General features: G+C 48.1%; 1 protein-coding gene across 2 annotated transcripts; it reads right to left on the bottom strand.

The window, feature by feature from the left end:
- Positions 1–24,161: 24,161 nt before the first annotated feature.
- Positions 24,162–55,011, bottom strand: LOC144667910 (trafficking kinesin-binding protein 1-like). 2 transcript variants are annotated; one of them, XM_078529509.1, is made up of 16 exons: positions 54,754–55,011; positions 51,219–51,295; positions 45,866–45,982; positions 44,521–44,621; positions 43,231–43,339; positions 41,819–41,897; positions 38,351–38,481; positions 38,189–38,263; positions 37,064–37,201; positions 35,851–35,927; positions 34,704–34,934; positions 33,216–33,532; positions 32,328–32,540; positions 31,623–31,731; positions 30,626–30,683; positions 27,284–27,415 (listed from the first exon to the last, which is right to left on the bottom strand). In XM_078529509.1, exons 1-15 carry the CDS (start codon positions 54,839–54,841, stop codon positions 30,644–30,646), a joined length of 1,902 nt encoding a protein of 633 aa, XP_078385635.1. In that variant the 5' UTR covers positions 54,842–55,011; the 3' UTR covers positions 27,284–27,415; positions 30,626–30,643. The 2 variants fall into 2 exon arrangements, with proteins under 2 accessions (XP_078385633.1, XP_078385635.1); XM_078529507.1 differs by lacking the exon at positions 30,626–30,683 and having other exon boundaries at positions 24,162–27,415.
- Between the last annotated feature and the right edge of the window lie 17,078 nt (positions 55,012–72,089).

Below are 72,089 nucleotides of genomic sequence, written 5' to 3'. Positions count from 1 at the left end.
ACAGTACTGGGACTAATGTCCTCGTGGGGAGGTTTGCTAGTGCTTTTGGGGAGGGTTTAAATTAGATTGGCAGGGGGATGGGAACCTGAGGGACAATTCAGAGCAGAGAGGAGAATACTGGCAATGGGAAGTAGTGAAATATTAACTGATAAGGAGGATATATCAGAGAGTAGTATCAAGGTAAATAGAATATTTGGAGAGTTTCATAGAATTAGAGTAGGCAAGAGTAAGTCATTAGATGGGGCCAGAGTAAGGGGCAAAGTTAAAAAGCCTAAATCAGGGTTAATGCACAAGTATGTGAATGCACGGAGTGTGGTTAATAAGATTGGTGAACTATAGGCACGTGTTGACAAATGCAATTATGATATTATTGCTTTAACAGAAACCTGGCTCAAAGAAGGGCAGGACTGGGCGTTAAATATTCCTGGGTACAAGCTGTTTAGGAAAGACAGGAAAGGAAGAAAAGAAGGGGGAGTGGCGGTGTTAATTAAGGATAGTATTACTGTTCTGGAGAGACAGGATGTTCCAGAGGGGTCAAGGACAGAATCTCTCTAGCTAAAGGTAAGACATGAAAAAGGTACAATAACATTGATCTGTGTGGTAGATAGACCACCAACTAGTGGAAGGAATGTGGAGAAACAAATCTGCAAAGAAATTACCAAGAGGTGCAAGAATTATAGAACAATTATAATGGGGGACTTCAGTTATCCAACATAGACTGGTTTACGAATAATGCAAAGGTACAAGAGGGGCAAGAGTTCCTGGAATGTGTTCAAGATAATTTTATGCAGCAGTTATGTTTCTGGTCCAACAGGAGGGCAGGCACTGTTGGACCTGGTTCTGGGGAATGAGTTGGCTGTGGATCAAATACCAGTGGGAAAGCATTTAGGGCACAGTGACCATTGTATCATAAGGTTTATGTTGGCCTTGGAAAAGAACAGGGAACAATCCAGAGCAGGGATAATTAATTGGGGGAAAGCCAAATTCAATGGGATGAAAATGCACCTGAGTCGAGTGAGTTGGAGTCAAATGTTGACGGAAAAGACAGTGGCTGAACAATGGGCCACCTTCAAAGAGATAATACTTCAGGCAATGTCAAGGCATATTCCCTTGAAGGGGAAAGGTAGGACAAGTAAATCTAGAACACCCTGGATGACGAGAGCGATAGAGGTGGAGATTTGGAGGAAGAAGTACGCGCATGACAGATGTCAGGTCAAAAATACAATGGAGAATCAGGCTGAATATAGAAGGACCAGAGGGGAAGTGGAAAAAACTAATCAGAAAAGCAAGGAGGGAGCATGAAAAGAGGCTGGCAGCAAACATAAAAGGGAATCCCCAAGGTCTTCTGTAAGCACATAAATAATAAAAGGGTGACAAAAGAAAGGGTAGGGCCAATTAGGGATTAAAAAAGGGGACTTGCACATGGAGGCAGGAGAAGTAGCGGAGGTATGAAACGAGTATTTTGCATCTGTCTTTATAAAGGGAGAGGATTTTTTCAATCAGAGGGTGGTTGGAGTCTGGAACAAACTTCCTGAGAGGGTGGTGGAGGCAGGTTCAATCTAGGTATTCAAAAGGGAATTGGATTGCTACCTGAAAAGAGAGAATGTGCAAGGTTACAGGGATAAGGCAGGGGAGTGGGATTAGGTAGAATGTTCTTTCAGTGAGCCAGTACAGACTCGATGGGCTGAATAGCCTCCTGCATTGTATATATTCTGTGATTCTGTGATACCAAGTGAGGATCCAACAGTGCAACCAGACAACCAGTGCAATCAGACAACCAGGCTGTGAGTGATGTGTCCTGTTTCACAGGCCACTGCCATGTACTAACTATCTCCCCTTGCTTCCGCAGGTACATCTGGGAAACAGCCGACAGAGTCCACGACCCAGGGCCTCTAATCAAGCCCCGAAGAAACCTCTGAAGAGGAATCTGGAGGCCCCCTCACTGAAGTTCCATCACAGCGCTCACCCACACCCTCCACCACCGCAGAGACACACATCTCGGTGGGACCTGGCTTTAGAGTAGCCTCGGGATCACAATCTGGTGAGCACATCGCACTGTCTGATCCACAGCAGGCAGCGGCAGGGACTTCCAAGGTGTCCAGCACTTGGGGGACTGCTGGAGGCCAGACATTTGCTGAGTCCAAGCCAGATGACAAGCCTCTGGACTCGGTCATGTCACAACTGTTGGAGTTGCAAAGGCAAGCTCGGGAACATCAGGAAAGGATGTCCACTGCACTCCTCAGATTGCAAGGAATGATGGAGGAGTCCGTCCGCCTTCAGTCTGAGGTGATAGCACTGGCATTGCCGACGCATCGAGGTCAACACTGGTAGGATGGCAGGTGCCATGGAGACCTTGGTCCAGGACGTCACTCCTGCACTGCTGCATGGGCTCAACTCCATCGCTGACACCATAGTTGGCCTCCAACAATGTAAACACGAGTGGGGCGCGGGGCAGCTCGATTTCACTCCAGAGAAGCGAAGAGAGAGAATCCAACCGTTGTCCCTTGACATTCAATGGCATTACCATTGCTGAATTCCCCACTATCAACATCCTGGGGGGTTACCATTGACCAGAAACTGAACTGGACTAGCCACATAAATACTGTGGCTACAAGAGCAGGTCAGAGGCTAGGAATCGTGCAACGAGTAACTCACCTCCTGACTCCCCAAAGCCTGTCCACCATCTACAAGGTACAAGTCAGGAGTGTGAAAGCTCCCCACTTGCCTGGATGAGTGCAGCTCCCACAACACTCAAGAAGCTTGACACTGTCCAGGACGAAGCAGCCTGCTTGATTGACACCACATTCACAAACATTCACTCCCTCCACCACCGACGCACAGTAGCAGCAGTGTGTACCATCTACAAGATGCACTGCAGGAATTCACTAAGGCTCTTTAGAAAGCACCTTCCAAACGCATTACCACTACCATCTAGAAGGACAAGGGCAGCAGATAGATGGGAACCCCACCACCTGGAAGTTCCCCTCCAAGTCACTCACCACACTGATTTGGAAATATATCGCCATTCCTTCACTGTCACTGGGTCAAAATCCTGAAACTCCCTCCCTGACAGCACTGTGGGCGTACCTACACCACATGGACTGCAGCGGTTCAAGAAGGCAGCTCACCACCACCTTCTCAAGGGCAACTGGGGCCCAACCAGCGAATAAATCATTTGAGCTACCAGAGCTTGGTACAGGCGCAGACGTGCGTGGCATTGTCTCTCTTGCTTGTGTGAATATAGCCTAGGTCTAGCGAGTCGCCTTCGTGGTCTGGGTCTCTCCTCCTGAAACTCATGTTCGTGCTGTGGCTCCACTTGACTCTGGGCCTCAGGTGGGACCTCCTCCTGACGCTGCGCTCGCTGTCGCCTCGCCATCCTTCTCCTCCTCCACCAAATTAGAACCATCAAAAAGGCAGCATTGAGCCCTGGATCCATAACTGTTTTATCCTTCTCTCTGAAATGAAAGATGGAATAGATTGATGATTAATGGGTGAACATAGTGAAGCTCATAGTCTTGAATCAATAGCAGCTGTAATAGTCTCTAGTGGCTTCAGCCCCACTAGCCTTGTCTGATTCAGTCTCGTATCTGAGGTGCTTACAGACACACCGAGGTGACCAAGATGCCTTCCCTGAGACTTAACATCTCAATCCCACAAGGGTTTGAGAAAGTTTGAATGACAAATGCACCCTGGCCTTGCTCAGTGCTCTAATCTCCGATCTGGCGTACTAATGAACAATGAGTTGCTCTTGATCAAAGACTGCTTGCCCTTTGGCCCATTATAAAGGCCAATTCTGGAAAACACATGACAGGCCTCCATTGATAGGATTCCATATATGCAGCACCTGTGCCCGCTTCGTGGTTTCCTGCGTACCCAAATTTCACATTCCTGTGTGTTAACGTTGAAATGCAGTGACTGTGATGTTGAGCCAGAGACTCCTCCATTTCCCTGTGACAGCCCTGAAATTGGCCTGGGTTCCAGTGGCTTCTCAAGGAGGTCTTCCTCCTTTCTCTCAGCTCTGACTCCTGTCTAATCTTGTGGCACCAACAAGCTAGAGGGCGCCCCCAGGAAGGGCCCCTTAGTCCGGCAGTGCGCTCCTCCCACACTGCCTCAGGCCCCTCCTGTTCACAATCACTTCTACCTTCGATTTATAACTACCCCATAACTCCGATACAGCAAGATGGTGGTTCTGCGCTATTACTTTAAGATTCCATGTCCCCCTCTCGCTGCCTGAGTCCCAGAAATTCAACTGGAACCTCACGATGTGAAGGTAGAGCTCCCTCCTGTTATTCTCCAGCCTCCCCTAATAATACTGGATCCCATTGTTGTTGTGATGGACATTCCTACCCTCCTCATCATGACTGAAGCTCCCACGCCCCACGTGGACCTTTACCCTCCCCATCTAGAGGCTGTGTGCACAGTCACCTACCGAGGAGACCCTCCCCCCCTACAGCCAGGAAAGTTTCACATACCCCACCTCCCCCCTTTTATTATGGTTTCCCCAAATACAGGCTGCAGATGCCTCCCATAGTTATCACTATCCCGTCTGCAGCCCAGTGCAGAGCCAGACAATCCCATGGATAGTGACTGTGAAAATGCCCTGCACACCAAATTGGGCAATTTTCCAATTGAGCACACAGCCCTTGCCCCTTCCTGGAGCTGGAGTATATTGTGCTCTCCATGAATACCCCTGTAGCATGGCTGCTGCACCCCATGACTGTCTCAGCCCTGTCACTCTTGACTGTGAGGTCTACAGAGCCCCAGTGACTCCGACCTGTTAGCCCAGACCAAGGACTTTGGCTTTCAATGAGTTCCCCATTGCCCTTATGACTGATCACTACACTGTCTCCCTTCCCAACTCCCCCCTTATGAGTCTCCGTGCGACACATCCCTCTCGTGCCACACTTATATACCCCCCCTTTCCTATTCTAGAGCCTCCGTGCATTCGCTCTCAATCGTACATGTGGCATCACATTCACCCCCTTGTTTTTCAGTGTTTCAGTTTCCCTTGTCGGGCTCCAGCTTCGCACCCCTCAGTCCCCCCTCTGCCTGCCATCGTTCTCCTCCCTACCCCACCCGCCTGCATAGCCTTCCTGCCCCTTTGCACCCCCATGTGCTTGTTCTCCTTCTCCCCCCCACCCCCGGTCGAAATGCTGGTCTCTGAATGTTCGACCCTGCCTGAGGTACTGCTGCTTGTGACCTACCGAGGCAGCCACAGGGAGCAAACCAACCCTACAGCCCCAGCAATGTGGCCTTCACTGGCATCACGTTGAAACCAGCACAGCGCTGTGGCAGCTAGGCAGGAGTGAAGTGAGGTCTGACCACTGCACTCCACTCTTTTCCGGGCAGGATACTAACTGGTATGATTTGCACTGGCGTCTTGCAAGATTGGAAAGGGGAACAGGATTCCAGCGAGAAGCTAATTTAATGAGCATTCATGAAATGGTAATGAATGCAAATGGCATTCACGCCACTCCTAAGCGGGATAGCCAACCCACCATTAACCCACCAGCCAGAAAATTGCTAACTATTTATATGTCGGCGGGTTTCCACTTATTGGCTCCCGCTAGATTCGCTGCTCCTGCCCGCTACAAAACCCACTGCGGGCAGGATGGGAAAATTCCACCCTATATGTGTGTGTGTGAGTGTGTGTGTGAGAGAGTGTGTGTGTTAGTGTGTGTGAGAGAGTGAGAGAGTGTGTGTGTTAGTGTGCATGTGAGATTGTGGTGTGTGTGTGAGATTGTGTGTGTGTTAGTGTGTGTGAGATTGTGTGTGTGAGGGTGTGTGAGTGTGTGTGTTAGTGTGTGAGATTGTGTGTGTGAGTGTGTGTGAGAGTGTGAGTATGTGTGTTAGTGTGTGTGTGACAGTGTGTGTGTTAGTGTGTGTGAGAGAGTGTGTGTGAATGTGTGAGTGTGTGTGAGAGAGTGAGAGAGTGTGTGTATGTTAGTGTGCATGTGAGATTGTGGTGTGTGTGTGATTGTATGTGTGTGTGTTAGTGTGTGTGAGATTGTGTGTGTGAGGGTGTGTGAGTGTGTGTGTTAGTGTGTGTGGGAGAGTGTGTGTGTTAGTGTGAGTGTGTGTGAGAGAGTGAGAGAGTGTGTGTGTGTGTGTGAGATTGTATGTGTGAGTGTGTGTGTATGTGAGAGTGTGTGAGTGTGTGTGTTAGTGTGTGTGTGTTAGTGTGTGTGAGATTGTATGTGTGAGTGTGTGTGTATGTGAGAGTGTGTGAGTGTGTGTGTTAGTGTGTGTGTGTGAGTGTGTGTGTGTGTGTTAGGGTGTGTGTGAGATTGTGTGTATGTGAGAGTGGGTGTGTGTGTGAGAGAGTGTGAGTGTGTGTGAGAGTGTGTGAGTGTGTGTGAATGTGTGAGTGTGTGTGAGAGAGTGTGTGTATGTTAGTGTGCATGTGAGATTGTGGTGTGTGTGTGAGATTGTATGTGTGTGTGTTAGTGTGTGTGAGGGTGTGTGAGTGTGTGTGTTAGTGTGTGTGGGAGAGTGTGTGTGTGTGTGTGAGATTGTATGTGTGTGTGTGAGAGGGTGTGTGTGTTAGTGTGTGTGTGATTGTATGTGTGAGTGTGTGAGTATGTGAGAGTGTGTGAGTGTGTGTGTATGTGTGAGTGTGTGAGTGTGTGTGTATGTGAGAGTGTGTGAGTGTGTGTGTTAGTGTGTGTGTGTGAGAGAGTGTGTGTGTGTGTTAGGGTGTGTGTGAGATTGTGTGTATGTGAGAGTGGGTGTGTGTGAGAGTGTGTGAGTGTGTGTGAGAGTGTGAGTGTGTGAGAGGGTGCATGTGAGTTTGTGTGTGTGTGTGTGTGTGAGGTCAGAGGGAATCCTGGCCTCACTGCAGTGTAACATTGCTACTGTCCTGTAAATCATATGTCTATGTGTCAGTGTCTCTCTGTCTTTATATTTCTGCCTGTGTGTCACTGTAGGTGTGTGTCTGACTGTGTGTGTCTCTCTCTCTTTGTCCATGGGCTGGATCAAATAGGATACATGTCACAGAAACAGACCATTCAGCCTGTCCAGTCCATCCTGGTATTTATGCTCCATTTGAGCCTCTTCCCAGCTTTTCTCATCTAAATCCATCATCACAACCCTCTATTCCCTTCTCCCTCAAGTGTTTGTCTAGTTTCCCCTTAAATTAACTCAGAGCAGGGTGGAGGTGGTGGCAGGGTTGTGGGAGAGGGGGCTGTTCTGGTTTGAGAAGCCAGTCTGGTTGGGGAATCTGGAACATGTCAATGTCTGTGTGACTCTGTAAGTGTGACTCTGGCATGCATGTCTCCCTGTACATGTGATTGTGTGTCTATGTGCTGTAGCCTGTGACTCTCAATGTGCATGTCTATATTTCACCCTCTGAGCAAATCTAGATTGATTGGGAAAACTCAGTAAATGCAAACAGGCAGGAGCTGAGCCCATCAATCAAACCAAATTGACTTTGTTCAACAGCTTGTCTAATTTTTATGATCCAGAGGTAAATCTATTGATCTGCTCACCCGTAACAGCTTTAGTTCTGGTGAAGGTTTGCACTTAAAATGTTGACTTGCCATTTGCCTTTCAGATACAGAGTGAGCTGCTTGGTTCAACTCCAGCATTTTCAGTTTTATTTCACATTTCCGAGGCTTGTGCTTCTCTTCCTAATCCTGCAACGACCCTGGTTACTGTGAGAGACAGACCCAGCCTGAGGCAGCCGGGCTTTCTGATACTCACGATCTGCCGAGCTACACCGGTGATTGTCATTCTTCTGAATCGATTCTTCTGAAGGCTAGAATTGGGGGAAATCTGTTCTCTGCAGCTCATTTAAAACTTTGCTGTCACTATCCTGACTGTCACTAAGCCCAGCTCACTCATCACCCCACTGCGCTCACTCACCCACATTAGCTCCCACTCCGGCAATGATTTAATTGTAAAAATCTCATCCTTGTTTTCAAATCCCTCCACGGCCTTGCCCCTCCCTATCTCTGTAACCTTCTCCAGTCCCACAACCCTCCAAGATCTCTGCGCTCCTCCAATTCTGGCCTCTACAGCATCCCCAATTCCCATCGCTCCACCATTGGTGGCCGTGCCTTCAGCTGCCTGGGCCCTAAGCTCTGGAATTCCTTCCTGAATCTGGCTGCCTCTCTTACCCCCTTTAAGACAATCCTTAAACAGATCTCTTTGGCACAGCTTTTAGTCGTCTGGCCTAATATCTCCTTATATGGGCTTAGTGTCTACTTTTGTTTGATTACGTTCTTGTGAAGCTCCTTAGGACCTTTCATTATGTTTAAGGTGCTATTTAAATGCACATTGTTGCTCTTGTTTATCCATTGTCCTTAAAGACCGGAAAGCAGAGCCTGATTTCCAAGTGAGAGCAGCTGCCGTTTTTTAGGTTCAACATTTTCTAATTAGCTGTTTCTTTTTAATCTTATTTCCTAACATCCCCAAAACAGATTAAACAAAAAAAATTTTGATGAGCTTGGCCATGAAAGGAAAAGCACCAGGTGGAGCAGAGGCTGATTCATGAAGAGGATGTTTAATGTACCTGGAGACATCAGTGAGGACCCTCAATTCAACCTCTTCTCCTGCATCAACCTAGAGCATTGTTCAACAACAGAGCCATCAATGACGACATTAAGTTGGAAGAAGAATGGCAAAACCAGTTGAGCTTTTGTTTTAATCTTATTCACTGTGCCTGTACACGATGCCCCCAGTTTTATCTCATTGGAGTTTACTTCTTACTTTAGAATTTAAATGAATTCTGATTAAGGGGTAAATTTATGAGCTACAATTATCTGAGCAAGGAACAAACTCTGACCATGTTTAATATTCATGCTGGGAGAGGGGTTGCTAACTGGTGTTTGGTTTGCCTTGTGGATTTTCATGTCCTACGCTTGGAGAATAGTGTGAAGCAGTAAAGGGATTTAAGTTTCATTAACAATCTGGCAGACCACAACATTATCATTACTCCATTATTGTCACTATTCTTTTCTTTCCATGGTCTGTCTTTCGCCCAGCCAATCGGGTGCTAGTGGGCAGTTTAACGGGCAGGTTCTATGCTCTCCCAAATATGAACAAACAAATTAGGAGCTGGAGTAGGTCACTCAGCACCTCATGCTCTGCCATCCCATAATATCATGGCTGATGTGATTGTAACCTCCCGCCTCCCTTAATAACCTTTCACCCCTTATTTATCAAGAATCTATCTACCTCTGCATTAAAAATATTCAAAGTCTCTGCTTCCACTGCATTTTGAGGAAGAGAGTTCCAAAGAATCACTACCTTCTGAGAAAAAAAGTTTTCTCCTTATCTCTGCCCTAAATGGGCGACCCATTATTTTTAAACAGTGACCCTTGTACATTTTTTCATTCATTTAGGAGATGTGGGCATCCACTGGCTGGGTCAGCATTTATTGCCCATCCCCAATTGCCCTTGAGAAGGTGGTGCTGAGCTGCCTTCTTGAACCGCTGCAGTCCATGAGGTGTAGGTACACCCACAGCACTGTTAGGGAGGATGTTCCAGGATTTTGACCCAGCGACAGTGAAGGAACGGCGATATATTTTCAAGTCAGGATGGTGAGTGGCTTGGAGAGAAACTTCCAGGTGGTGGTGTTCCCATCTATCTGCTGCCCTTGTCCTTCTGGATGATAGCGGTCGTGGGTTTGGAAGGTGCTGTAGAAGGAGCCTTGGTGAATTCCTGCAGTGCATCTTGCAGATGGTACACACTGCTGCTACTGTGCATCGGTGGTGGAGGGAATAATTGTTTGTGGATGTGGTGCCAATCAATTGGGCTGCTTTGTCCTGGATGGTGTTGAGCTTCTTGAGTGTTGTAGGAGCTGCACTCATTCAGGCAAGTGGAGTGTATTCCATCACACTCCTGACTTGAGCCTTGTAGATGGTGGACAGGTTTTGGGGAGTAAGGAGGTGAGTTACTCGCTGCAGTATTCCTAGCCTCTGACCTGCTCTTGTAGGCACAGTATTTATATGGCTAGTCCAGTTCAGTTTCTGGTCAATGGTAACCCCCAGGATGTTGATAGTGGGGGATTCAGTGATGATAATGCCAATGAATGTCAAGGGATGATGGTTGGATTCTCTCTTGTTGGAGATGGTCATTGCCTGGCACTTGTGTGACGCTAATGTTATTTGCCACTTGTCAGCCCAAGCCTGGATATTGTCCAGGTTTTGCTGCATTTGGACATAGACTGCTTTAGTATCTGAGGAGCCGTGAATGGTGCTGAACATTGTGCAATCATCAGCGAACATCCCCACTTCTGACCTTATGATGGAAGGAAGGTCATTGATGAAACAGCTGAAGATGGTTGGGCTGAGGACACTACCCTGAGGAACTCCTGCAGTGATGTCCTGGAGCTGAGATGACTGACCTCCAACAACCACAACCACCTTCCTTTGTGCTAGGCATGAATCCAACCAATGGAGAGTTTTCCCCGATTCCCATTGACTCCAGTTTTGCTGGGGCAACTTGATGCCACACTTAGTCAAATGTGGCCTTGATGTCAAGGGCAGTCACTCTCGCCTCACCTCAAGAGCTCAGCTCTTTTGTCTATATTTGAACCAAGGCTGTAATGAGGTCAGGAGCTGAGTGGCCCTGGAGGAACCCAAACTGAGCATCAGTGAGCAGGTTATTACTAAGCAAGTGCCGCTAGATGACACTGTTGATGACACCTTCCATTACTGTACTAATGATCGAGGGCAGACTGATGAAGCAGTAACTGGCTGGGTTGGATTTGTCCTGCTTTTTGTGTACAGGACATACCTAGGCAATTTTCCACATTGCCAGGTAGAGGCCAGTGTTGTAGCTTGGCTAGAGGCGCAGCAAGTCCTGGAACACAAGTGCTCAGTACTATTGCCAGAATATTGTCAGGGCCCATAGCCTTTGCAGTATCCAGTAACTTCAGTCATTTCTTGATATCACGTGGAGTAAGTCGAATTGGCTGAAGACTGGCATCTGTGATGCTGGGGACCTCCGGAGGAGGCCGAGATGGATCATCCACTCAGCACTTTTGGCTGAAGATTGTTGCCAATGCTTCAGCCTTATCTTTTGCACTGTGTTGGGCTCCCCCATCATTGAGGATGGGGACATTTGTGGAGCCTCCTCCTCCAGTGAGTTGTTTAATTGTCCAACACCATTCATGACTGGATGTGGCAGGACTGCAGAGCTTAGATCTGATCTGTTGGTTGTGGAATTGCTTAACTCTGTCACTTATTGCTTATGCTGTTTGGCACACAAATAGTCCTGTGCTGTAGCTTCACCAGGTTGACACCTCATTTTTAGGTATACCTGGTGCTGCTCCTGGCATGCCCTCCTGCACTCTGCACTCTTCATTAAACCAGGGTTGATCCCCTGGCTTGATGGTAATGGTAAAGTGGGGGATATGCCGGGCCATGAGGTTACAGATTGTGTTCCAGTACAATTCTGCTGCTACTGATGGCCCACAGCACCTCATGGATGTCCTGTCTTGAGTTGCTAGATCTATTTGAAATCTGTCCCTTTAGCACGATGGAGGGTATCCTTAATGTGAGGATGGGACTTTGTCTCCACATGGACTGTGCGGTGGTCACTCATACCGATACTGTCATGGACAGATGCATCTGCAGCAGGCAGGTTGGTGAGGATGAGGTCAAATATGTTTTCCCTCTTGTTCATTCCCTCACCACCTGCCACAGACCCATTCTAGCAGCTATGTCCTTTAGAACTCGGCCAACTCGGTCTGTGGTGGTGCTACCGAGCCACTCTTGGTGATTGACATTGAAGTCCCCCACCCAGAGTACATTCTGTGCCCTTACCATCCTCAGTGCTTCCTCCAAATGATGTTCAACAGGCAACATGGAGGAGCACTGATTCATCAGCTAAGGGGGGTGGGGGGTCGGTACGTGGTAATCAGCAGGAGGTTTCCTTGCCCATGTTTGACCTGATGCCATGAAACTTCATGGGGTCCGGAGTTGATGTTGGGGACTCCCAGGGCATCTCCCTCCCGACTGTATACCACTGTGCCACCACCTCTGCTGGGTCTGTCCTGTTGGTGGCACAGGACATATCCAGGGATGGTGATGGTGGTGTCTGGGGCATTATCTGCATGGTACAAAGAGACAGGAGCTATCTACTCACTGGACTATCAGAGTCATATTTCATCACTATAAAGTCTTGGTTAGACCACTCCTGGAGTATTGTGAGCAGTTCTGGGCATCACACCACAGAAAGGATACATTGGCCTTAGAGGGAGTGCAGTGTAGATTTACCAGACTGATACCTGAACTCAATAGATTAAATTACTATGAGCGAATTCACAAACTAGGGTTGTATTCCCTAGCGTTTAAAAAGTTAAGGGGTGATTTGATTGAAGTTTTCTTTAATGGGGTCCTGCCAGGGCCACTAGGCTCCAAACCTGATTACCCCCTTGTTCTGCCAGGTTGTTAATTGTGTTCATGAAGGAAAGTCCAGAGCTTAGGATCAAGGAGCTGAAGGCAGGAGTGAAGGAAATCTAGGTGAGCAGGCGGCCAGATTTGGAGGAGCCCAGGTATCTTGGAAGGTTGTAGGGCTGAATATTTATAGGTGCCCACTTTGCAGTGAGTAGGACTGGGACCCCTGGCTAACTTGCACAGCTCTGTGCACCTGAATTCCCAACCAAACAATATAGTTACCTGGGAGGAGGGGTGGGGGTGGTGGTGGGTAGGGGCACCTTGGGCAATTGAAACGACTGCAGTTTTAACCGATGCGTCCAGAGTTCAGCTTTTACCATGTGACCTCTGTTTTTTTAAGGGAGCAGCAATGTAAGTCTCAAGCCATTGAACCTCGCTCCTCAAATCTTCACCAATAACTTACTACGCGCATTTAAAATATCATTTGATTTCATTATCTTTTAAGGATTTGATGTGACAGCATGAAGGCCAAGTCCAATTTACAGCAAATATAACTCATGCTCAGGTTGAATTCGCCAAACAGGAATCTATTTTTGGTTTGTGTGGAGAGTTCATGTTTATTTCATTTTAAACCCACTTCTGCTCAAGTGTTTTTTTTGTTTTGCTTTGATTACATTGGCCCAAAAACCCGGTGAAGGGCTTTGATAATTCAGCAAGTATGCTTTGTACCTTGAACAAAGTGATTCTGCATTCTTTAACTCCTCCACATGAAGTGGGCACGTTTTACTGTTAATCCAGTTAGCAAAGCCCAGTAATTACTGGAGGCACCTACCCCTCTCCTGGGGAACGAATTCATTATTTCATATTCCCTTTTTAAGAAATTATAAAGCAAATTTTGTCACATAAAATGGACAAAAATGGGGGAATGTAAATCATCTAAAAAAAGTTGTGGATGAAACAGTAATTTATTCATACGAGGGTCTTCTGCTCCTTATTTTAACAGATGAATAAATTCATTTAAAATCAGTGGTCAAGTTCCTACCCGATCCATGTATTTCTCCAAGAGCTATGCCCTGAGCAGTTGGAATAATCAGCAGGAATTGTAACTGATAGAGAATTGAAAGTCCTGTACAAACATTAGCAGACGGAGAAATCCATTCGATTTTATCGAATGGTCTTTCCTGTGTTTTCACAATGAATCCATTCTGAGCTCCACCAGCTCAGCCTCAATGAGAAATTGGGGCCCCTGCAGCCAGGATTGCATTATGGGTTGCAATCAGCAACCAAACTGTTACATGAACTGGCTCCTGGTGTTGACCTGACTGAGTTTTTTTTTATTATATTTGCGAAGATGCTGTTCATTTAGGGTTTCCAACTCTCCAGGGTTGGCCTGAAGTCTCAAGGAATTGAAAGTCAATCTCCAGGACACTGCAATGTGCAATCCTGGAGAAAAATCATCAGGACATTAAAAAAAATCCTTTTTTGTCATTTTCTTTGAACATTTCTCTTTATCAGATATAAAAATATTGAAAATGGGTAAAAAGGCTGTCTGGCTGACAATCAAGCATCATCCAATTGGGCAATGAGTCTTTTGCTTTCCAATTGGTGTAGGAAGACAGTGCATCACAAGGATGGATGTATTGGCCAACTAATGGCTGGAGTGTTGGGGCAAGTCATGTGATTAAACCTCCAGGAATACATCCAATCACAGCTGGCAACCCTATGTTCACTATAGATGTAGTTAAAGGGGGAGCTGTGGTCAGGAGGTGCCCTGTTGCTACAAATCCACTCTTGGTTTCCCCACAGTTAAAATTGTGTGCTTGTCCTGATGGAACTTCCTTCATCTTTAAACTCAGTTCCCTGGAGCCCAGTTCAATTTGAACCCCATCTGCTATGTTTCCTTCATTCGGTGGAGTTAAACTAACCCTACCTCCACCTCACATCCACCTTAGAAAAAGAGACTGGGTTGGGGAAGGAAGATGAGAGAGAGAGGGAAAGATATGCAGAGAGAGAGACAAAGATGTTGAGAGAGACAGAGACGAGATCATAGTAGAATGAGAGAGAGAGAAATGTAAGGTCACACAGGGGCAGGAAAGGAGAGAGAATGTAAGAGAGAAAGAGGGGAAGTGCAAAAGAGAAAAACACTGAAGGACAGAGAAAAAAAAAAGCAGAGAAAGGAAGAGGAGAGAGATTTCATTTTATTCTGTACCATCTGTGAGGATAGGAATAGAAGAGCATTCAGTCAAATCATAGCTGATTGAATCTTAACTCCATTTACCCACCTTAGTTCCAGATCACTTCATCTTAACTCATTGATTTATTTTTCTCCTTCATGTTCCCCTTCACTCATGGCCTGAATTTGGTGGTAGTCTAGTGACCTGCAAAACTCACCATTCTTCATAAGTTAGACATAGACAGTGAGTGCTTAGAGTCCATTCAATATGGGGGACAGTAAAACTGTGTCCAACCCAGCCCTCCCCTCTCTACACTCATATTTACATAAGCTAATGTACAACAGAGAAATAGGCCATTCAGCCCAATGAGCAATACTGGTGTTTGTGCCCAACACAAGTCTCCTCCCACCCTACTTCATCTCACTTTATTAGCATACCCTTTCATTTCTTTCCTGTGTTTATCTAGTATCTTTCTGTATGTCACTGCAGCCCTCCACCCTACTTCCTTTACTTGACACTAAGTGTAACACCCAGCAGCCCTGGTTGAAATCATTAAACCCAGCACAGACCTGACCCCATCTCAAATCCACTGAAAGCTATGGGCTGAGATAATCACATCACTCACACACACACATATACAATAATCACATTCTCCTGAGTCCTATTGGGTCCAATGTGCTCAGTGCAGTGTTGAGGATCTGGAAAAGGCAGTTAGCACTGTCAAACTGCCAGAGCAAATTGCAGTGTGTGTGCCAATGTCTCTTCAGTCTCTCTGCTTAGTCTGCTGGAGTTTATTTTTGCAGTCAAGGGAAACTCACAAACTTCAGAATCCCATTCTCCAGTTTATTGAATAAGACGCAGGTCAAAGAAAGGAACAATGTGAAAAGTAAGAATGTTGGAAGGGAAGAACTTAGAATAATTTGGGTTTTGCAGTTTCCAGGGTGTAAGATGAGGCTGAGTATGTGAAATGCAATAATGGCAACAGATACTTACAGTAAAACGTAACATCCTTCAATCCTGGCAATAGTACTGAAGACTTGTGCTCCAGAACTTGCCGCGCCCCTAGCCAAGCTGTTCTGGTACAGCTACAACACTGGCCTCTACCCGGCTATGTGGAAAATTGCCCAGGTATGTCCTGTACACAAAAAGCAGGACAAATCTAACCTGGCCAATGACTGCCTCATCAGTCTACTCTCAAACATCAGTAAAGTAATGGAAGGGGTCATCAACAGTGCTTTCAACAGCACTTGCTTAGCAAAAACCTGCTCACTGACACTCAGTTTGAGTTCTGCCAGGGCCACTCAGCTCCTGACCTCATTACAGCCTTGGTTCAAACATGGACCAAAGAACTGAACTCCCAAGATGAGGAGCGAGTGACTGCCCTTGGCATCAAGGCAGCATTTGACCCAGTTGGCATCAAGGAGTCCTAGCAAAACTGGAGTCAATGGGAATCAGGGGGAAAACTCTCCACTGATTGGAGTCATACTTAGCACAAAGGAAGATGGTTGTGGTTGTTGGAGGCCAATCATCTCAGCCCAGGTTATCACTGCAGGAGTTCCTCAGGGTAGTGTCCTAGGCCCAATAATCTTGAGCTGCTTCATCAATGCCCTTCCTATGGGAGCAATGTGTTGCTGAGTGATACGGACTAGGAAAGTTCCAGATTCAATCTCTAACTTGTAGAATTAGTCAAACACATTACACACTCCTCACACATACTCTCATGCTAACACACACACACACACACACACAATTTCACAGTGGCAGCAGTGTGTACCATCTACAAGGTACACTGCAGAAACTCACCAAGGCTCCTTCGACAACACCTTCCAATACCATGACCTCAGCCACCTAAAAGGACAAGGGCATGGATTCATGGGAACACCACCACTTGCAAGTTCCATTCCAAGTCACTCACCATCCTAACTTGGAAATATATCGTCGTCCCTTCACTGTCACTGGGTCAAATTCCTGGGACTCCCTCCCTAACAGCACTGTAGGTGTACCTACGACACAGGGGCTGCAGTGGTTCAAGAAGGCAGCTCACCACCACCTTCTCAAGGGCAATTAGGGATGGGCAATAGGCCAGTGACACCCACATCCCATGAAAGAATATACAAAACACACATTCACACTCCTCACAGTCACCTATACCAACACACTTATTTGCAAGATCATACACACACACCTCACACATATTCTCACACTAACCCACACACAAATTCACACTCATTACATTCCTCGCACTCTCACATAAACACAGACTTTGATATACACCACACAGTTCTGCACCTCACACTTACACAGACGCATATACTCTCACTGCACACACACACACACACACACAGTGGTAAAATCTAAACTTATCTGCCCTAAGAAAAATAAACAATGTTTTTATCTCATCTCCTGTTCCGTTTTTATGAATCTTGAGTTAGGAAGAGATTTGAAGCCCAAATGACGCAGAGAACTCCTTTTGACATTTATTTATTTATTTAGCTTCCCCTGTGTTTAACACGAGACACGTGAGTTATGGGCTGTATAAAAGGGGCTGAGAGAGACGGGGCTGAACAGCGAGTGCATTCAAGACTTCAAATCAGCACCTTGGACAGAGACAGAGGTTCCAGAGCGGGTGAGCCAGCGCACGGACTCAAACCTTCTCCCTCCTATTTTCTCTCTTATTTGTTACTTTTTCCCTTTCTCTTCTGGTTTGCTCTTTTTTTCTATTATCTTTATTTTGTCGTTCTTTTCCATTATTTCTCCTCGCTTCACTCGTTATTTCTGAGTTGCTTTTCCTCCTCCAACTCTCCCTTCACCTTCCCTCTCTCCTCTTCCAGCTCCTGTCACATAAACTAGTGTCGGGGTGAACGCAAACTCAACGGGGCTCAAGAGGGGATGGGGCGGGGGGGGGGGGGTTGATTCACACCGGGCAGGGGGTTTAATCCGATAGGAACTTCTTCAAACTCCCCATTCGGCTGGAACGTGACCTTCAGAATTGGTGCTTCCGTCGGTTTACTCCAGGGTTTTGGAAGGATTTTGTGTCAATTGAGTAAAGTTTTGCAGAGTTAGAGAGCGTGGGTTCAAGACCCACTCGAGAGACTCAAGGACAGATTTTCAACTGCATTTGAATGCATAAGGGAGTGCTGCTCTGTCGGAGGGTCAGTACTGAGGGAGTGCTGCTCTGTCGGAGGGTCAGTACTGAGGGAGTGCTGCTCTGTCGGAGGGTCAGTACTGAGGGAGTGCTGCTCTGTCGGAGGGTCAGTACTGAGGGAGTGCTGCTCTGTCGGAGGGTCAGTACTGAGGGAGTGCTGCTCTGTCGGAGGGTCAGTACTGAGGGAGTGCTGCTCTGTCGGAGGGTCAGTACTGAGGGAGTGCTGCTCTGTCGGAGGGTCAGTACTGAGGGAGTGCTGCTCTGTCGGAGGGTCAGTACTGAGGGAGTGCTGCTCTGTCGGAGGGTCAGTACTGAGGGAGTGCTGCTCTGTCGGAGGGTCAGTACTGAGGGAGTGCTGCTCTGTCGGAGGGTCAGTACTGAGGGAGTGCTGCTCTGTCGGAGGGTCAGTACTGAGGGAGTGCTGCTCTGTCGGAGGGTCAGTACTGAGGGAGTGCTGCTCTGTCGGAGGGTCAGTACTGAGGGAGTGCTGCTCTGTCGGAGGGTCAGTACTGAGGGAGTGCTGCTCTGTCGGAGGGTCAGTACTGAGGGAGTGCTGCTCTGTCGGAGGGTCAGTACTGAGGGAGTGCTGCTCTGTCGGAGGGTCAGTACTGAGGGAGTGCTGCTCTGTCGGAGGGTCAGTACTGAGGGAGTGCTGCTCTGTCGGAGGGTCAGTACTGAGGGAGTGCTGCTCTGTCGGAGGGTCAGTACTGAGGGAGTGCTGCTCTGTCGGAGGGTCAGTATTGAGAGAGTGCCGCTCTGTCGGAGGGTCAGTACTGAGAGAGTGCCGCACTGTCGGAGGGTCAGTACTGAGGGAGTGCCGCTCTGTCGGAGGGTCAGTACTGAGAGAGTGCCGCACTGTCGGAGGGTCAGTACTGAGGGAGTGCTGCTCTGTCGGAGGGTCAGTACTGAGAGAGTGCCGCACTGTCGGAGGGTCAGTACTGAGGGAGTGCTGCTCTGTCAGAGGGTCAGTACTGAGGGAGTGCTGCTCTGTCGGAGGGTCAGTACTGAGAGAGTGCTGCTCTGTCTGAGGTGCCGTCTCCCATAACCTTGACCTGATCATGGTACTCCAGGTGTGGTCTGATCAGGGTTTTGTATAGCTGAACTGTAACTTCTACAAGTTTATGTTCTCATTCTCTAAAAATAAAGGCCCACATTTCATTGGCTTGATTGATTTTTTTTTTCTTTCTGTTCAGAACATTTTAATGATCCGTGTACATGAACCTCTAAGCATGCTTGGTCCACCAATTTCTGCCATTTACAAACAATTCTTATTCTATCTTTTTAGGTGCAAAGTGGATGACTTCAAATTATGTTGAAACCCAATTTGTCCATTTATTGTTACTGCATGTCCATGTGTGATTTGTATTTTGCAGGTATGACCAACACAGTGTACATCAGTGTTCTTGTGGTTGTCCTGGCAACAGGCTGCCTGTCAAAGCCACTCTCTGGCCCTCACAATAATGGAGGAATTATCCTGGAACGTACTGGCAAGTACCCATCAGGCAATGGGGCAGGTTCACTGGGCCACAGGGCTGCGCCTTTAACAGCAGAAGATCTGATATCCAGACTGCTACCCCAGATTCAAGAAGGTACAGTGGGGGCACCTCAGAAAGGCATTAGACAGCATTCTGCAAATTATTCCATAAGAACATATGAAATAGGAGCAGGAGTAGGACACTCGGCCCCTCAAGCCTGCCCCGCCATTCAATAAGATCATGGCTGATCAGCCCCAGGCCTCAAATCCTCTTTCGTGCCAGCTCCTCATAACCTTCAACTCCCCGATACCTCAAAAACCCATCTACCTCCTCTTTAAATACTTTCAGTGATCTAGCCGCCATAACTCTTAAGAGAAAAAATTTCTTTGCATCTCAGTTTTGAATGAGTGTCCCCTTATTCTGTAACTATGTCCCCTAGTTTGAGATTCTCCCGCTAGTGGAAACATCTTCTCAACATCTACCCTGTCAAGCCCCTTTCCTGAAGGACTCTTGCTGGGTTAGTACAGCATCTTGAAATTACATAGCATTTTTAGCATGGAGCAGTGTCCTCCGGGCACTCCACAGAGGCACAAGGAAATAAGATTGGTGTTGAGCCTGAAACAGGATGTCAGAAGATGTGTAATTCTGAGCACATAATCCAGGCTGACACTCCCTGTGCAGGACTGAGGGAGTGCTGCATTGCCGTAGGTGCTGTCTTTCAGTTCAACCAAGGTCCCATCTACCCTCTCAGTTGGACATACAAGAACCCAAGGCCAAGGTGTGGGGGGAGGGTTCACCCCAGCATCCTGGCCAACAAAAATTAGATATCTGGTCATTATCACATTGCTGTTTGTGGGACCTTGCTGTGTGCAAATCACAGTCGTAATGTTTACATTCCAACAATGAAGATACTTCATTGGCTGTAAATTGCATTGGAATAATTTGAGGTTGTGAAAGGCTCTATAGAAATGCAACTTTTTTTTTAAAGGGGGCCTTAAAGGAGGCAGTGGGTGAAAAGTTTAAGGGAGGAAATTTCTGTCAGTGGGGGCCAGGTGGCTGAAACTAATGGAGGAACAAATGAATGGGATAATGAACAAGAGGAGCTAGGGACAGCTTTAGATTAGAAGCAGTGAGGCTGTGGAAGATACAGGGGCTGTAAGCCAATGGTTAGCAAGGGCAATAGGATAAGTGAGTGGGATTTGAAATGAATTGTTCATGTACAGCAGAGTTTGAGATGAGCTCGAGTTTCTGAAGGCTGGAGGATGAGAGACTAATCAGAGTATGAGAATAATTGAGCCTAGGGGGTGATAATAACATATATGACGGTTTCAGCAGCAAATGGGCAGTAAGTGGAGCTGGAGTCAATAGCCCTTGTCATATCAGAGCATGTAGTTCGGGATCGATTGGAACACAAAGTTCCTAAACAATCTGGTTCCAGTTACACCCATTGCTGACTCTTCCTGTGTGACCCTGAGTAGTGACTGTTAGTAGGGTACTTGACTATTCAACTGCATAGAACATCACACTCAGCCTGATTCTGTCTACAGCTGAGGTCCAAAAATAATCTTCCAGAAGGGACTAGTAGATAGTGCCCAAGAACAGCAGTCCTCTCTGGCTTGTTGAAGTGTTTTCCCTCTCTCTTCCCTCTTCAGTCCGATGAGTGTGGCTAGTTATAAAAACCCATGGACACAACCTTTTTAAAAAAAAAATCCAACCTTTTTAAAAAAAAAAAAATCCAATTCCAGCTGATCCAATCCACCCTGATTCCCAACCCTGAGCCCATTCCCCTCCACCGGACCCAGACCATTGTGATCCACTGACTCACATGCAATTGAATCAATCCCTCCTGTCCTCTCCACCGCGATGTTGGTGAATCAGGCTCAGTAGTGGTTCCACTCAAGATCAAAGAGCTTGCTACCAATCACTTGTCTAGTGATGGATGGCAACTTGAGTACAGTACCAGAGGATAGTGTGCAGATCTGTACCCCAGTGAGAGTCAGTGTGTGTGGAACTGTTCCCCAGTGAGAGTCAGTGTGTGTGGAACTGTACCCCAGTGAGAGTCAGTGTGTGTGGAACTGTACCCCAGTGAGAGTCAGTGTGTGTGGAACTGTACCCCAGTGAGAGTCAGTGTGTGTGGAACTGTACCCTAGTGAGAGTCAGTGTGTGTGGAACTGTACCCTAGTGAGAGTCAGTGTGTGTGGAACTGTACCCTAGTGAGAGTCAGTGTGTGTGGAACTGTACCCCAGTGAGAGTCAGTGTGTGTGGAACTGTACCCTAGTGAGAGTCAGTGTGTGTGGAACTGTACCCTAGTGAATCAGTGCCTTTAGAAGAGGGGAGACAATAAAAAGTGAAAATTGCCAAGAAGGTCTAATTATTATTTTTATTTCAAATAGCTGAGCTATTGAACCAAGCTGACAGGTATCAGCTACGAGATGTCCTCCATCAAATGCATGACAGAGATTACACAGGCTGGATGGACTTTGGCAGACGCAGCATCGAGGAGTATGAACTGGACTCTTAAAATGCAAGATCAGAGTCACCATTCAGAGAAAAATTTTCATGTGTTATGCTAGGAAACCATTCACCCAGTGTACCAACAAACTGAGCTCAGAATATCAGTCACTGTTTCATATGTAAATCCATTCTCAAAATAATGTGGAAACAGATTTTTGATCCATTTAAGAATTATTGGAAAAATTATTGGTGTTGATTTTACTCAAAGAATTTGATATTTTTTGCTTGTTTAATAAATGGTCTAAGTGTTGTGTACCACACCTGGTGTTCAGAGTTACTGATTGCCACAGACTACAATGTGTGATCCCGGATACATGTGCTGTGGGACCCTAAGGATTAAGAGCCTCTCAGAAGAAACTTAGAAACCTGCATTTGAGTTCATTCTTTGTGAAACAGTGAATTACGGGATGTGTGTGTCCGTGTGTGTGTGTGTGTGTGTGTGTGTATAGACATGCCTGTGTCTATGGGTGTTTTCTGCAGGGGTTGGGTGTGTGTGTGTGTAGTGGGCGGATGGGCAGGGGGCAGGGTGGGCAATGGGGGAGTGTGTCCTGGGAATGTGGAACATCAAAAATTGAACATTCAACACATTCTCCAAATAAATATTTAAAAATGACCAATTTGATATAAACACGGCTCACCTCACTGCAGGTAATCCAGTGACTAGAGAGGGTATTAACTCCTCTTTGGAGTGTTTACGTTGCAATCAGCACACTGCTTTCTGATGGACAATCCTCTCTCTTTTGCTGAATGCTGACTCGATCTGGGCTACTTCTGATCTTTGTGGGCCGCATGACTAGCAATAACCTGCGGCTTATCTGTCTGGATAAAGGCGGAGGCGGCTGCTGTCCGAGTGTATATATATTTTAATTACAGTTAAGGAATGTAGGTTATTTGGCCCATCAGGTGGGGGAGGAATGCAGCTTACATGTGTGAGTATAGCTCCCATCTCTGTGTGCCGCTGTAATCTCTACAGTTATTGGGAAGGGAAGAATGAAAGCTTTTCAAAGCACCGGGTAAACAGGAAAGGTTTATACCAAACTTTAATCAAGGAGATGCCCAGATGGCTCAGAGTCTCTGAAAGATCTGAGGTTGACAGCCTGGGAGACGGTCCTTTACGTGGTTACAACAACAACTTCTATTTATATATCGCCTTTAAAGAAATGTCCCAAGGTGCTTCACAGGAGCATTAATAAACCAAGTATGACACCGAGTCACATGTTAGGTCAGATGACCAAACGCTTGCTTAAAGCTGGAGTTTATAAGGAGTGTCTTAAAGGAGGAAAGTGAGGTAGAAAGGTGGAGAGGTTTGGGGAGGGAATTTCCAGAGCTTAGGACCCAGCAACTGAAGGTGCGGCCACCAATAGGAGAGCAATTCTAACTGGGAATGCACACAAGGCCAGAATTAGAGGAATGCCGGTATCTCGGAGAGTTGTGAGGCTGAAGGAGATTACAAAGGCAGGGAGGGACGAAGCCATCAAGGGATTTGAAAACAAGTGTGAGAATTTTTAAAGTCAAGGCACTGCTGAACGGGAGCCAATGTAGGTCAGCGAGCACAGAGGTGATGAGGAAACTGGGACTTGCCGCAAGTTAAGGCACAGGCAGTTTGGGTGACCTCAAGTTTATGGAGGGTGGAACATGGGAAATCAGCCAGGAGTGTAATGGAATAGTCAAGGCTAGGAGCAACGATGGCATGGATGAGGGTTTCAGCAGCAGATGAGCTGAGGCTGGGACAAAGACAGATGATGTTATGGAGGTGGAAATAGCCGGTTTAGTGATGGCACAAATGTGATTGCAAAAAAATAATTGATGGACACCTCATTGCTATCAAATCCCAATTTAAATGACAATTTCTATAGAAATTGTTATTTAAATATTGAGAAATATTGAGGGGGAGGCAATGTCATAGTGGTAATGTCGCTGGACTAGTAATCCAGAGACCCAGGGTAATGCTCTGGGGACCCGGGTTCAAATCCCACCACGGCAGATAGTGAAATTTGAATTCAATAAAAATCTGGAATTAAAAATCTAATGATGACCATGAAACCATTGTCATAAAAACCCATCCAGTTCACTAATGCCCTTTAGGGAAATCTGCCGTCCTTACCTAGTCTGGCCTACATGTAACTCCAGAACCACAGCAATGTGGCTGACTCTTAAATGCCCTCTGAACAAGGGCAATTAAGAATGGGCTGTAATCTCTACCCAGTGACGTCTACATCCCATGAACGAATAAATAAAAAGATCCAGGAAGCTAGAAGCATCTTGGGAATCTTACTGATAGGTACTGATAGCTGCCCAGGTCTAATCACTGCTGCTGATGAGCTGGACTTTAATTACTCTGGACATGAGATACTCTCCACATTAGAACAAGCATCTGGGGCACTGAAGTGGGAGATATTTGAGAAGAGGGAAGTTTAGAGCAGCCTCTGAAAGTAGAGAGAAAGTTGGCAAGTCAGACAAGGAGGGTTCAGGGACCATTTACATCAGTAACTCAAACTCAAACAGTAACTCTTATGATATCTGCTTTATTACTTCTCTTAATTAAAAAATTACAAATCTTTACAGGATTAAACTCTATCTTTGATTTTTCTTTCTGACACAGTGAACTCGAGGTCTGTTCAGTTGCTACACAGAATAGCTGACAGACTCGAAGGAGCACCTCATTAACTTAATAAAGGAGCAACTTATTTCATCTACAAATCTCCAACTAGGACGGGCTTATGTGCAGTCACATTTCCTAAAATACATTACACCTTTGCACTAAAAGTGCAAATAAACAAACTGCCTAAACAGCAGGATGATGCACGTAACACACAATTCCAGAACTGAGTTCAGTCTCTACATTGCATTCTTACTAAGGGGTGGGAGAGGGGAATGATTGGTGACAGAATCTTATCGTAAATGTAAGTCAGTGATCAGGGACCAAGGTTGCCCATGGGGAAGAAATGGGGAGATCAAAAACAGGAGTACGTCCCTACTGAAGCATCTAGTAAGACACACTGGCGGAGGGGCTGGTACGGTTCAGGGTGATCTGCTAGCGCCACAGTTAGCACAATTAGTTGTGCTATTTCTCTGGGATGCTCAGTCACAAGATGGTGAAGGATTTGTTCTTTAATCCTCCAACACACAGAGGCCTGAAAGAATTCTGACTCCAGAAAGATCAAAATTGGAATCATGTCTGGGATTTGGAAAAATAACCTAATAAAACCCAGTTAAGGTTCCATTGCTCCTGACACTCAGCCCTTTCACGCTGAGGGTTTAACATTTTCACTGAAGAATTCCTGCTTCTTCAAGGTGGCTCATGTACCAACAATACTTAGAGTTAAGTGCTGATGTCAGGAAACACTTCTTCACATGAACGGTAGTGGAAATCTGGGACTTTCTCCCAAAAAGTAGTCAAGGTTAGGGGTTAATTGAACATTTTAAAACAAAGAATGTTGTTAAGTAAGGGGATTAAGGAATACAGAACCAAGCATTCCTAACATGCAGCTGTGTTCTGAACTCCCTAAACTCCACTGTGACTCTGCTGAATAATCCAGACATTCATCTTGATTTTATATGAGGTTGGCAGTGGGGCTGTAAACACAGAGGAATTTCAGCTTGCAAATTTCAGAATTTCCACAATAACATTTCGATTTTACTTTGTTGCACTCCAATTTTTTTTAAGGTTACTGCGGAGTGCGAAGGATTAACATTCAGTAACCAAAGGCAAAGGAATTCTCCAAAAATAAAGACTTGCTGAATTTTAAAAAACGATAAAACCACCAGAACTGCAGTGAAATCACAGAAAATTCTCTCCCAATGCAGTCAAGGATAACTTTTATATTGCAGCTCATTGTTTACAGATGGTTAAGTGTTGCTGTAGGTGCCAAACGTGTTCAGTCCAGGTGCTGATTCGTTGATATAGCAGCGGGTAATTCAATCAGTTGTAATCTGCCTGTACTGATCCTGTATCGTAACAATGCATCAAGTTCAATGGAACAACTCACCAAACTTTTAAAGGCTAGGGGCCATCTCAGATATAAGAAATGCACATTATTCCACAGAGTCAGGCACCCTTCCAACTATCCGACTCCAAGAGTGCTGAGGTTTAGCTGCACCATTGCCATTTGTTTCATGTGGATTAGAAATGGTGGAGGGGGATAGTTCCCACTGAATATGGTGAAGCTGGTCACACAGTGAGGAATGTTGGTGCTGAGAAAATGGAACACCCTTCCCTTTCAGTTAAATTTCCCCGCAAGCCAGAATCTCAGGAATATCTTCTCTGGAAGTGTCAGAGATTAGGCTTCCAGGAAAGGTCTGCAGTCACCACCGATACTGAGAGAAGTGTTTGGGAGTTCAGTCAGGGTCATACACTGGCACAGAGGAACTCTGTAGGTAACAGGTCAAGGCACCAAATGCTGTCAAAGGGCGACTACCAGCATTCTCAAGGCAGCCTGGGCTCTGTGCCTACATGACCTCTAAATAATACATATTTAAGAATAAAATCCACAGTTTATGCCCAGTGGAGATTCGACAAAGGACGACAATGAATGAAGTAGACTGAATTTGTCCAGGATGCATGATACTGTTCAGTGACCTGAGACAGTTGACTGGGAGTGGAGACACATACACACACACTGAGTATGGAAGGAGCACAGAGGTCGTTAAAATACCATCACCTCCCATAGCACAGACCAGCCAACCACATTGCTACCATTAGCAATTCAGTTCACATAATAATTCTCATTTCATCCTTGTCGTTATTGATTATTAAACATTTAGCAGATAATTTAATAGTGAATCAACTAAAACAGTTTGCTTAATGCATACAAAACTGAACTAAAATGGAATGGATCTTGGATTGACTGATGGGAACCTGCTGCAATAGTCATATGACCAGGTTCAGTATTTTTAAATACAACGCAGGTAGGGAAGCGGAGGAGAGAGGGGGGTGAAAGGGGGTCATTCATTATGATCCTGCTGGAGGATCTGTCATTATATTTAGGAAGAGAAAGTCTTGCTACTCCCATTTCTCATGTGCTGAATCTTCGAGTGAGTCTGGTCAACCTTTGGCTCTCAGGGTTAACCATCCCCCTGGCTACCACTTTGTCTAAACCAAGACGCTTCAGTTTTTCCACCAGGTTCAAGCTGAAGATGTTTCTTTGGGTCCTGTTGTCACTTGGGCTCCTTCTATCCTCTGTGGAACTCATCCTCTTGAGCATGGACCTTGCCAAGCTGGAGGTAAGGAAGGGTTTTAGAGGTGGACTGGTATACTTCAGTTCAAATGGGGATTTAGAAAGGTAGACCAACTGTTCTCTTGGATCTGGGATATTGGATAGGGTTCCATTAGAGTGCTGTTGAATAATGGCAGTATCCTCAGCAGCACTGTTGTCTTCAGCGTTACCGACAAGGTCATACACCGCTGCAGATATTCCATGCTCCTTTAACAATGTGACTAATCCAAGTGAAGTGCTCATTGTGATGGTGTGTTCTCTCAGGTTAGTGGCTGACTCAGTTGCATAGCGCTGACGGTGGGGAGTACAGCACGTGGCTTGCAGTGCCTCGAAATTCGTGCTGGACATGGTGGTCCCCAAGGTATTAGAGTTTCTATTGGATGGAGTAGATCTCAAAGGGCTTACGTCCCCATGCGATAGAGGAGGCTGAAATCTGTCAAAATTTCCACATGAAGAGATGGGCCTCAGTCTGTCCAAGTTCCCATCAGATGAGGTAGGCCTCAACTTGCCAAAGCTGCTGCAAGAGGAGCTGGGTCTGCGATGAAAACTGGAAAGAGAACAGAGGGGTAAACACTCAATAATGTATTTGACAACCAAATCAATAATGTAGCGAGGTGGATCTGGCATAAACATGGTGTCATTGCACTGAGTGTAGCCCAAGTTAAAAGGTTTGCTTCCTGTATTAATCACCAAAAACCAGAACATTTTTGGGTATGACTATCACTGCTGATTCAGAACTTAAGTTTTAAGCAAGAGGTTAGATACCGCAATTGCCAAATTGAAGTGTGCAAGTGCTGTGATGTTAGGCACCAATCCTACAATCACCACAACCCACCCTGCCCAATTCATAAACTTCAACCCACTCCAACCCAGCCAAATCCTGCCAAACCAATCACTGTGCTGTGAAGCTCATTCCAACTAAACCAACCTCAATTCATCCCAACTCACAGTTACCCCATGTAATGAACCCAAATATCACTGAAGTTCAAACTTAACCAATCAACCCCATTGCAAATAAGCAAAACTCAACTCAACAACATTCTTGGTGCAATGCTACACATTTCAACTCACCTCAAACTCAACCAATCCAAGCCAACTCTCTCTTACCCAACTTTGATTACCACTTGACCAGTTTTGATCTATCTGACTTCAACGCAAAAACCTCAAGCAATCATGTCACAGGACAAGGTATATCACTAGTTTCTGTTGATAATATTTTCTATGGGTATACATACTGATAAGTAAATCCAGAGGCTAATTTCAATTTCAACAGCTGATCAATCTTTTACCGGGACTTAATGGATCCCTTGTTTAAATCAATTATTTAGAACCCCAACTCCAAACCTTACATTGCTCTCTTTGTCATGACTGATGCCATTGGATGAAGCTCAACAGAAGAAATGAGTAACACTGGTGAAATTCAACCATGAAATCACAAGCAGAATAGAGCTGGAGAGAATAACATACTTTATCAAAAACTTTAAGGCCATAAACTCGAGATTGAAAGCCTCAAACGTTATAAGATAATCATGGGTTAAAATGAGAATGAACTTTACAAATAATGTACGACACAGAAACAGGCCATTCAGCCCAACTGGTCCATGCTATATTCTACACAAGCCATCTGCCACCCTTCTTCATCTCACCCCATCACCATATCCTTCCATTCCTTTCTCTCTCATGTGTTTATCCAGTTTCCCTTTAAATACATATATACTATTCACTTCAACCACTCCTTCAGTAGAGAACTTTTTCCTGAATTTCCCATTGGATTTATCAGGGACCAATTTATGTTTATGCTATCTATTTTTGGTCTCACCCGAAAGTGAAAACATCTTTTCTATATTTACCCTGTCAAATTTTAAAGACCTCTATCGGGTCACCATATATTATATGCTGAAGGTCCTGCAAAGCAGACAAAACTGTGAGCCACACCAGATTTTGTACAAATTCTTATGCTGGATATGAAGCAGATTCCCAAAAACATAGTACACAGGCAATACAATGACATCATTAGCAAGGTGCTAAATAATTGGCTCAGTCATTAAGTTAAGCTTCAGTCATCTCTCCATGAGCACAGAGAGAGACATCAGCATGGATTCTGCACTAGAAGCCACACAATAGTGGGGGAGGTCGCAGTTTGAATTGGAGAAAGTAGATCTTAAATACTTTTTTAGCAAAGTGATAATTCGACCATTCCCATATCACCCTACCCCTTCACCCTCACCCCAGGATCTTCAACTGTTTTCAGCTTTTTTCTCCATCAAAATTCAATTGAAGGCAAACCAAAGAAGAGAACGTTTCGAAGCTCTACATCTACAAGCTGCTGAAACAGGGCAGTTGATAGCTCAAGAGTTCATTCTTTCAAACTGCATGTCCTAACACTAGGCCACTTTCAGCTGAGAATGTCTCACCCACCTCATAGGCTAGGCTCAGGAAGATGGCTTCTAATTGTAAAGTAGGTGTTGTTAGTGTTATTAAATCACACTCTACCAATCGCACAAAGGATAATGACAATAAAATCCATGATTGTACTGATTCACCACAAGACATCAGTTAGGTTAGAGCAAATGTCAGGGGAAAACTGTTAAATGGCAACAGGAATGATGATAACCAGCCAGTGCAGCCTGGGAATGTGTGACAGCCTTCAATACAGATGACCAGGATGATGTGCCAGTGAGCATGTGAGCAATTTGAGGGTTTTCTTTTGTTAACACTGAAAGTAAATCAGATGTTGATCAATAAAGAGGGTGTTGGGGAATCTTGACTTTGGATGAGAGCGTAAATCAAGCTGTATCAGTTCAGCTGCCTGTTGTCCTTCTCTCCCCATTCCAAATTTTCAGTTATTGTTCCGGCCAATTTATCTTTCAACCAACATCACTAAACAGTCAGATTACCTGCTCATTTATCACACTGCTAATTGTGGGAGCTTGCTATGCATAAATTGGCTGCTACCTTTCCTACATTGTAATAGTGGCCACACTTCAAAAGTACTTAATTGGCCATAAAGCACTTTGGGAGGTCCAAACATACCGGAGCGGTACTATATAAACGCAAGAATTTCTTTTTATTTATTCCTGTTGAAGTTATTGAGAAAATTTAGAGAGATCTATACCCACCAGCTGGTCTGAAATCACCCCAGTTCTGTCACTCGGTGTCAAAATGACCAAAGGGAAATCATGAATCTTGGGCCAGGCCCAGTTCACACTGGATGTGCACACGTGAGCTTCTCAAGCAGGGAGTCACTGGACAGTCAACAGGGGCAGGAACCCCGGATGACCTTCCTCCATTCAAAGCCAAGGCACTGAGGCTGGATAAAATAAGGAGAAACTGTTTCCACTGGCAGGAGGGTCAGTAACCAGAGGACACAGATTTAAGATGATGGGCAAAAGAGCCAGAGGAGCGACCAGAATAATTCTTTTTACACAGTGAGTCACTGTGATCTGGATTGCGCTGCCTGAAAGGGCGGTGGAAGCAGATTCAACAGGGACCTTCAAAAGGGAATCAGATAAATACTTTAACCCGAACCCATATAGTGAAAACTGACCTCAGGGAGTTAATGGAAACAAATCTCACCAAATGAAACAGTCTCCCACTAAATCAGACAGGCAGATGCCCAGGCTACCAGGTGGTATGAGTGCGGCAGATGTTCTACAGGAGAGGCTGATACTCAACACAAGGAAAGTCTACACAACAGCAGATGTTCTATGTGAGAGGCAGACACTCGACACTGGGAATCAAACACCACAGGTCTTACTTTGAAATTCAACACTCTTTAAACTTTCAGCAACTGCCTGTACCAAGGCTTTTTCTGCCTGTATTTGGGATAAAGACAACAGTCCATTAGCAAATCCTCAGTCAGTCCACCAACATTCACACCTGAGTGTAAGGGCCATACAATGGCCTCCTTCAGAATGAGGGAGGGAGGAGGTGTGGGGGTGATAGGGTATTAAGGGCAGGGGGTACAATGGAGGGGAGGCGAAGCACCAGACAGAGAATAGTTACATTCCTCGTAGCCCTTGTCCAAGATGGAGGACAAGACATCATTCCTTTTGCCAAGTCCTTCCCAATATGCGATGGACATGGTGTGGAGATCCGCAGTCTTGATGGAATCCGGATGGAATCAGCTCCAACAACAGATCTCCCTGAAGATTCTCATAACAGGATATAAGCAACTGGATCCAAAAACCACAATCCCACTGCCTAAAAACAAATCCCATGTGGTTAGTGGAGAAATGACCTACCCCACTTCTGACTTTGTGATGGAGGGATGTTCGCTGCTGATTGCACAATGTTCTGCACCACTCGCAACTCCTCAGATACTGAAGCAGTCCATGTCCAAATGCAGCAAGACCTGGGTAATATCCAGGCTTGGGCTGACAAGTGGCAAGTAACATTCGCGCCACACAAGTGTCAGGCAATGACCATCTCCAACAAGACAGAATCTAACCATCGCCCCTTGACGTTCAATGGCATTACCATCACTGAATCCCCCACTATCAACATCCTGGGTTTACCATTGACCAGAAACCATACTGGACTAGCTATGTGAATACTGTGGCTACAAGAGCAGGTCAGAGGCTAGGAATCCTGCAGCATCCTGACTGCCCAAAGCCTGTCCATCATCTACAAGGCACAAGTCAGGAGTGTGATGGAATACAGCTATAAAGGAACTGCAGCCACCAGTCTGTGCACACTGTAAAACTCCACTGCCCCTACACACACCCACCCCTTGCACACACTCACTCTCTTACCTCAGTGTCACTGTGGTGAGCTCATCGGAGGGGTGCATGATACGGCAGGTGGTGATGGTGTAGGTGGAGTGAGTGTCAGGCAGTCGGTTTGTGGATTGATATACTGAAACTAAAAGGAGGCAGATGTTAGTACACACCACAGGGTAACCACCTTATCCGTCTGCTAAACAACTCCAGGAGCCAATGGCAGGGAGGGAGGTTTAACACGAGGTGTGACATTTCCTAGGAGGAATGGAAGACATGGGGTACAGAGGCAGAGAGAAGCCAAGGTTTGGCAGTGGAAAGCTTGGAGGAGGCTAGTGACTGACTTATGAAAAACCTAGAGTTAAGCGATAGTGCATGAGTGTCAGTCACAGGGGACGAAGTGCTGGGTAACACTTAGGGAAAGGCAGAGAAAGTAAAAGATATACATTCACCATCAGGATCTCCGAGCAGGGACACGGTTTACTTTCCAGCGTCTGTATTCAATCTAACAGAAAGTGAGGAGTGTGAGATATATCAGAGTGTTACAGTGAGAGGTGTGGGGTATATCAGAGTGTTACAGTGAGGGGTGTGGGGTATATCAGAGTGTTACAGTGAGGGGTGGGGGTATATCAGAGTGTTACAGTGAGGGGTGGGGGTATATCAGAGTGTTACAGTGAGGGGTGCGGAATGTATCAGAGGGTCAGATAACTCAATCTCTGTGTAAATTCGAGTCTCGCTTACCATTGGGGTCTGGTTTGTTTTCTACAGCGGTTATGAGTTCCTGGAATAAAGCCAAATCTGTTTCATCTTCTTCCAGGTCATTGAGGTTGTAAACTTCACCCGTGTCAATGTCCAGTTGCCGGAAATCTTTGGTAAGGACTCCAGGCCGTGGGTCCAATATCCCTCCGAGATTTGGCTGAGCAAGTTGCTGCCATTGATAGAGAGTCACTGAACCTGAGACAGAGACAGGGGTCAGAAAATAGCAGACAGCACAGGAATCAAGACAGGGCTAGTGTGGAGAGGGAGGGAGTGTGTCAGAATGAGGAGACAGGCAAGAGATTGGGTGAGAAAGACAGGGAGCGAGAGAGACAGAGAGAGTGAAAGAGTGAGGGGACAGAGAGAGAGGAGGGATAGAAAGAGAGAAAGAAAGAGGACTGAGAGAGAAAGAAAAGGAGAGAGAGAAAGAGACAGAGGGTCAGAGAGAGAGAGACAGAGGGGCAGAGAGAGCAAGATGGGAACAGAGAAGGAGGGGACAGAGAGGGACAGAGAGAGACGGGACACAGGGAGACAAGGAGAGACATAGGGGACAGAGAGAGCAAGAGAGGAGACAGAGAGGGAGGGGACAGGGAGAGACAGAGAGAGAGGGGACAGAGAGAGACAAGGAGAGAGGGAGAGAGACAGAGGGGACAGAGAGAGCGAGCGAGGAGACAGAGAGGGAGGGGACAGGGAGAGTCAGAGAGAGAGAAACAGAGGTACAGAGAGAGGGGAGGACAGAGAGCAAAAGGGAAAGACAGAGAGAGGGATAGAGAAACCGAGACAGAGGGAGAGAGAAAGAGAGATAGATTGAGGAAAAGAGAGAGGGTATCAGGAGTAAACTGTTAGGTCAGTGTTGAGGGTCAGGGGCCTCACCTTCCAACGGCTTCACAATCTTCAGTTTATCAGGACAGTTGGGGCGGGAGCTGACAGAAAAGGCAGAATATCCAGTCAGCCCTGAGCTCCCGGAATAGTTGGTGCCTGTTGACAGGACACTCTCAGCTGGGGTGACCAACCCACTAGAAAAGACCTCGTCACCGGTCAGGGTTTTCAGCTTCTGGTCCCGCTCCTGCTCAAAGAACATTTTATCGGATGAAGCCAGCTGCCGCTGAGACAGTCGCTGCAAAGCAGCGTGTAAATCCCGACATCCTGGAGTACCCGGAGTTCCAGGCTTACGCTCCACATCCTCCTCTCTGGAAAAAAAGGTTTCCACTGTCAGTCCGAGCAAGAAATGGAAATCCTCGGCAGGGGGGTCCCGCGTGACTGACACTGGCTCCACTGAACTTCCCAGCCCCAAACACCCCCCACAAGAAAGTCACTCCTCACTGCCAGGACTGCCACTGTCAGAGTCTATTCCACAAGGGGGGACTTTGCAGTCTGGCCCACCGCTGCCTGCACCTTACGCACACGCACCTGCCAGTCAGAGTCACTCACTAGGGGAGGGTTCAGAGGAGATTCACTGGAATGGCACCAGGGATGAGGGACTTCAGTTAATGTGGAGAGACTGGGGCAGCTGATATTGTTCTCCTCAGAGAAGATTGAGAGGAGATTTCAAACAGTATGAAAGTTTTTGATAGAGTTTATAAGGAGAAACTGTTTCCACTGGTATGAGGACTGGATAACCAGAGGGCAACAGGTTGAACATGATTAAAGTGCGGATGAGAATTTTTTCTTACACAGCGAGCTGTGACCTGGGATACGATGTCCGACAGGCAGTTGAAGCAGATTCAATAATAACTTTCAAAAGTGAATTGGATAAATACTTGAAAAGGGGAAGCAAGGTTATGGGTATCTAGCAGGTGAGTGGGGCTAATTGGATAAACTCCCTGAATCAGGAGGTTGTGGGGGTCAAGTCTGAATTCAGAGAATTGAACACATAATCCAGGCTGACACACCCCGTGCAGTTATGAGGGAATGCTGCACTGTTACAGTGCTGTCTTTTGGATGAGACATTAAACTGAGGCCCCATCTGTCCACCCATAATCAATCCCACGGCACTATTTCGAAGAAGAGCCAGGTGAGGGAGAGGGGTCCTGACCAATACTTATCTCTCAACCAACATCACTAAAAAAAAGGTCAGATTATCTGATCATTATCACTCTGCTCTTTGTGGGATCTTGCTCTGCAGAAATAGGCTGCCGCATTTTCTACATTACAACAGGGACTAAACTTCAAAAAACACTTAATTGTGTGTAAAGTGTTTTGGTTCCTCTGGAGTTTGTGAAAGATGCTATTATCACTGAATGCTTTTCTTTCAAAGAGCTGACTCAGGTAGGTTGGGTTGAGCGGCCTCTTTCTGTGTTGCGAGGTTTTATTATACTACTGCAATTAGAAGGGATGTGTAGCAGAGGAGGTAATTCTTACAGAGTGTTCTCGGTCTCCAGGTTCAGTGACTGCAGTTTGTCATCCAATCCAATACTTGAAGTATTCGACTCGTAGAAGCTGGTGTGAGGGGTACTGAAGCGGCTAGATCCAGATTGTCCTGTCGATGATGGACTGGAGCCTGGAATGTTCTGAGGGGACTGGGAGCGAGATTTCAGCTTCACCGTCTGGTTGACTGCCCGGACTGTCTCAAACACCCTTCGGTTGTAGTTACTGAGGGAGGAAGCAAAGCGTTGTCAGACCTTCACCCTGAACGTGTGGGAATGGCAGCCTGTCTTAGTGGGTAACACTCTCACCTCTGAGTCAGAAGGTTGTGGATTCATGTATCACTTCAGAACTTGAGCACTAAAAATCAAGGCTGACACTCCCAATACAGTACAATACTGAGGGAGCGCTACACTGTCAGAGGTGCTGTCTTTCAGACGAGATGTTAAACCAAGGCCCTGCAGTCTTAGATGAATCTGAAAGATCTCTTGCCATGATTTTGAAGAGCAGGGGAGTTCTCCATGCTGTCTGACCAATATTCATCCCTCAACCAAAATCCCTAACAACAGATTTTCTGGTTTTATTACTGCTGTTTGTGGGAGTTTGCTGTGCACAAATTGGTTGCTGTGTTTCCCACATTACAACAGTGACTACATTTACAAAGTAGTTCATTGGCAGTAAAGGGCTTTGGGACATCCTGAGACCATGAAAGGCACTATGGAAATGCAAGTCTTTCTTTAAGAAAGATGAATGTCCTCCAGTCTAGTGGTGGGTTTGGCAGTAGTCTCTATATTGCTTCTTTTACAAGAACCTTATGCAAACACATTCAATATCCATTTCCCAGCAGTAATTGAGTGAGAACCCAAATTGTCTTTTCTCCCCAGCCAAGTAATGGGGCCAAATTTGCCAAACCAAAGCCCAAGATCAGCTAAACCAACAGAGGCTTGAAACTTCCCTGAGCTGTGTAACACTGAGAGAGGGCTGTGTCCGTGTCACCAGGGGAGCTCACACTTAGTCATTGACAATATACTCAACCCTAAATGCTCAGAATGAAAACCTCAGCTCTTAAACTCCAGATCCAGGTAAATGCTCAGATCTACATTTATCAGACTTGTTGCTCTATGCCTAAGTGTCCGTCTCCTACCTGTTCTCGTGCGATGCAGCAGTATCCACATATAAGCCTTTCCGCATTGTTCCTTCAATTTCTGCAGCCAGAGAGTCCTTCAATGGAAAAGATTTCACTTGTGACTGGAGACAGAAAGACAGTGGAGCCCCTAGCCCCTTACAAATGAACATCCCCATTCACTGTGCCCATGACAGGGGAAGCTTAAAAACCACCCGTGCTTAATCTAAGAGGACTGCCTTTGGTTGGATGTGCCATCTTTCACACAAGATGTTAAACTGCGACTCTATCGTCTCAGGTGGATATAAAACATCCCACTGCTGCTATTTAAGAAGAGCTCGGGAGTTCTCCCTAGTTACCTAGCCAATATTTATCTCTCAACCAACATCACCATAAACAGATTATCTGCTCATTGCTTTGTGCAAACTGGCTGCTGAGCTTCCAGTTACATCACTGACTACACTTCCATTGGCTATGGAGTTCTTTGGGCATCCTAAGATAGTGAAAGGTGCTATAGAAATTTATTTTCTTTCTTCCAGTTTCCCCTCTCCTCTCCTGAAAGTGCAGATTCTCTCTCGGTCAGGCCCCACAGGAACCTGTGGCTCCCCAATATCTCTACCCAAATGGCCGTTTTGCATGTATGAGTATCGGTGGGCCATTGGAATGTGGGGGAATCACAGCCGAGAACAATCTCGTTATTACACACACTCACTCACGCACACACGCGCACACACTCACACACACTCTCAAACACTCTCACACACACACTCACACACTCATACACTCTCACACTCACACACTCACACACTCATACACTCTCACACTCTCACACTCACACACTCACACACACTCACACACACACACTCTCTCTCTCACTCATTCATTTTCCACTCTGGGCAGCGATCAGGAAAACAAGCCCTATCTCTAACCCAGGGACACTACATTAGTTATAAAAGCCCAGCCGAGTTCAGTTGCCAGTGTGGAGCAGGGATGGAACAGGATAACATCCTGCCCTGTTCTGTACCGAAATAAAACCTCTTTAAAAACAGAAAATGTCCCTGATTCATCAGTGGACCGACTGCAACTGCAGAATGTTGCGACTGGACAGCAAGAAAAGGCCCTTGTCCCACAGGGCAGGACACTGACACAGCACTACCAGGTTTACATGTTGATTATAGGAAAGCTGGAGGCAGTGAAGGGAGACAGGGTGTGGGGGCCCGGTTTCATTGTTTACCATGGGATAGACAGGCACCGTGTGGTAGCGATTGATGGAACTGTTGGGAGCATTCTTATTCCGCAGATTCTTCACCTCCTCCTGTGCCTCGTGCAGCATCGCATCGCACTGCGAATATTTCTCCCGCAGGTACTGCACCTACACAGCAACCCAATAAAGCACGCTATGAGTCTCGAAATCAAACAGCCTGTTCACATCAGGAGCTGGGATTACTGTGACTGCGTTTGGGAGATAGATTAACATCAGTAGAGATACAGTCAGTAACACAGGGCGCTGGGGGGAGAGGGGTTACTGAGTGACAGTGTGAGGGAGCTGGATTAACATCAGTAGAGATACAGTCAGTAACACAGGGTGCTGGGGGAGAGGGGTTACTGAGTGACAGTGTGAGGGAGCTGGATTAACATCAGTAGAGATACAGTCAGTAACACAGGGTGCTGGGGGGAGAGGGGTTACTGAGTGACAGTGTGAGGGAGCTGGATTAACATCAGCAGAGATACAGTCAGTAACACAGGGCGCTGGGGGGAGAGGGGTTACTGAGTGACAGTGTGAGGGAGCTGGATTAACATCAGTAGAGATACAGTCAGTAACACAGGGCGCTGGGGGGAAAGGGGTTACTGAGTGACAGTGTGAGGGAGCTGGATTAACATCAGTAGAGATACAGTCAGTAACACAGGGCGCTGGGGGGAAAGGGGTTACTGAGTGACAGTGTGAGGGAGCTGGATTAACATCAGTAGAGATACAGTCAGTAACACAGGGCGCTGGGGGGAGAGGCGTTACTGAGTGACAGTGTGAGGGAGCTGGATTAACATCAGTGGGGGTATAATCAGTAACACAGGGTGCTGGGGGGAGAGAGGTTACTGAGTGACAGTGTGAGGAAGCTGGATTAACATCAGTAGATACAGTGAGTAACACAGGGCGCTGGGGGGAGAGGGGTTACTGAGTGACAGTGTGAGGGAGCTGGATTAACATCAGCAGAGATACAGTCAGTAACACAGGGCGCTGGGGGGAAAGGGGTTACTGAATGACAGTGTGAGGGAGCTGGATTAACATCAGTGGAGATACAGTCAGTAACACAGGGTGCTGGGGAGAGGGGCTACTGAGTGATAGTATGAGTCCATTACCCACCTCAGTCTTTAGTTGCTCCTGTATCTCTCTCGATGTGACAAGGTATTGCGTTAACTCTTCGTTTTCTGTAGTGCACTGATTTAAGAAAATAAACACATCTTAAATTGTTATAATTATGATGGATCATTGAGCTGCGATATGATTGGTTGATTGCTGACATACCAGTTTGCATTTCTGCTGTAAATCCACTACCCGTGCGAGCAGGATACTGATCTCCTCTTGCTGCCGGGCCGAGTCCTCCATCTTTCGCGCCAGCTCTTCAGAAACCACTGCCAGTTGATTATTGCTTTCCCCTGGATCGTCATTCGATAAACCGCGAGATTAATGTAAAGAGAGAGTGGGGGAAAGATTAGAAATGTGGCAGCAACTTCCTCAAACGCCTGAAAGGTAAACAGTCGATACTCAAGGGGTCTCCAGTTCAGATAAGGTTCCCTAAATTTCCTTGTTGTTCTGTGTCTGAGCATTAAGTGGACAGTTATGGCAGGAAATCCTCTGGTCACAAACAGATCACAACTGGAATAAAAACCATGCAGAGAAACTTGGGAAGCACACAAATGGGGAAGCCTCTGTATCACAGCAACATGAACAGATTGACAATCAGTGTGAACAGGATTGGACTGGACAGTATTTCTCCATTGCACAGGAACTCTGGAACATAGGTCACCTAATACACTCACCCTGCCACAGCCCCGAATCCTTCATTATCCAATTGAAAAACATTTGACCATCAGTCAAACACCTTGATCCTGTCTCTAATATTTTTGTAATAAATAAACAGGAGGTGTTCAAAGAGAATGAAAAAAAACACAATTTTTTTAAAGCCTTTCTGGTTTCTCTCCTGGGTTTGTCCAGCAATGTCCTGGAAATTAATCTTCAATTCCACCTTTATAATGGGATCTGTCCATGTAAACATGTCATGCTACAATCACACAATGCCCCCACTGGATGGGATGAGTAATTACAGCATTTACAGGTTTACAGACAATTTCCATAATAAATATGGGAACTTAGCTGATGGAAAATATTTTCGTATTTTGGGAACCATTGCATCCAATTTTGCTTCACATCGTTCTGGCCGCAGCTGATGTTAGGTGCTGAGCAAGCCAAGTCCCAGAGGGAAACTTGTCTTACTGATCATAAACTTTTTTTTTTGTATTTTGAAAATAAAGGGAAAACTACTGATCCCAAAAGCATAGAATCCCGGTAACACTTTTAGGATTTTAAATTTAAAAGATGTATTAACAAGAAAAAAATCTTAAGCACACAAGATTAAAGTTACACAGTCAAAACAGTCGGAGAAAACATTCCCAAAAGAAACCCCACTTGAGCAGAACACATAAATAAACTACTTGGTAACAGCTCCCTTATAGATTTTAACCCAAAAAAATCCAGTAATATTACCCAAGGCAATAACTACTGTCACTTTAGGAAAGGTATACCACACATCTTCTCAATCTCTTCCACTCTGCTGTGGAAATCCCAGAAAAGTTCAGAAACAGTCTGTTTTCTGAAAACAAAGAATTCTCTAGCTTGAAACTGGATGACTGTTTCAAATTCACAATTTTTCTCAGCGCAGAACTGGTCTCAGGACGCAGCTTTCCTTAAATATCCTTTTTCCCTCTCATCTTAGATTCCATTGTCCTAAGCATCTCTTTGAACTCAACTTTTCCAAAATATAAAAATCTTTCATGTTTTCCCAAGGCCTCCACTTTCAGTTCAAATTTTTTTTAAATATTTGTTCATGGGATGTGGGCTTCGCTGGCTGGGTCAGCATTTATTGCCCATCCCTAATTGCCCTTGAGGACTGAGTGGCTTGCTAGGCCATTTCAGGGGGCATTTAAGAGTCAACCACATTTTATGTGGGTCTGGAGTCACATGTAGGCCAGACCAGGTAAGGTCAGCACATTTCCTTCCCTAAAGGACATTAGTGAACCAGATGGATTTTTACGACAATCAACATGGTCATCATTAGACTTTTAATTCCAGGTTTTCTATTGAATTCAAATTTCACCATCTGCCTTGGCAGAGTTTGAACCCGGGTGGCCAGAGCATTACCCTGGGTCTCTGGAGCACTAGTCCAGTGACAATAACACTACACCATCGCCTCCCCATTAATTAAATTTAATAACCTTCCCCTGTTTACTTATGAAACCTTTGTAAGTTGTAAAAGTCTCTTGTCACTTCTAAACTCCCTTTGAAATTTAACAGCTGAAAAGTCAAATCCCTACATATCACCTAATGCAAATTTTAAAACCCAACCTATTTACTCGCACATTCAACTTCATAGCCTTTCATTACAATTGCATGCATCTAGCACCCTTACCTTTCATCTCTCAGTCCCCATAGACAAACCCCCTATGAACATTTCCCCAATTTAATTACCCATGAGGGAGGCGGTACTGGTAATCCAAAGACCTAGGGTAATGCTCTGGGGGCCCAGGTTCGAATTGAGTTCAAAGATGGTGGAATTTGAACTCAACAAATATTTGGAATTAAAAGTCTGATAATGACCATGAAACCATTGTCGATTGCCGTAAAAACCCATCTGGTTCACTAATGTCCTTTAGGGGAGGAAACCTGCTGCCCTTACCTGGTCTGGTCTACATGTGACTCCAGACCCACTCCAATGTGGTTGATTGTGAACGAGGGCAATTAGGGATGGGCAATAAATGCTGGCCTAGCCAGCGATGCCCACAACCCACAAATGAATGAAAAAAAAGGACACACACATACAGCCTTCTTTACAGGATACCACCATATTCCCCAAAATATTAAAACAGATAACATCCATCTTCACAACATAAACAGATAAAGAGCAGATAATCTACCATGAGACATTAATATTGAAAGGAGACTGGGTTAACTCCCCTGCATTTGTTTGAAACAGTGGATGTGGGATCTTTTACATCCACCTCAGAGGCCAGATTGGTCCTTGGTTTAACGTCGCATCTGAAATGTCACCTCCGACAGTGTAGCATTCCCTCAGTACTGCTCTAACAGAGAAATGCTACATGGATGACAATCACTGATTCGCAGTGAGCCAATGTGTTCACAGAGCTGGGCTACCACATGTCGCACATTCAGAGAATCAAAGAATGATACAGCATTGAAGAAGGCCATTTGGACCCTTGGGCCCATACTAGCCCTTTGAAAGAGCTATCCAATTAGTTCCACTCCCCTGCTCCTTCCCCATATCCCTCAAATATTTCCCCTTCAATTTTTATCCATTTCCCCTTTGAAAGCTATTATTGAATCTGTTTCCACTACCCTTTCAGGTAGCTCATTCCAGACCATAGCTCACTACATAAAAATAATTGCTCTCATCTTCCCATTTTTGCCAATCACCTTAGATCTGAATCCTCTGGTTACAGCCCTTCAGCCACTGAAACAGTTTCTCCTTATTTACTCTATCTAAACCCTTCATGAATTTGTAGAACCTCTATTAAATCTCACCTTAACCTTCTCTGCTCTAAGGAGAACAATCCCAGCTTCTCCAGTCTCTCCACATGAACTGAAGTCCCTCATCCCTGGACCACTTCTAGTAAATCTCCTCCGCACCCTCTCCAAGGCCCTGACACCCTTCAAGGAATCTTGCTGCTGGGGTTGAGGTTGGTGTTTGCTTTAACTCACCCAGCTCCTTGGCGCATTCTACCACTAGCTGTTCCTCCTTGCTCTCGTACTCCAGTGTTTCTGTTGATAATTGAGCAGCCTGCAGAGAAAATAAGAAAATAAGAAAACAAGTCACACACTCCAGCTGCAGTACAACCAAATCAACGGCTGGAGTTTGTCAGGGGCAGGGGGAATGGTGATGGGGGTGGGGCTCGAGGGGAGGGAACGAAGATCACAGGGTTCCAGTGCAAGGAAAGGAAAGAAAAAGATTGCATTTGTGTAGCACCTTTCACATCAGATTGCATTTGTGTAGCACCTTTCACAACAGTGACTACATTTCGGAGCATGCTCTGAAATGTAGTCACTGTTGTATTTTGGGAACCATGACATCCTGTTTTGCATCCCATAAACAGATAAAGAGCAGATAATCTACAATAAGGCATTAACATTGGCCAGGACACTGGGCTAAGTCTCCTGCACTTGTTCAAAATAGTGGATGTGGGATCTTTCGCATCCACCTCAGTGGACAGATGGGGCCTTGGTTTAACATCACATCTGAAACGTCACCTCCAAAAGTGTAGCATTCCCTTAGTACCACACTAACGCAACCCAAGTACGCAAACTAATGTACTGAGTACAGACACTGACCTGTCCCGAACACAGACACCAACCATCCCGATTACAGGCACTGACCATCCCGATTAAGACACAGACCTATCCCAAATACAGGCACTGACCTGTCCCGAATACAGGCACTAACCTGTCCCGAATACAAGCACTGACCTGTCCCGAATACAGGCACTGACCTGTCCCGATTACAGGCACTGACCTGTCCCGAATACAGGCACTGACCTGTCCCGAATTCAGGCACTGACCTTACCCGAATACAGACACAGACCTGTCCCGAATACAAGCACTGACCTGTCCCGAATACAGGCACTGACCTGTCCCGATTACAGGCACTGACCTGTCCCGAATACAGGCACTGACCTGTCCCGAATTCAGGCACTGACCTTACCCGAATACAGGCACTGACCTGTCCCGATTACAGGCACTGACCTGTCCCGAATACAGGCACTAACCTGTCCCGAATACAAGCACTGACCTGTCCCGAATACAGGCACTGACCTGTCCCGATTACAGGCACTGACCTGTCCCGAATACAGGCACTAACCTGTCCCGAATACAGACACAGACCTGTCCCGAATACAGACACAGACCTGTCCCGAATACAGACACAGATCTATCCCGAATTCAGGCACTGACCTGTCCCGAATACAGACACAGACCTATCCCGAATACAGGCAATGACCTGTCCTGCTTACAGGCACTGACCTGTCCCGAATACAGACACAGACCATGCTGAGCACCAGAGCCTGGTGTGTGCCTGACTGTCCCCAGGTGGCAGTAGCAGGTATAGGGTCAGTGATTACCTTGTGCCTCAGTTTCTGGTTCTCGTCTTCCAAGCTGTGGAGTTTCTGCTGCAGGAATTCCAGGTGGACGTAATTCTGGAGAGAGACTGAAGACTCGTTCCGTCTCAAGCTGCAATTGGGAAATGCCAAAATGAATCCCCAAAGCACAGGCCTGCTCATTGAACATCCACAGTCCGGCCTCTGTATGCGAGAGTGTGTGAGTGAGGCAGACTGCGTATGATTCGCGTATGAGAGAGGGGGGAGTGGGAGACAGGCAGAACGCGAAAGGAGGAACAGGCCAGAGGAGGAGGAGTGAGAGAACAGGGAATGAAGGGAAGTGGGGAGCAGCAGAATGGGATATGGTCAGGTGTGGGCATGGGAGTGCAGGAGGGATGTGGGCGTCACTGGCTAGGCCAGCATTTATTGCCCATCCCTAATTGCCCTTGAGAACTGTGCCTCTCAGAGGGCATTTAAGAGTCAACCACACTGCTGTGGGTCTGGAGTCACATGTAGGACAGACCAGACCAGGTAAGGATGATAGATTTTCTTCACTAAAGGACAATCGGCAATGGTTTCATGGTCATCATCCAGGTTTTTATTGAATTCAAATTTCACCATCTGTCATGATGGGATTCAAACCTGGGTCCCCAGATCATTACCCTGGATTAATAATAGAGTGACAATACCACTACGTCACTGTCTCCCCAGAGGAGTTGGATGGGTTTAGGAGTGGGTGGGTTTGGATGAGGGGCGAGAGGGGTAGGGGTAAGGTGGTAGGCCTAGGATTGCTGGGGAGGCAGAGAGGGGTTGGGATGACCAGGGTAGGATGGGCTGGGGTGGGTAAAGGTGGAGTGAGGGGGCTGGGGAAAGTGGATGGGGCTAGGATTGGTGGGGAATGGGTGTAGCTGGGGTGGGTAGAGGAAGGGGTGGGACTGGGATGGGTGGGGGAGGGGGTGGGGCTGGGATAGGTGGGGGAGGGGGTGGGGCTGGGATGAGTGGGGGGTGGTGTAGCTGGGGTGGCTGGAGGAAGGGGTGGGACTGGGGTGGGTGGTGGAGGGGACAGGGGGTGGGGCTGGGAAAGGTGGGGGAGGGGGTGGGGTTGGGATAGGTGGAGGAGGGGAAGGGGTGGGGCTGAGATAGGTGGAGGAGGGTGGGGGGCTGGGTCTGGGATGGGTGGTGGAGGGGACAGGGGGTGGGGCTGGGAAAGGTAGGGGAGCGGCTGGGATGAGATGGGTGGAGGAGGGGGAGTGTAGGGCTGGGACAGGTGGGGGAGGGGGTGGGGCTAGGATGGGCGAGGAAAGGGGTACTCACGGGCTGCAGCAGGATGGATTCAGCTCAGTGTCCTCTGTTGTATTGGTGTAGAGATTGAGAAGATCGTCTCTCATGCTCACTTCATGTTTCAGTTGTGCAACCTGTGGAAGGAAGGAAAGGGTTAATATCAAGAGGCTGACAAATTGAGTGACACCAGGAATTGGAGCTGTGCAGCAATGTGTTATGTAATATACCTTTAAGGCAAGTGTTGTAATGTAAGATCACATGATCTTAGCGGGCGACCCCTGCGGGAGAGTCTTGAGTTAGACACAGCGGAGTGCAGACAGAGTTTTGCGTTGTGAGTGCACAAATGTAGCTGCTGAGTTTAGCTTGTAAATAAACAGATGTGTTTATTCTAATAACAATCTCCAGATGTTCTCTGTCTCTGTACCAACTCAGTCACCCCAAAACAAGTGTGCAACCCCGATCCCTTAGCCCCAACAAACCAAAGGGCACTGGGTCCAACAAACTGATAGTGAAACAAGACAGAAACGAAGGGCCAGGGTTTCACGCTTTGCTTCTTCCAATATCACTGATGCGTTATCTGTTTGAGATGTTGATCTACATTGGGCAGCATACCCGGGGAAATCCCCTGCTCTTTTTCAAAATACTGACCATGAGATCTGAGGGCATGAGTGAGGGGACAGTTCAATGTCCCCTCTGAAAGACAGCATCTCTGACAGTGCGGCACTCTCTCAGCGCTGCACCAGGAGCCTAGATGATCTGCTCAAATCTTTGGAGGGAATTTGAACCCGAGCATTCTCCATTAGAGGTGTGTATGTTACACCCTGAGCCATAGTTGAGACCTCAGTTGGTGATTGAGAAGGGAGTTTGTCCACGGGTTAGAATGTGATGGGGGCAGGGGTGGTGAATGAGGAGTGGGGGGTGCTCAGCCTGTCACTTGCCCTCGCTTACAGCTTTCCATCACCTCGGGAAATCCCAAAGTCATTTCTTTCTTAGATAATCCGGTAGTGTTGGTTGAGGGATAAACATTGACCAGGTGCCCTTTTATGAATAGTGCTGTGCAACATCTTCCAACCCCCCCAGGCAGAGGTGGCCTCAGTTTAACATCTGGCCTCAGTTTAACATCTCACCTCAGCACCACTAGCAATGCAGCACCCCCTCAGAGCTGCACTGGAGCATCAGCCTGCATTGGGGGTTCAACTCTGTGGAGCCAGTGTTCTGACACAACACTGAGCCGTGGCTATCAGGTTGTTAAAGAGAGGGCAGAAAGTTAGACAATGACTGTTACCAGAGTGTGTAACAGGGCTGTTGTGTGCCATTGACTGGATGCTGATGGAGAAAATCAGCAGCACCTTGTTCTATCCCAGCTGCTCAGACTCACCTCCTCGTTGATGTGCTGAAGCTGTTCCTCCAGGTAATCATTGTTCTCGGTCAGGATCCGGTTCTGTTTGAGGAGAGACTGCCCAATCCGAGCCGCAAGCTCCAGATCACGCTCTTTCTGAAATCACACCATCATTACTCAGTTAGGAACAGAAAACTGAACCAATCAGCACAGGTTATGCGGAATGACAGGCCCACACTTCATGTCATTACAACTTTCCAATGTGATCACAAGCTTACATCTTCCAAAACAGAAGAACAAACTCCAAAAACCATTAATTAACAATGTTTACCCCAGGGGCTTTCCCTCATTTTCCACCAGCTTTTGTGCAGATACTGCCTCTCACTGAGGTGCAGTTCCACACACACTGACTCTCACTGCGGAACAGTTCCACACACACTGACTCTGACTGGGCTGCAGTTCCACACACACTGACTCTCACTGCGGAACAGTTCCACACACACTGACTCTGACTGGGCTGCAGTTCCACACACACTGACTCTGACTGGCGTACAGTTCCACACACACTGACTCTCACTGGGGTACAGTTCCACACACACTGACTCTCACTGGGGTACAGTTCCACACACACTGACTCTCACTGCGGAACAGTTCCACACACACTGACTCTGACTGGGCTGCAGTTCCACACACACTGACTCTCACTGCGGAACAGTTCCACACAGGCTGACTCTCACTGGGGTACAGTTCCACACACACTGACTCTCACTGGGGTACAGTTCCACACACACTGACTCTCACTGGGGTACAGTTCCCCACACACTGACTTTCACTGGGGTACAGTTCCACACGCACTGACTCTCACTGGGGTACAGTTCCACACACACTGAATCTCACTGGGGTACAGTTCCACACACACTGACTCTCACTGGGATACAGTTCCACACACACTGACTCTCACTGGGGTACAGTTCCACACACACTGACTCTCACTGGGGTACAGTTCCACACACACTGACTCTCACTGGGGTACAGTTCCACACACACTGACTCACACTGGGATACAGTTCCACACACACTGACTCTCACTGGGGTACAGTTCCACACACACTGACTCTCACTGGGGTACAGTTCCACACACACTGACTCTCACTGGGGTACAGTTCCACACACTCTGACTCACACTGGGATACAGTTCCACACACACTGACTCTCACTGGGATACAGTTCCACATAGATTGAGCAGAGCGTTCTGCTTCCGTTGGCAGTGGGCATGTTTGGCAGGGTGAGTACACAATATGGCAGGAAGACAGTTTTATGCCATCGCGAAAGCAGTTGCAATGATCAGCTGCACCTGTCACTGATGGGCCACGTTTCCCACTCGCACATCAGGAACCTAATTTCAACACCTTAGCATCTCATTATAGGCCCTGCTCGCCAATGTCACCTCCCTACCAGCCCCCACGCTGGATCATCTGGGCACTTCACACCGATGTGTTTCACAACTGTACATAAGTGACATGCACCTGGCGAGCTGCACTTCTCTCAGGACTACCAGGTTTGTTTGCCTACCTTGCTTTGGGCAGCACTTGTAGCCATCAGCGCCAGGCTTCACAGACAGCACCATATCGCTTTTAGTGGGCTCATGGGCAGGTCTCTACCCACCAGGCCAGCCGTAAGGCGGGTGTGGCTTTTCAATGGCTGCAGGGCTAGGTCTTGCTTGGGGAAGGGGGAAAACTGGCTGCAGGCAAAGGAAGAGGCTGCAGGGTGAGGGCTGTACTGAGGAAGGAGGGTATCCTAGAGTATGTGTGGGGGCACATGTTGATCTGTGCAAGTGGCCTCAAGGTGGTGAGGGCTGAGGAGGCAGTGTCCAGAGGAGATGAGGCCAGATGGAGATGTGAGGGTGTGTGTGAGAGAGTGACTGGTGATGTCCCTCGAGCTGGCAGTGAGTGAGATGCCAGTGAATGTGTGATGAGCTTGTGAGTGTGAGTTTAAAGTGATAAGATGGTTGCCATACCCTGGCGACATGGATGAGATCATTCATCCTCTTTCTGCGCAACCTCTTCTGTCCAGTGTTGGTACTGACCACCTGTGCCACCGCCTCCCAAGCCGGAGTGATGAGACTGCTGGACCTCCATGGCCAGGGGGGGCGGGGGTAGAGGACATCACGGGGGGGTGGGGGGGGGGGGGGGGGGGGGGGGGGGGGTGGTAGAGGACATCACGGGGGGGTGGGGGGGGTGGGGGGGGGGGGGTTAGAGGACATCACGGGGGGGCCTCCAAAAGACCTTCCAGTGACAGGTCACTGAACACTTCATGGCTCTCAGGGCCATGTCTTCACTGGAGCAGTCCTGGGCTACAAGCATTGAGAACTCTGTGAGCAGCTGTAGTTTCGATATGGAACCCGGAGTAAGGAAGCGGTGAGATAACGGTGTGGCGTGCGACTCAATCCTGCATACACGCTGCACAATTCCCAGCCTCTGACCTGCTCTTGTAGCCACAGTATTTATATGGCTAGTCCAGTTCAGTTTCTGGTCAATGGTAACCCCCAGGATGTTGATAGTAGCGGATTCTGTGATGGTAATCCCATTGAACATCAAGGGGCGATGGTTAGATTCTCTCTTGTTGGAAATAATCATTGCCTGACACTTGTATGGCGCAAATGTGACTTGCCACTTGTTAGCCCAAGCCTGGATATTGTCCAGGTCTTGCTGCATTTGGACATGGACTGCTTCAGTATCTAAGGAATTGCGAATGGTGCTGAACTTTGTGCAATAATCAGCGGACATCCCCACTTCTGACCTTATGATGGAAGGAAGGTCATTGATGAAGCAGCTGAAGACGGTTGGGCCTAGGACACTACCCTGAGGAACTCCTGCAGTGATGTCCTGGAGCTGAGATGACTGACCTCTAACAACCACAACCATCTTCCTTTGTACTAGGTATGACTCCAACCAGTGGAGCGTTTTCCCCCTGATCCCCATTGATTCCAGTTTTGCTAGGGCTCCTTGATGCCACACTCAGTCAAATGTGGCCTTGATGTCAAGGGCAGTCACTCTCATCTCACATCGGGAGTTCAGCTCTTTGTCCATGTTTGAACCAAGGATGTAATGAGGTCAGGAGCTGAGTGGCCTAGGAGGAACCCAAACTGAGTGTCAGCGAGAAGGTTATTGTTAAGCAAGTGCTGCTTGATAGCACTGTTGATGACCCCTTCCATTATTTTACTGATGATCGAGAGTAGACTGATGGGGCGGTAACTGGCTGGGTTAGATTTGTCCTGCTTTTTGTGTATAGGACATACCTGGGCAATTTTCCACATAGCCGGGTAGAGGCCAGTATTGTAGCTGTACTGGAACAGCTTGGCTAGGGGCACGGCAAGTGCTGGAGCACAAGTCTTCAGCACTATTGCCGGAATATTGTCAGGGCCCATAGCCTTTGCAGTATCCAGTGCCTTCAGCCATTTCTTGATATCACATGGAGTGAATCAAATTGGCTGAAGACTGGCATCTGTGATGCTGGGAATCCCCAGAGGAGGCCGAGATGGTTGAAGATTGTTGCGAATGCTTCAGCCTTATCTTTTGCACTGCTGTGCTGGGCTCCCCCATCATTGAGGAAGTGGATATTTGTGGAGCCTCCTCCTCCAGTGAGTTGTTTAATCGTCCAACACCATTCATGTCTGGATGTGGCAGGACTGTAGATCTGATCCATTGGTTGTGGAATCGCTTAGCTCCATCTATCACTTGCTGCTTATGGTGTTTGGCACGCAAGTAGTCCCGTAGCTTCACCAGATTGACCCCTCATTTTTAAGTATGCCTGGTGCTGCTCCTGGCATGCCCTCCTGCACTCTTCATTGGACCAGGGTTGATCCCCTGGCTTGATGGTAATGGTAGAGTGGGGGATATGCCGGGCCATGAGGTTACAGATTGTGTTCCAGTACAATTCTGCTTCTGCTGATGGCCCACAGCGCCTCATGGATGCCCACTCTTGAGTTGATAGATCTTTTCGAAATCTATCCCATTTAGCATGGTGGTAGTGCCATACAAAACAATGGAGGCTATCCTCAATGTGAAGACAGACTTCGTATCCACATGGACTATGCAGTGGTCACTCCTACCGATACTGTCATAGACAGATGCGTCTGTGGCAGGCAGGTTGGTGAGGATGAGGTCAAGTGTGTTTTTTCCTCTTGGTTCTCTCGCCACCTGCCGCAGACCCAATCTAGCAGTTATGTCCTTTAGGACTCAGCCAGCTCGGTCAGTAGTGGTGTTACCGAGCCACTCTTGGTGATGGACATTGAAGTCCCCCACCCAGAGCACATTCTGTGCCCTTGCCACTTTCAGTGCCCCCTTCAAGTGGTGTTCAACATGGAGGAGCACTGATTCATCGCCTGAAGGGGTGGTGGGTGGAGTGGGGGGCGGTGTTATAATCAGAAGGAGGTTTTCCATGTTTGACCTGATGCCATGAAGCTTCATGGGGTCCGGAGTTGATGTTGAGGACTCCCAGGGCAACTCCCTCCTGACTATACCATTGTGCCACCACCTCTGCTGGGTCTGTCTTGCCAGTGGAGCAGAACATACCCAGCGATGGAGATGTTGGTGTCTGGGAGATTATCTGTAAAATATGATTCTGTGAGGATGACTATGTCAGGCTGTTGCTTGACTAGTCTGTGAGACAGCTCTCCCAATTTTGGCACTAGCCCCGGATGTCAGTAAGGAGGACTTTGCAGGGTCGACAGGGCTGAGTTTGCCATTGTCATTTCAGGTGCCTAGGTCAGTGCTGGGTGGTCCGTCCGGTTTCATTCCTTTTTGACTTTCTAGCGGTTTGATACAACTGAGTGGCCTGCTAGGCACTCGGAGATCAGTTTAAGAGTCCGGAATCACATGTAGACCAGTTAGGATGGCAAATTAGTGGATGGGACATTAGTGAACCAGATGGGTTTTACGACAATCAACAATGGTTTAGTGGTCAAATTTAACCATCTGCCTTGGTGGGATTCGAACCCAGGTCCCTAGAGCATTACCCTGGGTCTCTGGATTACTAATCCAGCAACAATACTACCATGCCACTGCCTCCCCTTTACAGGGCAGGAGGTCATTTGACCCATCGTGCCTTTGCTAGCCCATTTGAAGAGCCACCCAATTAGTCTCACTCCTCCTGCTCTCTCCCTGTAAATGTTTCCCCTTCAAGGGTTTATCCAATTTCCTTTTGAAAGTTATTATTGAATCTGCTTCCACCGCCCTTTCAGGCAGCGCATTCCCGATCATAACAACTCACTGAGTAAAATAAAAGTCTCATCTACCTGCTGAACCTCTTGCTAATGATCTGAAGACTGTGATCTCTGATTACTGACCCTCTTGCCAGTGTGAATAAACAGAGGTTATTGACTCTGCCTCACCTCCTCCAGTAAGTGTGTGACAGCCTCGATGTCATGGTATGTCTTTGTCACCTGGCCCACCCTTTCTGCACAAAGAACTGTGAAAGGAAACAGACAGTGATCAGTGTCCAACTCTGCCCCATCACCAACAGCCTTCTGTTACCCCCACCTCCCTTCGCTTCCCCTCCCCGCCACTCCCATTTCAGCCCTACAGCAGAATTCAGTCCTTCTTCCGCTCGACGTGTGAGGGTTAAGGTTTGAGATGCCCGGCTCTGCTCTCTCTCCTCATCCTCTTCTCCTCACTTTTTAATACCTCCAACTGGATAGCAGTTCCACAGGCTCGGACACCAGCTCCTGTGTTTCTTCAGGGTAATTCCAAGTGTTCTGGACAGCACACCTGGATTAATGGGTGCAAATTTGGTGTCCATATCTAAGGAAGGATGCACTTGGGGGCGGGGATGAGGGGGCTGTCCGACGATAAGAGGCTGAGTAAATTGGGTTTATGTTCTCTGGAGTTTACAAGAATGAGAGGCAACCTCATTGAAACCTACAAGATTCTGAAGGGGTTTGACAGGGTGGACGCTGAGAGATTGTTTCCCCTGGTCGGGGCAATCTAAAGCTCGGGGGCACAGTCTCAGGATAAGGGGCCGATCATTTGGGACTGAGATGGGGAAATTGCTTCACTCAAAGGGTTGGGAATCTTTGAAATTCTCTATCCCAGAGGATTGTGGATGCTTCATCATTGAATAAATTTAAGGCCGGGATAGACAGGTATTTGTTCTCTCATGGAATGAAGGGGTATGGGGAATGGGTGGGAAAATGGAGCTGAATCCCAAGGTCAGCCATGATCGTATTGAATGGTGGGGCAGGTTCAACAGGCCGTGTCATTAATATAGGTGCTGTCTTTCAGGTGAGATGTTAAACTAAGACCCCAACTGCGCTGTTAAAGGTCCCATGGCCACTAGTTAGAGTCATTACTGCACAGAAGGAGGCCATTCAGCCAATGTCGTTTCTGTAGAATAATCCAATCAGCCCCAATCCCCAGCTCTATCCCCGTGGCCTTGTATGTTTATTTTACTGAAGTGCCCGCCCAATTTCCCTTTGAAATTATTCATTGTCCCCTTCCGCAACCCTCGTGGGGGGTGATTTCCAGGGTATAAGAACATAAGAGGCAGGAGGAGCAGCCATTGAGCCCCTCGAACCTGTGGAAACTTTCCCTCCTTAGCCCAGGATGAGATCAGCTGACCAGTCACAGACCCAGGGACTGACCCTTGGGGGGTTGAGGGGGAGAGAGGGGCACACGAAAGGGGGCAGGGGGGGTGCAGTGTTGGCAGCTGTGTTTACGCTTTGGGAGACCAGAAGCACCAGCCACCCTCCCCACAGCCCTAATCTCACGCCAATCCCAAGCTGTTAAGAGTACGTGAGTAGACGCACGTTCCACACACTATATCCTCCCCCGTGCAAGACGCAGCCTCCTTGTCCTGCATCACTAACGCCACAGGAAGGTCATGTCTTTGTTCTATTAATTGGACTTTATTTTCACACAGAGGTCTGACGGTGATTTGTAAAATGAGGAGTGACAGCTCAGATTTAACTCTTTGATTGCCCACCTCACCCATTCCACCACACTTTAACTCTGCTCCTCATTCTAACATTAACCCTTTGAAGATGCTCCCAGTGGCTTCAGGACACAGTGGTTGGCACCGAGTCCCACTGACCCAATCCCTGAATCTCTGACCCCCGGCCAGCGTCGCAACAGGAGACCATAGTCCACCCCAATGTTCCTGGAATAATAAAGGGGGGAAGAAAAGGATAGAATTTCCACTGCAAAAGGGTCCCAAATGATTAAAATAAGATTACAATAAAAATATATATAAAAATAGACAACCCAAGGTCAACCTACAAATTGGATTTGGACATGACAAATGCACACCAGGCCTCAGCCTTGTAAAGCCCTCCTCACTAACGTTCCTTCACTGTCGCTGGGTCAAAATCCTGGGACTCCCTCCCTAACAGCACTGTGGGTGTACCTACACCACATGGACTGCAGCGGTTCAAGAAGGCAGCTCACCACCACCTTCTCAAGGGCAACTAGGGATGGGCAATAAATGCTGGCCCAGCCAGTGAAGCCCACATCCCAGAAAAGAGTGGATGAATGTGGAATGTGTTTGTACGATCATTGGGAGCAATGTGCCCACTCAGAGCATGGACAAATCACCCAGCACCACCCAATATCCCGGCTGACATGAGGAGAGTAATGGAGCTTGTGGAACTTCAGCACTTTCAGGAGGGGAAGGCAGAGAACAGACGGACAGAGAGAGAGAGAGAGAAAGAGAGAGTGAGAAAGAGCTGCAAAGAAAGCAGTGATTGAGGAATGCCAATAGAGAAAAACAGCGAGTTCAGAATTGTTCCAAACCTTTGAAATAGTTCATATGAGAATTGAAAAGTATTTAGAGTACAAAATGGGCCATTCATCCTGACACATCCATGCTGGCATCTATTCTCCACACCAGCCTCCGCGCAGTCTAACCCCTCTCATTGTTTCAGCACACCCTTCTACTCCTTTCTCCCTCGTGTATTTATCCAGCTTCCCTCAAATGTATCTATATTGTTCACCTCAACCATTCCCTGTGGTTGAGAGTTCCACATTCCCAACACCCTTTTTCCACAATAAGACAGTTTATTGTTTATCAGCCTGTTTGAATGTCCAAGCGCTCTTTGGACACACGTTCCCTGTGAGGAATGCCGGGGTCTCCTCTCATTCCCCAACTCATTAACATCCCGGTGATTGGACACAGGGCCCACACTCCGATTCAATTTACTCCATTCTGTCAAAGAACAGCAAGAGCAGCGAATGGAGCTGAACCCACATCGCCCACACAAACACCCTCTACCTTGCACCCCCCCCACACCCTACAACCCCCACACACCCTCCCCCCACAATAGGACCCTTCCTCACACCCTTCACCCTCTCTCACACCCTCCCCCCAACCTCGCACCCTTCAACCTCCCTTTCACTTCCCCACCCCCATTCCTCTCACCACAACCCCCCACCCCCATTCCTCTCACCACAACCCCCCACCCCCAACACACACGGATCCATCGCAGTTAATGGGTTGGAGACATTCGACGGGTTCACTGCTGAATATTTGGAATTCTGACGATTGCAGAGTCCCCTTGGACCCAGTAAACCATCAGTAATCATCAGTAATCATCAGTAATCATCAGTAATCATCAGGGTTCAGCAGTAATAATCAGTTAACATCAGTAACCATCAGTTATCATCAGTAATCATCAGTTATCATCAGTAACCATCAGTAATCAGCAGTTTCCCCCTCCAAAACGGTGAATTTCAGGTGAAGCGGTAATTGAGGGACAATTGACAGGGGTTCTGACATGGCCCAGGGGTGTGCTCGATATCGACAATTTATTGCTCTCGCCAAAAAGATTCCAAATTCCAAAGTGTCCCTGATACAAAAAGACGCAGTAAAATGGCTGTCCTGACAAAAGGCCACTGAAATCATTGTGACTGAATCCCCTTTCCCCCTCATCGTACCTTCCCGTATGTCACATTGCATCGCATCACTGACATTGTCCCACTCAGTCACACAATTCCCATCGTCTTCACTGTTCCACGTGTCCATACCAACAAATTACCAGCTCTGTGCAATCGGAGCCGATTGAGACTGGAAGATTCACGCATAGGTTCCTGAACAAATCTCCGGGCAGCCTCAGCAACAATCGGTCCTTCAGATAGCTCCAGGAAGCGGTTAAAGGCTCTCGTTCACTGGCAGCCCCGTGTTTGTAAATATCTGTTGGTAGTCCTGCCATCCAATGAGTGGAAGCTCAGCTCACGGACTGACCGGTCTTATATACATGTCAGATCCAATAATACCCAACCGAGGGCCAAGCACACCTCAAGAGGGAGCTAACAAGAGAGCTCAAGGGTTTTTTGTAAATAAACCTCCATTCTTTAGTGTTAATCGTCCCTAATTATTCCCCAAGAATTAAAACATTTTCTCCCTGTAAACAGTTAGCAGAGCTTTATTCTAAAATTGGAATTATTATTCGACTGGTTTTAGTTCCAGCCCCTTTAGACTGTTCAATGGTTGATTCCCTGGTCCATGTTACAGTGATTCAGAGTCAGGGAACCTGCACAGGACAGAGCTACACCCAGCCCAGAGAGACCAGAACAAAAACACTCCCTCACACACCCACACTCAGTGACACTGACACTCAGTAAATGCAAATTATTCAGAGAACCAAAGTTTCTTTAGAAAGTCAGGATTTTTTGCATCATCCCTTGTCTCACAATTCCCCTTTTCCACCAACCTGACAGCCCCTCTGCCCTCCCCTCCCTCCTGCAGTATCACCCCCCTCCCCTCCCTCCCTCCCTCCTGCAGTATCACCCCTGCCCTCCCTCCCTCCTGCAGTATCACCCCCCTCCCCTCCTTCCTTCCCTCCGTCCTGCAGTATCACCCCTGCTCTCCCTCCCTCCCTCCCTCCTGCAGTATCACCCCCCTCCCCTCCTTCCTTCCCTCCGTCCTGCAGTATCACCCCTGCTCTCCCTCCCTCCCTCCCTCCTGCAGTATCACCCCCCCTCCCCTCCCTCCCTCCCTCCTGCAGTATCCCCCCTCCCTCCCTCCCTCCTGCAGTATCACCCCCCTCCCCTCCTTCCCTCCCTCCCTCCTGCAGTATCACCCCTACCCTCTCCTACTCACTGTTTTCTCAGCTTCACTCTGTTAAAGGTAACGGACTAATGTCAAACTTTGTGCCAGAGGTTAAATAAAACTATGATGAGTGAAAGAGAGTTAGAGAGAATACATGAATGTAAAGAGGGAGAGAAGGTTAGAAACAGAGAAGAGAAAGGATGAGGGGAGACGCTGAGACCAGGAGTGACAAATAGGCAGAGTCAGAGAGCAAAACTGGAGAGAAGATGAACAGCCACCAGCAGGAGTGTGTGTGAGTGCACAAGTATCTGTGAAATGGTGCATGTGTGTGTGTGTGTGTGTGTGTGAGAGAGAGTTTGTGTGTGTGTGAGCACACGTGTGATTATGTGAGAGTGTATGCGAGTATCTGTATGTGTATCTGTGTGTGTGTGTGCGCGCGCGCACATTTGTGTAAGAGAGTGTGTGTGTGTGTCTCTGTTTATGTGTGTATCACTGTGTCGGTGTGTGTGTGTGTCTGTGTGTGTGTGTCTGTGTGTGTGTGTCTGTGTATGTGTGTCTGTGTCTGTGTGTGTCTGTGTGTGTGTGTGTCTGTCTGTGTGTGTCTGTCTGTGTGTGCGTGTGTTTGTCTGTCTGTGTGTGTCTCTGTGTGTCTGTGTGTGTGTGTCTGTGTGTGTGTGTGTGTGTGTGTGCGTGTGTCTGTCTGTGTGTGTCTGTCTGCGTGTGTGTGTGTGTGTGTGTGCGTCTGTCTGTCTGTCTGTCTGTCTGTGTGTGTCTGTGTGTGTGTGCGTGTGTGCACGCACGCGATTGCTCAGTCAGATCTGTCTCACAGGGTCTCCATGTGTTGTCTGTATCTGTTGTGCAATGCCTATGCTGAGCTCAGTGTTTTATCTGCACATTCACTCACACAACGAATAATAAAACCCCAGCTCCAGCTTTGTAATCTTAGGTTTAATTCTATGATTGCCATAGCAAGGATTAAGAATAATCCCCAAAATGTTTTAAATCCCTGAGATTCACATCGAATTATATAATATTTACAGCACAGAAACAGGCCATTCAGCCCAACCAGTCCACGCTGGTTGGTTATCTCCACACAAGCCTTTTCCCACCCTTAATTCATCTCACCCTCTCAGCATAACCTTCTATTCCTTCTCCCAAATGTGTTTATCCAGCTTCCCCTTCAATGTATCCAGACCATTCCCTCAACCACTCTCTGGATAAATAAATTTCTCCTGAACTCTCTGTTTGGATTTATTAGTGATTATCTTATATTGTTCCAATTTCCCACAATTGGAAGCACCTTCTCGACATCGATCCTAACAAAACCCTTTCATAATTTTAAAGACCTTGAAAAGGTCACCCCAGCCTTCTTTTTGAGAGAGAAGAGACCCAGCCTGATGTTATAGCCTCTCAGTTCTGGGATCGTCCTTGTAAAACTTTGTTTTTTATTCTTTCACGGGATGTGGGTGTCGCTGGCTGGGCCCAGCATTTATTGCCTATTCCTGGTTGCCCTTGAGAAGGTGGTGGTGAGCTGCCTTCTTGAACCGCTGCAGTCCATGTGGTGTAGGTACACCCACAGTGCTGTTAGGGAGGGAGTTCCAGGATTTTGACCCAGCGACAGTGAAGGAACGGCCGGTATATTTCCAAGTCAGGATGGTGAGTGACTTGGAGGGGAACTTCCAGGTGGTGGTGTTCCCATCTATCTGCTGCTATTGTCCTTCTAGATGGTAGTGGTCATGGGTTTGGAAGGTGCTGTCTAAGGAGACTTGGTGAGTTACTGCAGTGCATCTTATAGATGGTACACACACTGCTGCTACTGTGCGTCGGTGGTGGAGGGAGTGAATGTTTGTGGTTGGGGTGCTAACCAAGCGGGCTGCTTTGTCCTGGACGGTGTCAAGCTTCTTGAATGTTGTGTGAGCTGCACTCACCCAGGCAAGTGGAGAGTATTCCATCACACTCCTGACTTGTAGATGGTGGACAGGCTTTGGGGAGTCAGGAGGTGAGTTACTCGTCGCAGGATTCCTAGCCTCTGACCTGCTCTTATAGCCACAGTATTTATATGGCTAGTCCAGTTCAGTTTCTGGTCAATGGTAACTCCCAGGATGTTGATAATGGGGGGTTCAGTGATGGTGATGCCGTTGAACGCCAAGGGAAGATGGTTAGATTCTCTATTGTGGGAGATGGCCATAGCCTAGCATCAATGTCACTACACTAATCAGTTCCAGCCTGAATGTTGTCCAGGTCTTGTTGCATATGGAAATGGGCTGCTTCAGGATCTGAGGAGTCATGAACTATGCTGAACATGGTGCAAGAAGTAGCACATTCTCCAGTGCCTCGACATCCTTATCATAATAGAGATCTGTACTGCTCACAATACTCCCAGTGTGATCCAAACAAGGTGTGATACAAGTTTAACATAAGCTTAACTGTATTTTAATTCTATCCATCAGTATCAGACAGAATGGGAATTAAAGAAAGATTTGCATTTCTGTAGCACCTATCACCACCATTGAACACCCCAAAGTCTTTTACAGCCATTGAAGTATTTTTGAAGTGTAGTCCCTGTTGTAATGTAGGAGACAAGGCAGCAAATTTCCACAAACAGTACTGGGATAATCACCAGATCATCAGCTTTTCTGATACTATTTGAGGAATAAATGTTGGCCGGAGCACCGGGGAGAACTCCCCGATCTTCTCCAAAATAGTGCCCATGAGACCTTTTACATCAACCCGAGAGAACAGACAGCGCCAGTTTACCAACTCATCTGAAGGACAGCACCTCTGACAGTGCAGCACTCCCTCAACACCGACCCTCTGACAGTGCAGCACTCCCTCAGTACTGACCCTCCAATAGTGCAGCGCTCCCTCAGTACTGACCCTCTGACAGTGGAGCACTCCCTCAGTATTGACTATTCGACAGTGCCGCACTCCCCCAGTACTCATCCGCTGACAGTGCAGCGCTCCCTCAGTACTGACCCTCTGACAGTGCAGCACTCCCTGAGTACTGACCCTTCAACAGTGCAGCACTCCCTCAGTATTGACTCTCCAACAGTGCAGCACTCCCTCAGTGCTGACCCTCTGACAGTGCAGCACTCCCTCAGTACTGACTCTCCGACAGCGCAACACTCCCTCAGTACTGACCCTCCGACAGTGCAGCACTCCCTCAGTACTGACTCTCCGACAGTGCAGCACTCCCTCAGTACTGACTCTCCGACAGCGCAACACTCCCTCAGTACTGACCCTCCGACAGTGCAGCACTCCCTCAGTACTGACTCTCCGACAGTGCAGCACTCCCTCAGTACTGACTCTCCGACAGCGCAACACTCCCTCAGTACTGACCCTCCGACAGTGCAGCACTCCCTCAGTATTGACTCTCCGACAGTGCAGCACTCCCTCAGTACTGACTCTCCGACAGCGCAACACTCCCTCAGTACTGACTCTCCGACAGCGCAACACTCCCTCAGTACTGACTCTCCGACAGCGCAACACTCCCTCAGTACTGCTCTGGGAATGTCAGCCTGGATTGTGTGCTGGAATCCTGGAATTTCCTGACTCAGGAAAGACTGCTTCTCACGGAGCACAGTTTGAAACTTGAACATCACTCCTCCCTCGCCCCCTGGCCCCTTCCCTATTCCAATACTCACGGAAATACTTCAGCGTCTCCTCGATCTGTTCCTGAGTGAGGCGGATGTTATTGTCGGGAGCCACGAGGGGAGTGTTTAACCAGTCATCGTGACTGTAACCATACACAGTGTCTGCCCTCAGTGTGTACCTCGGTAAACCCTCCTCCAACAAACTGAAGATCTCAACCTCAGGGACATTTTCACTGTAACACACATCTGTGGAACAACGGAAGTTAAACAGCTCGATCAGCAGGAGTGGAATGTAGAGGTAGGGACGGGAAGATGGGAGCAGAGAGGAAAGAGAGGGAGAGAGGGAGAGCAGAGCTGCAGAGGGGTTAGGGAGACAAGGTGAGGGAGAGGGAACGTGGAGGGAGGGGAGGGGAGAGAGGAGAGGAGTGATTGGAGTGGGGAGAGGAGAGAGGGGGAGGGGATGTAACTGTGGAGTAAAGAGTTAACATTAGAAGCATACATGATACAAAGCTGTCAGATCACATGACTGAATAGTGAGCGATACCTTGGAGAGAATTGTAGCTCTTACTTCATGTGGAGTCGAAATGTAAATGCACCCTGTAAATAAATAGTTCTGGTTAAAATGACTATGGACTCAAGCAGCTGACTCTTGGGAGACTAGACAATCCCCAAACCCCCTCTAAATCCCTACTACCCAACATAACATGGTGGCAGCGAACAAAAGACCGAGCAAAGACTGAAAGAAGCCACGGGGCTGACAAGAGAAGAGAATCGCAATGGGAGGACATCAGAAAAATCACCAGAACATCACAGGAGCAGCAGAGGCAAGCTGTGACACAGACTCGGAGAGACAGGCTCAGCAGAGAGCACAGGCCCAAAGCAGCGAGCAACAGCAGAGAAGCAGGATCACATGCAGGAGCAATTCCAGGGCTCAGGAGAAGCGTGGGATTGGCTCGAGCGCTCTCAGAACCATTGCGGAGTGCAGAAGGTTCAGGAGTGAGACAACCGGAGAGGGAGGTTCACAAGGTACAGAACTGCTTCGGGATTACATAAAGACTAGACGGATCAGGTCAGTACTCTACTTTATATTGTCGGAACCATTGGTGACAACGTGATGGCAAGGCAGGGGGGGTCGATGAGGCTTCAGCTTCTAATGAAGAAGTCATGCAAGCTTTCAACTCTTATTTCAGCGTCTGTCAGAGCTTAAGAGGAGTGACAATCACAGTCAGATTTTCACTCAGCTCCATTTAACTTCACCAGGATGGAGCTGCACCTTCACCAACCTTCTCATTGGGGCCAGGTGAGGATAGTGCAATGAAGCTGTTCAGGAATCCCCTCAGTTGAGTGCAGCAGAGTTGGAGGAGTAAGTTTAAAAGTCCAGCCACTTGGAGAAGCCAGGGAGAAGATAAGTACATAAATGGGTAGGATGGGGGGGGTAGGATGGCCAGTGGAGTGGGTGGGGGGTGGGGGGGTAGGAAGGCCAGTGGGCGTACAGTAGGTTGAGGGTTTTGAGTGGTCAGTGGTGGGGGGGAAAATCAGATGGTCGGGTGGAGTCGGGTGGTCAATGGGGGGTCAGATGGTCAGTGGGAGGGGTTAGGATAGGTCAGGGGTTGGATGGTCAGTGGAAGGTTTTGTCTGGGTTGGGGGGGTCGGTTGGTCAGTGGGAGGGGGTCAGTTGGTCAGTGGAGGGGTGTTGTGTGGTCAGTGGAGGGTCAGGTAGTCAGTGGAGGGTTTGGATGGTCAGTGAGGGGTAGGATGGGTCGGTGGGGTGGTGGAGGGGTCAATTGGGGGTGGGGTTTGGTCGGGGGTCGAGAGGGTAGTCGGGGGATGTGCCCCATTGGGGGGGGGTGGTCGGGGGGTCAGTATTATAGTTACCCAGGAGCTAGAAATGGTTTTAATAGTTCTAACTTTTCCCAGGTAGCTATTCTGCAGAGAGAGACAAAGCCAATCAAAGTCTCCGATTTCAATCGGATGCTTCCCAGGGTAATTTCCCATCGGAAGTTTGAACTTCCCGGAAATTCCCATGCAGCCTTTGCAGGGGGACTTCCGGTGGGAGGGGGTGGGGGAGGTGGGGGGTAGTTTCCCTAGTGCATCTTCTGGATACCTGCTGGTTACGACCCTCTGGAGATCGGAGGTTATGGGCCAATAATTGTGAGGGTTAAATTTACTGCAGAAAACAAAGGCCAGGCAGAAGCATGGATTCTGTTGTCAACGATCTCCACAGGCTGGCAGGGTGCTGCAACAGGATCATTGTCGGGCTGAGAGATGGGGCATTATCAGGATGGTTGTCGGGCTGAGAGATGGGGCATTATCAGGATGGTTGTCGGGCTGTGAGATGGGGCATTATCAGGATGGTTGTCGGGCTGTGAGATGGGGCATTATCAGGATGGTTGTCGGGCTGAGAGATGGGGCATTATCAGGATGGTTGTCGGGCTGTGAGATGGGGCATTATCAGGATGGTTGTCGGGCTGAGAGATGGGGCATTATCAGGATGGTTGTCGGGCTGAGAGATGGGGCATTATCAGGATGGTTGTCGGGCTGAGAGATGGGGCATTATCAGGATGGTTGTCGGGCTGAGAGTCGGAGCATTATCAGGATGGTTGTCGGGCTGAGAGTCGGAGCATTATCAGGATGGTTGTCGGGCTGAGAGATGGGGCATTATCAGGATGGTTGTCGGGCTGAGAGTCGGAGCATTATCAGGATGGTTGTCGGGCTGTGAGATGGGGCATTATCAGGATGGTTGTCGGGCTGAGAGATGGGGCATTATCAGGATGGTTATTGGGCTGAGAGATGGGGCATTATCAGGATGGTTGTCGGGCTGAGAGATGGGGCAGTATCAGGATGGTTATTGGGCTGAGAGATGGGGCATTATCAGGATGGTTGTCGGGCTGTGAGATGGGGCATTATCAGGATGGTTATTGGGCTGAGAGTCGGAGAATTATCAGGCCTCTTCCAGACGAGGGAGGAGTTAACACCGGTGAAAGCGGATCAGGAGTCAAACGGAGCTTAGGAAACAGAATCTGATGTCTGTTTGCAGGGAAGGGGAGACCCAGTGGAGAGGATCAAGCGAGGCCATTCAATTCGGACACCATAAAATGGAAAGTGCACCAGAACCTAAGCCTGTCGAAATGAGGAAAAGTGCACCGACCAACATTTAAAAATATATCCAGTATGACAGGAACAATCCACACAGACGAGAAGATTGTCTAGCGAGTGACAGAGCGCTACAGCTGTGGGAAAATAGGCCACTTTAAAACTGCGTGTTGCTCAAAAACACTGACAACCTGTAAAAAGAGGGAGAACATTTTAAAGCAGGAGACGTGTAGACAAAGTGGTGGAAGAGCGAGTGCACGAATCAACCTTCCTAAGGGAGATAAATGGCACAAAAGCAAGTGTTGGAGTGTTAAACGCAAAGTGGATGGACACCCCAAACAGAGTTTAGAATTAGGCACAGGAGCAGGAGTTTCTATTTTATCAGATGACATAAAATGGCTCAAACAGGTAACATTGAACATTCATCTATCAAATTACAAGGGTCCTGAGGGAACTGCATTAAAAGTGAAAGGGCAGCTCATGGTGAGGCTGAAATATAAAGATGGAGAAATCCCCGAACCTCTTTGTTATTCAAAATCACAAGGGCTCTCTACTGAGCAGGAAAACATTCCTAAAACTGAAATTAACCTGGAAAGTGGATGGAGTTGCTGACGAGGGCGACAGCAGCAAAACCAATTCCCAAAATTGTTTCCAGGCCTAGGGAAGGGAAGGACCGAGCGACCCTGTCACCCCAACAAGCTGTTGCTAAACCAAGTTGTCTCTTTACACTCACCCAGCTCTTGGACAAAGTCAGGGGTGAAACTGAAAAGATGCAGCAGGAAGGGGTTATTTCACCCGTTGCCATGTCAACAAATTGATGTTCAGGACTGGTCACAGCCCCAAAGTCAAACGGCTCCAGAAGAATCTGCGTGGATTTAACTCAACTAAACAAATCAGTGGAACGTAAGACCCGCCCAACGGCCTCAGTGAATGAGTCTTGCCAAACTAGCCAAGAATAAGGTCTTTACCAAATCGGACGTGGACAGTGGATTTTGGCAGTTGCCTCTGGACAAAGGACCCGGGTTGCTGACCACATTTATTACACCATTCGGTCATTATTGTTTCAATGGATTACCATTTGGGATCACACCTGCTCCAGGAATTTTCCAGAGAACAATGTCCAACTTTCGAAGGTCTGGAAGGTGTAACGTGCCATATGGACAATATACTCAAAACGGATCCCTGAGAGGGGAGGATAATTGCAGACTCGGGGAAGTCCTGAGAGTCTTACAGGATGCAGGCCTAAGGCCTAACACTGAATGGAAAATGGGAGTTCGTCAAACCCATGATCAAGTTTCTAGGTCACATGGTACAAGCCACTGGGATCACAGTTGATCCACAAACAACAAAAGCGATCCAAGTACCTCCACAACCCTGACACATAATTGAAGTTCAAAGGTTCCTCAGGATGGTGACTCAGGTGGGCAAGTTCCTACCAAATTTAGCAGAGGTCAACGAGCCCTTTGACAGTTGTTGAGACGGGGTCAACAGTGGAGCTGGAACATGGGCCAGCAAAGTGCTTTCATAAGGATTAAATAACTTTTAATCTCTTCTGAAATCTTGGCACATTACGACCCAGAATTACCGACCATAGTAGCGGTTGTTGCATCGTCTACAGGTCTGGGGGCCAGTTTTATATTATTTCAAGTGCGGAGAGATGGCAAGTGCAGACCAGTCTACCCTGCCTCTAGGTCACTGACAGGAATGGAACAACAATACATAACAAAGACAGAAAAAGGAGCTTTGGCAGCAACACAGGCAAAAAGATTTCAGACTAGGTTATGGGTTTATGAATCGAAACAGATCTTACGAACATATGAATTAGGAGCAGGAGGCGGCCACTCGGCCCCTCGAGCCTGCTCCACCTTTCAATAAGATCGTGACTGATCTGAATGTAACCTCATCCCCACATTCCTGCATAACCCTGATGACCTTTCGACCTTTCAGTGCAACATTCGCCACTAGCCACCCGTCTGAACATGGTCAACATTGGTGAGATACGATTCCATCAGAGTATGTGCAAGGAAAATACCAAACGACAGTGAACACACAGTCATCAATACCGTCAGAAAGAACTGAATAAGAGGATTTAGGCTTCATCGAGGAGGTAGAAGCACCTACGTCCTTAATCGCTCAACACTTAGCAGCTACTGCAAGGAAGCTGCAGGAAATAATGCAAACCCATAAATCAGATGAAGAATGTCTTCAAATCTGAGAATATTGCCTGAAAGGATGAACAGACAGAATCCCCAGTAATCCAAAATTACGTCAGCGAGAGATTAGTCACACCCAGAGCTCTTTAGCTTGATATTTTCCAGAGGCTTCACCACGGACATGTACAAATCACTGAGTGTCGTGTGAGGGCGCAGCGATCACTCTGCTGACCAGGGATTACTCACTCTATTGAAGAAATGATTTCTAACTGTCTTACTTGTGCAGTAAGCAGCCAGGAATAAAAAGAACCACGATTATCTTCTTCTCATCCATCAAGTCCTGCAAGCACTTGGGGTTGGACTGATTTGAATTTAAAGGGAAAACCTTCCTTCTTGTTATTGATTATTATTCACAGCGAATTGAAGGTGACCGAATGTATAATGTGTCATGACAGAATCAGTCATTCAATCCCTCAAAAGAATTTGTTCAATGCATGGCATTCCAGACATTATTGTATCTGGGTATGGGTTGCAATTGCAAATGAGCAATTCCAAAATTTTGCAAATGAATATGGCTTTGCTCATGTAACCAGTTCATCTCGCTATCCTCAAGCAAATGAAGAGGCCGAGGGAGGGGTACAAACTATTCAGGATTTATTAAAGAAAAGCAAAGACCTTAATCTGAGTTATTGAACCTCACCGCTACAGAATGGTTTCTCACCACTGGGTAGGAGATTGAGAACACAGATTCCATCTCCAGAACAAAAACTCCAACCCAATGTCACATGAAATGACCAGGAGAGGGTGAGACGGCCTGAGGAAGAACAGAGAAACAACCAGGTTCGGGACTTTAGTCACAGGCATTCAGCACAGAGCTACCGATGCTGATCAAAGCCCGGGGAGAGAGTGTGGGTCAGAGACCGACAGAAGGAAGGTGCAATCATCGAAGAAACTCCACGCCCGCGATCGTACAGGATTGAGACAGACCAGGTATCATAGGAGAAACCGCAGCGGCTTAATATCCTTGGAAAGAAAGCCAACCGAAGCGTGGGCTTCCTACTCAGACCCTGATGGAGAAGGACTTACTACGGACTCTACAGCCACACACAGACCGACAGAAAGGAGGGTGCAGAATATCCCCCAACTCCACAAGAGATCAGCGCGGGGTCAGGGAGATGGGTCCAGGCACCTTGGGGACTGACCCGGTGAAGTCTGAGACTTTGAGGGGTGGTGGCGGGGGGGGGGAGATGTAGAGTAAAGGGTTAACATCAGGAGCACATGATGCTGATGTAATAATGGTGTCAGATCACATGACTGAGAAGTAAGAACGATCTGAAAGGAGGAGAAGCTCCAACCTCGTGTGGGGGTCGAAATCTGTCAAATACTCGCTGTAAATACAGAGTTCTGGTTAGAGAGTGGAGCTGTGGACTTCTGGGAAAATAGGCAACTCTCCAAACCCTGTCTAAACCCCTAACAATAACCAAGAGGCTGTTTAGGGCTTTTGGCAGCTGAAGGCTTGGCCACTAATAACAGAGCGATGAAAACTGGGGAGGCTGAAGAGGCCGGAATTGGAGGGGCCCAGGAGCCAGGGTTGTGCAAAGTGGGACAAAGTTACAGAGATAGGGAGGGGCGAGGTCATGGAGGGATTGAAAAACAAGGATGAGCAGGTTAAACCAACCCAGCCTCTCGTTCAGTTATTTACAGGCACAACACTCGGGGGATAATAACACTGAAGTGGGTCACAGGCCAGAAATGGCACACTGCACCTCACCCTGTTTCAGAATAACCTGTGTTTCAAGAGGTCTGTGTTCCTTTAATAATCAAAGCTGCTTGAAAAGTCCTTCAAGGTCTCTCTCTCGTTGCTGAGAATGCTCAGAATTCCATTGCCCCTGGTGGAATCGCAGCCTCATGTTCCTGGTCCACACGTGGAGCGTCTGCCCCCTCTTGTGGCCAAGAGCCAGTACAACAAGTAAACATCAAGGAACTTCCCAAGGCCAAGAAACTTGGATTGTTGCCCATGTGTCTCTGTGTCAGTTCGAACCAGCGGCTGCAGCAATGTTATAAATGAACAATGGGAGGATGCAGGAATTTGGCCAAAGACACCAGGGAGAGCTCACCTGTTCCTCTTCCCGAGTGGCCTTGGGTCCTTTTATGAGCACTTAAGAAGACAGATGGAACTTTGATTTCACATCATATCTGAAGGACAGGCACTCATTCCGACAGTGCAGCACTCCCTCAGTACTGACCCTCCGACAGTGCAGCGCTCCCTCAGTACTGACCCTCTAATAGTGCAGCACTCCCTCAGTACTGACCCTTCGACAGTGCAGCACTCCCTCAGTACTGACCCTCTGACAGTGCAGCACTCCCTCAGTACTGACCCTTCGACAGTGCGGCACTCCGTCTGTACTGACCCTCTGACAGTGCAGCACTCCCTCAGTACTGACCCTCCAACAGTGCAGCACTCCCTCAGTACTGACCCTCCGACAGTGCGGCACTCCCTCTGTACTGACCCTCCAACAGTGCGGCACTCCCTCAGCACTGACTCTCTGACAGTGCGGCACTCCCTCAGTACTGACCCTCCGACAGTGCGGCACTCCCTCAGTACTGACCCTCCGACAGTGCGGCGCTCCCTCAGTACTGACCCTCCGACAGTGCGGCACTCCCTCAGTACTGACCCTCTGACAGTGCAGCGCTCCCTCAGCATTGACCCTCTGACAGTGCAGCACTCCCTCAGTAGTGACCCTCAGGGTGCAGTGCTCACTCAGAACTGCCCTCGACAATATGGCGCTCCCTCAGTACTGGGCCTCCGACGGGGTGGTGCAGAACTCCCTCAGTACCCTCAGTAGTGACCCTCTGACAGTATGGTGCTCCCTCAGTACTGACCATCTGACAGTGCAGCGCTCCCTCAGTACTGACCCTTTGACAGTGCAGCACGCCCACTGTACTGACCCTCCGACAGTGCGGCACTCCCTCAGTACTGACCCTCCGACAGTGCAGCACTCCCTCAGTACTGACCCTCTGACAGTGCAGCGCTCCCTCAGTACTGACCCTCCGACAGTGTGGCACTCCCTCAGTACTGACCCTCCGACAGTGCAGCACTCCCTCAGTGCTGACCCCCCACAGTGTGGCACTCCCTCAGTACTGACCCTCCAACAGTGCAGCACTCCCTCTGTACTGACCCTCTGACAGTGCAGCACTCCCTCTGTACTGACCCTCTGACAGTGCGGCGCTCCCTCAGTACTGATCCTCCGACAGTGTGGCACTCCCTCAGTACTGACCCTCCGACAGTGCAGCACTCCCTCTGTACTGACCCTCTGACAGTGCAGCACTCCCTCTGTACTGACCCTCTGACAGTGTGGCACTCCCTCAGTGCTGACCCTCCGACAGTGTGGCACTCCCTCTGTACTGACCCTCTGACAGTACGGCGCTCCCTCAGTACTGACCCTTCAACAGTGCGGCACTCCCTCAGTACTGACCCTCCGACAGTGCGGCGCTCCCTCAGTACTGACCCTCTGACAGTGCAGCACTCCCTCAGTACTGACCCTCTGACAGTGCAGCACTCCCTCAGTACTGACCCTCTGACAGTGCAGCACTCCCTCAGTACTGACCCTTCGACAGTGCAGCACTCCCTCAGTACTGACCCTCCGACAGTGCGGCACTCCCTCAGTACTGACCCTCCAACAGTGCGGCACTCCCTCAGTACTGACCCTCTGACAGTGTGGCACTCCCTCAGTACTGACCCTCCGACAGTGCAACACTCCCTCAGTTCTGACCCTCCGACAGTGCAGCACTCCCTCAGTACTGACCCTCCGACAGTGCGGCACTCCCTCAGTACTGACTCTCTGACAGTGCGGCACTCCCTCAGTACTGACCCTCTGACAGTGCGGCACTCCCTCAGTACTGACCCTCCGACAGTGCGGCACTCCCTCAGTACTGACCCTCTGACAGTGCGGCACTCCCTCAGTACTGACCCTCCGACAGTGCGGCGCTCCCTCAGTACTGACCCTCCGACAGTGCGGCGCTCCCTCAGTACTGCACTGAGGGTGTCAGCCTGGATTCCGTGTCCAGCTTTCTGGAATCGGATGTTAACTCACAACCTTTCACTCAGAGTAGATGCTATGGCCCTGAGCCAGGAGATTTGATGGAGTAAAATTCTATAGTCCCTAAAAGTTGGTGTGTATTTTGCAATTTGGGATGTTCCTGCTGCTTTCGATGGGCCAGTAGTTAAACTTTGAGGGGCTGATGTGTATGAGTGTTGTGAGCAGGCACTCAGTAGCACAGAGTGTAAAATCATGAGGGGCTAACGCAAATCGTAGCCTGCACCTCCTTAAAGGGAGATGCTTTCTGTATGGAGAAGGTTCCGGAAGTCATTGTTGAAGTCAGTTTGAGCTGGGAAGGATACAGGAATAGTAGATAGTGGCCATCGATTGTCTCCAGAGGTCGATGGAGGAGGGAGGTCCATCCAGGCAGTGTGAAGGCAACTGGACAGAGAGCCACACACAGGCCAATGAAGCAGTGGGGGCCTGGGGGCCGGGGGGTCTGGAGGCCTGGGGCCTGGGGGCCTGGGGGCCTGGGAGCTGGAGGCCTGGGGGCTGCAGGCCTGGGGGCCTGGGGGCCTGGGAGCTGGAGGCCTGGGGGCTGGAGGCCTGGGGGGCTGGGGGCCTGGGGGCTGGGGGCCTGGGGGGCTGGAGGCCTGGGGGGCTGGGGGCCTGGGGGCTGGAGGCCTGGGGGGCTGGAGGCCTGGGGGGCTGGGGGCTGGGGGCCTGGGGGCCTGGGGGATGGGGGGCTGGGGGCTGGGGGGCTGGAGGCCTGGGGGGCTGGAGGCTGGGGGCCTGGGGGCCTGGGGGCCTGGGGGCCTGGGAGCCTGGGGGATGGGGGCTGGGGGATGGGGGGCTGGGGGCCTGGGGGCCTGGGGGCTGGAGGCCTGGGGGCCTGGGGGCCTGGGGGCCTGGGGGGTTGTGTCTGCCGTCTGAGCAGAACCTGTAGGGGAGGCTATGGTGTAGTGGTATTGTCACTGGTCTAGTGATCACGAGATGCAGGGTGATGCTCTGGGGACCTGGGTTCAAATCTCCCCATGGGTGAATTTAAATCCAATAAAAATCTGGAATTAGAAATCCAATGATGGCCATGAAATCATTGTCAATTGTTGTGAAAACCCATCTTTAGGGAAGGGAATTTGTCACCCTTTACCTGGTCTGAACTACAATGTGACTTCACACCCACATGTGGTTGACTCTCAAATGCCCCCTCAGCCACTCAGGGATGGGCAATAAGTGCTGGCCCAGCCAGAGATGCCCACATCCCAGGAGTGAATGCTGAGGCCTTTGCTATACGCTGTTCCCCTCTCTATAGACTTCAGCAGCTTGAAGCAGTAACAGAAACCATCAGACACTTGGAATGAACACAGCAACAGACAGTAGAAATCGATCAGCAATTAACCTGGTAGTGGTTAATGGTGGTTAATGGTCTGTTTAAATAGCGCTGATGAGCTGGGGGTGATGGGAAGGACTCCTTCCTGATATGAAATGGCTGTTCGGCTGGTGGAGGATTCAGACGGGAACATTAGCTTCATGTTGAGGTCAGAAACGGCTGAATCTTTACAATCACACGATTGCTGTTACGATCTGCATACTCCCGGGGCGCTATCCCAGTGCCCTGCTAATGACTCTCCAGAGCAGTACAAGCAAGGCGTGCACACCATTTTGGATGTTAAACAGCGCCCATAGCACCAAAATTACAGGCACGATCGACCTGCTTTTGCATATTGAGGCTTTATGTCCAGCTGCAGTGTTCTGGTTGGCCCACAGAGGGCAGCATGGCACCTTGCACCGTGGGCAGCCTGAGGCTGGATATAGCTCTCGGTATTCATGCTGAGGACCACAGGATGCCTCCCTGACTTAGATTGCGGTTCCAAAAGGGCCTCCCCTCCTGTGCCCTCCTGTGCCCTGATGGACAGCGAGGGCTGGACTCCCAGGGACGCCACTCACAAACTCACACCCAGTTTCCTGTATGGGGTGGGCACCCAGAGGAGCTCTGCCAGTGAGGATCCACCCGGAGGACCAGTCAGATTGCAGCATCTGCAGCTATGGCAGCTCCATTAAAGGGGCAAAACACCCTGGAGATCAGGGTCATTGGCTGGGATGCCCCCTCCCCCCACTGGTTGTATGGCCTTGGACTGGTTCCATCCTGTGATCTCAGGATGTTGGCTTCACTGCCTGGGCCAGCATTTATTGCCCATTCCCAATTGCCCCTTGAGAAGGTGGTGATGAGCTGCCTTCTTGAGCCGCTGCAGTCCATGTGCTGTAGGTACACCCACAGTGCTGTTAGGAAGGGGGTTCCAGGATGTTGACCCAGTGACAGTGAAGGAACGGCGATATATTTCCAAGTCAGGATGATGAGTGACTTGGACGGGAACTTCCAGGTGGTGGTGTTCCCATCTATCTGCTGCCCTTGTCCTTCTAGGTGGTAGTGGTCGTGCGTTTGGAAGATGCTGTCTAAGGAGCCTTGGTGAATTCCTGCAGTGCATCTTGTAGATGGTACATACTGCTGCTACTGTGTGTCGGCGGTGGAGGGAATGAATGTTTGTGGATGGGGTGCCAATCAAGTGGGCTGCTTTGTCCTGGATGGTGTCAAGCTTCTTGAGTGTTGTGGGAGCTGCACTGATCCAGGCAAATGGGGAGTATTCCATCACACTCCTGACTTGTGCCTTGTAGATGGTGGACAGGCTTTGGGGAGTCAGGAGGTGAGTTACTCATTGCAGGATTCCCAGCCTCTGACCTGCTCTTGTAGCCACAGTATTTATATGGCGAGTCCAGTTCAGTTTCTGGTCAATGGTAACCCCCAAGATGTTGATAGTGGGGAATTCAGTGATGGTAATGCCATTGAACATTAAGGGGCGATGGCTGGATTCTCTCTTGTTGGAGATGGTCAATGCCTGGCACTTGTGTGGCATGAATGTTACTTGCCACTTGTCAGCCCAAGCCTGGATATTATCCAGGAGTTGCTGCATTTGGACATGGACTGCTTCAGTATCTGAGGAGTCGCGAATGGTGCTGAACATTGTGCAATCATCAGCGAAGATCCCCACTTCTGACCTTATGATGGAAGGAAGGTCATTGATGAAGCAGCTGAAGATGGTTGGGCCGAGGACACTACCCTGAGGAACTCCTGCAGTGATGTCCTGGAGCTGAGATGACTGTCCTCCAACAACCACAAGCATCTTCCTTTGTGCTAGGTATGACTCCAACCAGCGGAGAGCTTTCCCCCTGATCCCCATTGACTCCAGTTTCGCTAGGGTTCCTTGATGCCACACTCAGTCAAATGCGGCCTTGATGTCAAGGGCAGTCATTCTCACCTCACCTCGGGAGTTCAGCTCTTTTGTCC

This window comes from Cetorhinus maximus, chromosome 25 (genome assembly GCF_964194155.1).
Source record: "Cetorhinus maximus chromosome 25, sCetMax3.hap1.1, whole genome shotgun sequence".
Taxonomy (NCBI): domain Eukaryota; kingdom Metazoa; phylum Chordata; class Chondrichthyes; order Lamniformes; family Cetorhinidae; genus Cetorhinus; species Cetorhinus maximus.
This window is presented reverse-complemented; position numbering and strand designations above follow the sequence as displayed.

What these genes read in the sequence shown, in the direction of transcription:
- LOC144667910 (XM_078529507.1), bottom strand. Translation starts at nt 54,841, where the DNA reads ATGGACACGTGGAACAGTGAAGACGATGGGAATTGTGTGACTGAGTGG. An exon ending in CTGGAGACCGAGAACACTCT is followed by an intron (nt 33,533 to 34,703) that starts GTAAGAATTACC and finishes CTTTTTTTCCAG; the next exon opens with AGAGGAGGATGTGGAGCGTA. An exon ending in AAACAAACCAGACCCCAATG is followed by an intron (nt 31,732 to 32,327) that starts GTAAGCGAGACT and finishes GCCTCCTTTTAG; the next exon opens with TTTCAGTATATCAATCCACA.